Source organism: Chionomys nivalis, chromosome 18, assembly GCF_950005125.1.
Source record: "Chionomys nivalis chromosome 18, mChiNiv1.1, whole genome shotgun sequence".
Classification (NCBI taxonomy): Eukaryota; Metazoa; Chordata; class Mammalia; order Rodentia; family Cricetidae; genus Chionomys; species Chionomys nivalis.
The window spans coordinates 6,473,336-6,545,424 of record NC_080103.1 but is presented as its reverse complement, the minus strand read 5'-3'; the positions used below and the strand labels follow the sequence as shown (position 1 = coordinate 6,545,424).

At 44.4% G+C, this 72,089-nt stretch overlaps 1 protein-coding gene across 1 annotated transcript; it reads right to left on the bottom strand.

The window, feature by feature from the left end:
* Positions 1 to 27,720: 27,720 nt before the first annotated feature.
* Positions 27,721 to 39,510, bottom strand: LOC130890065 (peptidoglycan recognition protein 3-like). The gene is made up of 7 exons (XM_057794008.1): positions 39,462 to 39,510; positions 37,023 to 37,224; positions 34,514 to 34,632; positions 33,483 to 33,635; positions 30,855 to 31,053; positions 28,555 to 28,673; positions 27,721 to 27,899 (listed from the first exon to the last, which is right to left on the bottom strand). The coding sequence occupies exons 1-7, from the start codon at positions 39,508 to 39,510 to the stop codon at positions 27,721 to 27,723; spliced, it is 1,020 nt and encodes a 339-aa protein (XP_057649991.1).
* Positions 39,511 to 72,089: the final 32,579 nt, after the last annotated feature.

Here is a 72,089-nt window from a genome sequence, read left to right as displayed (position 1 = left end):
ATGTATTCATTCACTTATCTCCTTTTTGGAAAGTGTGGTGGACACAGCAGGATCTCACTAGGAGTTCAGGATGGCCATGAACTCACGGCATAGCCTCAGGTGACCTCAGGCAACCTCAGACTCTTAGTCTTCCTGCTCTAGTCTCTTGGGCTCTGGGATTATAGGCGTGACCACCATGTCCAGCTAGATTCCTTACTTTTCTTTGTGTGTATACAAATTCTTGTCTCATTTATCATTAACCTTACAAACTTTAGCAGGCTGCTTTAAGTAGACAAATTTTGATTGTGTGGAGGGAAAAAAACCTGCATTTCTTTCCTTCTTTCCACACATAACTCTTCTGCACATGCCTTTAATCCTAGTACTTACAAGGCAGAGGCAAGTAGATCCATCTGAGTTCAAGACAAGTCTGGTCTACATAGTGAGTTCTAGGACAGTCAGGGTTATATAGAGAGACCGTGTCTCACAGGGGGAAAAAAAGGCTGGTCAGTGGTGGCACATGCCTTTAATCCCAGTACTTAGGAGGCAAAGACAGGAGGATCTCTGTCAGTTAAGGCCAGCCTGGTCTACAGGGTGAATTCTAGGACAGCCAGGGTTATATAGAGAGACCCTGTCTCAAAAAAAATTTTAAAAAGGAAAAAGAAAAGAAAAAGGAAAAAAGTTATAAAGTGCACAAGGGCACGCCCTGGGTTTGTGTATATAAGTAAGCAATTGCTGGAGGAGAGGAGACTCTCATCAACGGAGTTGACCGTAAGTTTTACAGCGTGTTTCAGGAGTGCAACTTTCATGCCTTGTCACCTAGCCTGGAACAGGCTTTTTAGCGATGCGGCTCCTTTGAGTCACCCTGTACCGTCTTACACAGCCCCTGGTAAGCAGCTCTAATAAACGCATTGCTCACCTAGCTCGACTGGATGGAATCACTTCCTTGTTTTGTCATCAGTGCTGTATCTGGCACAAATAAACACCTGATGAGTTGGGGAGGCCAGGTGGCAGGGCCCCTGCAGTGTGTGATAAAACAGGCAGCCAGAAAGAATTTTGGCTGTGAGCCTAACCTTTAATACCTGAGCATCTCTCCAACCCAGAAAGTATTTGTAACGTGGATGCTATCCTACATATTGTTGGGTCCAGGGGAGTCACGCACAGATGGGGACAGACCACCAAAGTCTAATAAATCAGAAGCAAACTTTATTCCAGAAACCAGATTCCAGGAAAACCAGAAGCAAACAAACAAACAAACAAAAAAACACCATGGGGCACAAAAGCTTATCAGGTAGCTAAGACCGTAGTCAGAGATGGTGTTTGTTAGACTGTGCACCAAGTAGGGGCACCAAGCATTAGGTCTGAACAAAGGAATTTTTACAATCTTGTCCCGACTAGACCCTAAGGAGGGGAGTAAGTTCTAACGTCAATGGGTAAATAGGCAGCTATCATGAAATATGTTTTAGAGTATGCTGTTCTTTTGGAGACAAGGCCACACATGCGCAGAAAATACAGTCTCCAAGTGGACTACAAATCCCAGTGGTACAATGGAAAGCCACGCATGCCCAGGACATTTTCTCCCAGACACACCTGAGCTCCCCCTTAAAACGGAGGGACACCTTAACCCGCCCCCTTTTCCCCCTCTCCTTTTTCCCTTCCGTCTCTTTACTCCCGCTCCTTGTATGTTACCCTCCCCCATTAAAGTTTACCCACGTGGGACCCCGCGTGTCTCGTCTCTCCTTCCCCAACCCCGCGTGTCTCGTCTCTCCCTCCCGAACAACACCCCCGCATAAAAAATAATAACATTTTGGTGCCGTCTGCTCGGGGACCTTCTCGCCCCGGGGCCCTCACCTGAGGCCTTGACTCTGGGTTTTGGCGCCTCCTGGAGCTCGGGGCCTCCCCCGGGACAAGGTCAGAACCGGACGACCTGCAACCACTCCACGTGCTCCAGCCATCTCGACACGGCCCTCTCCAACCGTCAGCGGCTAATTCGTGAGTTTACCTGGGCTGGCTAACCATCCCCTCTCACCTGGAGGAGGTCGGCCGAGCTCCCGGCTTCCTCTGGCGTGTCCTGGGTGTGGTTGCTAACCGCCCCCCTCTTCCCCCGGCCTTCCGCCCTAGGCTAGACCTGTTTTTATCCGCGCCCAAAAGTTTGGTGCTTTTGGTTCTTCTCCTCTGTACGTCTCGTTTCATTCCTTTTCTTCCTTCTTTTCATCGTAACTGCCGCTACGGTGCGGCACGCTGCTACGGTGCTGCCTGACCTTGGCTGAATTCGACTCAGCCAGGTCCTAGCACCCCCCCTGTGAAATCGGACGCCTTTTCACAGGGCCTGGGTGTTCGTGCCATCTACGGCTTCGGCTGCAACGGGCAGCCTTCGGGCTTAACTGTCCCCTCCTAGCCGAGACCCCCGTCTCCCGTCGAAAACTAGGACTGGGTCAGCTAGCCCATAGCACGGTCCCCTGGGTACTCTGACGCCTGTGTCCAGAGCAACTGTGTTCGAAGCATCTTCGGGTGCCTTCTGCGGATATTTTCACGGTTCTAGCCATGGGCGCTAAGCCTGCTAAACCAATTCCCCCGTCTTCTCCCCTTGGAAAGCTATTGGAAGCTCTGCAGCCTCACGCCTTAATCCAGATTCGTTGGTGACGCAGCTGCTTCTTCTCCTGGCCCCACAATCTTCTGATACTAACACGCCCTTTCCTCTTCCAGCCTCCCAAGTGGACCCTCTCGCGTGGGACACCCAAAATCCCGCCATCGCTAAACACCATTCCCCCATCGTTATTCAGTTAAAAAAAAATCCCACCCACTAATCCCCTCACCCTTCCGTCTAACATTCCTTCAGGAACCTCCCACTTCTCAGTTTTAGACCTCAAGGATGCCTTTTCTCTATTCCTCTCAGCCCTCAATCTCAAAACACCTTTGCCTTCACCTGGACAGATCCGGATGCTGATTTCTCCACACAACTAACCTGGGCCGTCCTCCCTCAGGGATTCCAGGACAGCCCATACCTCTTTGGCCAGGCTCTGGCCTCTGATCTGCTCTCACTGTCCCTCCTCACCAAGCCAGGGGCTCCCTTCCGGAAACTGACTGGCAGCTGGATTTTACTCATATGCCCACAGTTAAAAAAATTAAATATCTCCTGGTGTTGGTGGATACAATGTCTGGGTGGGTTGAAGCTTTCCCCACCTCTAACAAGAGAGCCCAGACAGTTTCTGATATCCTCCTCCGAGAAATTGTTCCGCGGTTTGGGCTTCCAACTTCTCTTCAGTCAGATAACGGCCCAGAGTTTACTTCCCAGATTTCTCAGAATCTGTCTAGGGCACTTGGAATCCCCTGGAATTTTCATATACCATACCACCCCCAGTCTTCAGGTAAGGTAGAACGGACTAACCGCTCTTTAAAGGATGCCCTCGTTAAGATGTCACAAGAACTTCACCTCGACTGGGTAAGGCTTCTGCCTCTGGCCCTTCTCAGGCTTCGGGCTCTCCCAAAGGGCCCTCTTTTCATTTCACCCTTTGAACTCATGTATGGGCAGCCGGTTTTAACCCCTGGCCTCCCATCGGGAACCTCTCCCCTTCCTGATCACCTGCTCACTCCCCTCCTTTTCCACCTACGTTCACTGCTGTGGGACTTCACAGATCACTCACTACCTCAACCATGTGTTAACACATGTCCACCGCCGGTTAAAATAGGAGATGAGGTTTTATTCTCACCTCCAGGTCAACGTCCCTCACCCCTTTCCCCTAAATGGCAGGGTCCCCTCAGAGTAATCCTTCTAACTCCCACAGCTGCCAAGCTCGAGGGAATTCCTCACTGGATTCACCTGTCACATCTGAAACCGTTCATCCCCACAGCGCAGAACAATCCTCCTTACACGGTAACTCAGACGGGACCATGTTCCCTCAAGTTCCAAAGGACAACAGGTCCAACCCCCTCTACTCCACCCTAAGGAAAACAATGGTCTCATTTTTCATTTTTTCCTCCTGTGCTAATACACCTTCCCTTTTCTAAATTCCTAAATAACCATCCAGTTGTCTCTACAGGAATCATCATCAAACACAGAGCCAAGAGGTTCAGGTGATAAGCAAATTCTTAACCAAGTTCCTGACATAACAGGTTTGTCACTGACTGCAGCAGTGACTCCTAAAATGTTAAGGAATATATGATTAAAATCTATTTCTTTTAAGACATTTTCTTTAAGCTCCAAGACACCAGCCTGACCCACCTGGACAAAGCAGACACAAGCGAAACGGAATAAATATCATTTAATTAACGGAATAAGTATCATTTACCTTTTTTATTCTTATTCTTAACCCCTGGCCTCCTAAAGCCCCCCCCTCCACCCCAACCCCCTCCACCCCAAATTTCCCCTCTAACTTTTTTCTCTCTACTAATGCGACTTTTGTTTTCCAGCATCCTAACGGTGACCCAGCTACTCAAGAGCCAGACAGATACAATCTCCAGACAGATGCGATCTCCAGACAGATGCGATTTCTTCAATCAGCCACTTGATGCCAGCGGACAAACCATCGATAGGACATCATCAGGACAATAGGACACTCCCCGGACCCCTCGACGCCCAAAGTCAGCAGGAAGCAGTCATGAGAGACCGGGCTACGCCCCTATTCCCTACCCGTTAAGACCCTCAACCCCCCCTCAATTTTTTTTAATAAAACCAAAAGGGTGGAATGCTGTTCTTTTGGAGACAAGGCCACGCATGCGCAGAAAATACAGTCTCCAAGTGGACTACAAATCCCAGTGGTACAATGGAAAGCCACGCATGCCCAGGACATTTTCTCCCAGACACACCTGAGCTCCCCCTTAAAACGGAGGGACACCTTAACCCGCCCCCTTTTCCCCCACTCCTTTTTCCCTTCCGTCTCTTTACTCCCGCTCCTTGTATGTTACCCTCCCCCATTAAAGTTTACCCACGTGGGACCCCGCGTGTCTCGTCTCTCCTTCCCCAACCCCGCGTGTCTCGTCTCTCCCTCCCGAACAACAACCCCGCATAAAAAATAATAACAGAGTAGATTACAGCGAAAGTCACTAATTACAAGAAAACAGATGTCTTTAGCAATTAGTCAGAAAAGGAATTGCTAGTAATACCAGAAGGTTAATAAATTCGAATAATTGGTTCTTAGGCTGGGAATTTAGAAGATAGCAGAAAGTTCTTCACACTACCTCAGAGTAAAACTCAGATACTGACTGCCATACTTTACAACCTCCATTATGAGAGCTCATTAGTCAAACCCGTGTTTCTGCCTTGTCCACTGTCTCTCCTGGTTCCTCCAGGCAGTTATACTGAAGCCCCGTGCCTCCCCTTTGGTGGTGCCAGTTTCCCATAACAGAGACAGTGCCTGTCCTGGAACTAGCTCTTGTAGACCAGGCTGGCCTCGAACTCACAGAGATCCGCCTGTCTCTGCCTCCCGAGTGCTGGGATTAAAGGCGTGTGCCACCACCGCCCGGCTATTTCTACATTTTTATTTTCTTACTCTTAGACTCTTCACATATGCCTTGGATTCGACAATAGAGGTCGTGGCCAGGGAGGAAAAAGGAAGACTACAGCGGAGCTGTTGGCTTGCCGATTCTTCCAGTTTGGAGGTAAATCTGTGCCAACGAGCTCTTTTTCAGATCCCCAAACTTGGAACCCATAGGGGAAAATGAACCCTGAATACGGAGATCTACTAGAAGATGTTCTCCAAGACAGACCATTAATAGGAAGGGAGAAATCCATGCTTCAACTTGTACATAAGGGGCTTCCAAAACAACCCAGCACAGAAAGTCGCGATTATTATGGGCTACTCTGCACCTGAAATGCCTGAACTGAGGAAGATTTTTAAACAGGAGATAAGAGAGCCTCTCACAACCTGTTTGATGAGATTAGTTAGTTATGGAAGCAGAGAAACAGTAATATGACTACTAATTTTTCTTGATATAAAGGCCATGTGATCTTGTTATAGCCACAGATCTGTGACCTAGGGATACCTGGAGCTTCCAGTATCACATGCACAAGGACAAAGAACTGGACAAGAGACAGGAAGAGAGTAAAGTCTAATAAGAAGAAAGAACTGAGATGTGAGTGGGCTGGTGAGCTGTGGGAAAACCCCACACTCAAGAATCCGACTCTAGGTCATCTACAGAGTACTCTCTCCTGCATTTGTATAGCATGGACTTTGGGGGGGCTCTGTTTGTCCTGCAGAAGAGCTTCCATTCTTTCTCTGCTACCTGGCTTCTTTCTTATGTTAATCTTCGTGTCTCCTTCTTCAGCTCCTACTCTCTAGCTGTAATCCCCAGGCAATAGGAGGGAAAACGATCTCTGATGCAAACAAATGAGCAGGAACACTTTGTTATTGCCCGTTTGTTGATGTATCCATGGAAAAAACGGACTGACAGACAACAGATGAAGGACAGATATTTCTGACAGAATTGGGCATCAAATAGGAGGTGCTTGATTTCTAGCTCACTGGTGCTATGGGGAACTGCATTCGTAAGATAATTAAGAAAGGATTTGATTTATCAGTGACCTTGGGTAGAAAGCTTTAGTAGTTTTAATACACTATGTTGTAGAACATGGACTTTATGATCCAGGAAAGGTTTAACAAGTCTGAGTTAATAGGCAGTCATGTAAATTTAATTTTTAAGGTGCTAAGGTGTTCAGGAGGAGATGAAAAAAAAATAGACAATGAGACTTGTCTGGGTAACTCAAAGAAAATGTAACAAAATCCTCAGAGTCCACAGAGGGAAAGGACAGAAAGCCAAATTCTTGGGTTAGTGTTAGTGTTAGGGTCCTTGGAAAGCTCTACAGCAGGACCAACAGTTCACGAAAGGGTCCAAAGAAGTAAGGCTGGGCTATAAGAAATGCCTCCTGTGCGGCAGATAAGCCGTTAATAAGAAGTGAGAAATGAAACCCGTTCCACTGGGGGAACTTATGGCATCCAAATGGCGAAACCTCATCTGCAGTTCTGTAGCTCAACGCCATAAAGCTGCTGCTCAGGGCCTCTTACCAAAGCCTATGACAAACTCTGAGCTTCAATCCACAGAAACTCCATGCTCTTCGTTGGCAGGAGAAAGGTTGCATAACTGGGAGTAATGAACACTAGCTTGGGCTGTCTTCCCCAAGGACACCAGTCACTCTGGATCTCACTCGTTCACATGGCAGGATCCCATGTGGTGAACTGCACCCTAACAAGTACTTCTTAAAGGTGGAGACCCCACCACCCTACTCCCAGTGGCTTGTACTGCAGCCATCATACTCCCAAACTATTCAGCAAACTCTTTTCTTGTTTAGTTATGAAGGGGGAATTGATTCACTCTGCTAATCTTGTTGAACTTAGCAATGTGCAGAACACAATATTGCGTGAGTTCTGGAGCTGAGTGTACCCTAACCCATGACAACCGTCTAAAGCAATGGCACAGCTGAAGGCAGCGCTGTGCAGGTATAAAGGACCAAGCCTGTCTTAGGGGTGGCCTGCTATCTCCTACCACAGGAACATACTGCCTGTTTCTCTGCTGCAAGAGAACATTCTTAAGGGAGATGTACTGATGTGGCACACCCTCCATACCACCTGGTTTCTCCTGAGAGCGTGGACTTGAAAGAGAGTCAGTGATTGAGCAAGGTGGGAACGTATACAGTTGCTTAAGTCAAGCAGAACCATGAATATCAAATAGTACACACTGCCAGGGGGTATGATGAAATTAAAGAAATCACCAAGGAATTTTAAAGCGTATAAATTATGTACATACCCAAAGATTTTCAGCATCCCAGCGTGTCCTGTGAACAAGCCTGGCAGCTCCAGTGGGGCTGGATTTTAGAGAACTAAATAAGTCAGCATCGCCATCCGTGCTGCTGCATTCAATACTGCCTCCTTGTAAACATGAAATGGAAACACACTGTGTTTATCCCTCATTTTCAGTTTTCCCTCAGGTGCTGATCCCAAGGTCAGCCTGCATGCCCATACAACATTTGGCGGTGGACCTCCTGAGTACCCCACCAATTCCACATCCATCCACCACTTGTCATGGCATGGTAGTGTAGGGCCTTGTTTTGCCAACCTGCCCACCATTAGAGAAAGATTTAATTAGATAATAGGTTTAGAGATCAGTGTGAATTATGTGCCGAGGCCAGACATGGGTGAGAAATCACTGCAAGTATGTGTCAGGGTAAGATGTGTATGACAACTGGCAAGGTTATTGGGAAAATTTGGCAACCGTCTGCTCCTATGAATGTAAGAGAGCTGTAAATATTCTTGGATGGATTTTTCATATACCACCTTGCCCAGGTTTCACATCCTCTGTATAGTTTGATGGAAAGAAGTTCCATGTGGGTTTGGAAAAAAGCAGTCCAAGAAGCTTTTGAATAGGCTAAGATCCCTGTAGGACAGGTTAAACAGATGGGTAACACAATACCCTAGTGTCCTTTTGTGTTAGAAGTCACTAGATGCTCAGATGGCTATACCTAAGTGTATGGTAAAAGCACCCCAAACAAATGGTTCCATTGGGGTTTTGATTACAGCCATAGGAAGAGGAAAGAGATTGGAATTCAGAACTAGAACAGCAATTGGTGGCTGTATGTAAAGCAATGAATGGGTGGAATCCATCACTGAGTCTGCCTCACCAATAACGAAAACAGCTTATCCAATAAAGGATTGGTTTAAAGGATTAAGCCAAGCTCCTTCTGTGGGTGGCATGTATAGTTACAGCAGTGTTGCATGGTGTTTGTAAGCCCTCTCACCAAAACCATGTAAGGTATGTCAGGTGTAGTGTTCTTTCAAACCACTAAGTACCAACCCCCCCAACACACACACATACACACACACAATTGAACAATCAGCCAACCTTGATGGAAGAAAAGCAGTCCATCCCTGTAGATGATACAAGTAGGAACACCAAACAGAAATGACTAGCTGCAGGGATGGGATATAAGTGGCCAGAGATATGTTGGTTCAAATGAAAAATGTCCCCCATAGGTTCATGCATTTGACCATTTGGTCCTCAGTCTGTGACACTGTGGAGGGGATCTTAAAATTAATTGGAAAGCAGTTGGTGTCACCCAAAGGATTGTGCTGTTGTTGCACCAGTGGCCACAAGTTGATAGTGCGCATGCGGAACCCACTGCTGACCAGGATTGTTAGTGACGGTTTTGTACGTCAGCCCATATAACTTCTTTTGCCATTATGAAAGCCAGCCACTGGGGAAGAAATGTCCAGGCCCAGTTTCAGCCTGATTTCTCTATGCCCTGCAGCTTAAGAATGTGACATCTTGAGAAATACCATCCAGCTCTGACAGGAACCCATAGCATGCCAATAGTCTATGTTCGGGGCGAGGGGTTCGGGAGCCTTCCTGAACAATAACTTACAAGGTGAGCCAATGATTTTATTGGCGTTCATTGCTGGAGCATGAAAAGGGGTTCCCTATGGATGCATGGGTGAGTCAAATGCAGCAACATCAAAAAGCCCATGCCAGTGTAGGCAATGACTCGTGAAAGCTGCATCCCTGGAGCTCCCCTGTTCAACATGAGGTCAGCTCTGCATGCGAGTCCCCTCTTCTCCCAGCAATTGTCATAAGGAATTGTGAATCTTGTATCTTTCTCAGCTTTCTGGGCCAGATAAACTTCTCAAATCCTCTAAGTCTCCATATCTTACTCACCTTGTATAAGTTGCCTTCCCAAGTCTTGTGGTATTCCTTTCTCTCCAGGAGGGAATGTGTCAGTTTGGAAGACATAGCTATGCAAAATTCCTCTGCCTCTTGCATATTTCTCCTGCAATGTTTCTGAGTCTTGATTTTTTTTTTTTTTTTTTGGTTTTTCAAGACAGTGTTTCTCTGTAGCTTTGGAGGTTTCTGAGTCTTGAAATGGGTGACAAGATATGTTTTTATTTGCTTATATTTGTGGTTAATCACTGAACCATTTGCCGTGATAGTCACTTATCCTCAGTAAACTGACCAGTTATGAGTCTCTGCAGTAAACACCGTCTACAGAAGGGGGAGGAGGAGGAAGGGCCAACGCCGACAGCTGCAGTAACCTATGATCATGAACACAAATGTTTAAAAGTCAATTTGACAGGCAGAACATACCCATTTAATAAAACAATGGCAGTTACTTCCTGTGGGCTCCGTATGCTTAGGATTTTGCTCTGGCTTACAGCACCAGCTGACTTGGTATCCAGGCAGGCTTAGAGTCTGTAGATGCCAGCCTAGAGTTGTGGCGCTCGTGTGGTACTGGATTTTATAAAAGAGATCTGAGTTTTGAAGTCTGAGCAAAGTTCAGTGCTCATTTCCTTCTCACGTTCACAAGAAGGGCACATTTTTCTATAAAACTGCTTGGGGCTTGGGGAGAGCAGCTTAGAAAACGTGAAACTGTCCGTCCATTTCTTATTTACATGCTACACCCAGACACCATTAACCCTTTGAGTGTTTTGTCTAGCTCTTATAAACTCATGGAAGTTTTGTTTTTATTTAATTAGTATTTTTTTTAAGATTTTATTTATTATGTATACAGTATCCTGACTGCATGTATGAATGCACTCCAGAATTGGGGCACCAGATCTCGTTCTAGATGGTTGTGAGCCACCATGTGTTTGCTGGGAATTGAACTCAGGACCTCTGGAAGAGCAATCAGTGCTCTTATCCTCTGAGCCATCTCTCCAGCCCTTAATTAGTATTTCTGTAAGGGGGTCGAGCATTCTGAAGTGGATGTTTCAATGCCGCTAACATCTGTTCTTAACCAGCTGGTATGTGGCTTTTTTAGACTTTTTTTTAAAAAATTAAATCCTTCTTATTTTAATTGTTTTGATAGGGATGTATTATACGTTTTCCCCTCTCCCCTTCCTCCCTCCCCCCCACTGCTCTCCACACTCCCAGTTTACTCAGGAGCTCTTGTCTTTTTTTCCCCCTTCCTAGGCGAATCCCTGTATCTTTTGTACTTCCTTACTTTCATGTTTTAGCTCCTGGGAACACTGGCTTTCATCCCTCACCCATAGTCCCAAGTGAAATACACTTTTATTATTGTGTTTCACATTTAGATTGCTGTCACACTATTTTGTTTTTTAGTTGCAAAACTTGTACCTGACAAGTTTTGATGGACGCTGTCAATTTTCCGGAGCAATGCGTCACCGTTCTCCAAGACGGCTGTTTTCATCTCGCTAACACCTGGTTTCATTACATTCTCCATCTATATTTAGTTTCCTATGGGTCAAACACTAACATCTTGCTTCCATTATTATTCATTTTTAAATATTGTAACGTATTTTGTGATGTTTGCTTTAGTCTATAAGTTACTAGAAATAGGACAACCGATTTCTAAGTAATTATGGAAATTGTAGATGATGTATTATTAATTTCTAGCTGCATTCACTGTGGTCAGTCATTGTCTGTTTTTCTGCTACTATAATAGAGTATTCAAGACTGGGCAATTTAGATTAAAAACAGAAACAGAAATTTATTTGGCCCACTATCCTAGAGGCTTGCAAGTGCAAAACTCGAATACCTGGCATTTACTCCTGTTCAGGTGAAGGCCCACGCTGTTTCCACTCACGGCAGAAAAGGCCGAATGAGCCCTGGTTGAAGAGCAAGAGAGTCACCTTGGCTCACGATGGCCTGCCCTCGTGTAAGCTAGCCCAGTTGTAACATATTCCTACGGGAGATCCTCAACCCGCTCGTGAAGCCTCACCAAGCTCAGGAGGCCCCTTCTCCCAGCTTCACGGCATTGCAGGATCCGGCCACAACACTGCTTTCACTGCTGAAGCAATTTCTGAAGAAGGTGGCAGCTTCATTGTGCCTGAGAATCTCAAATGGAGGCAGAAATAAGTATGGGTAAATATTTTTATCAAAAATATTTGTTTGTGTGTTTTTTGTTTCAAGTCTAACAAAGAGTTGGTGTGTTGTAATGACGGGGGTCTAAAATGCTAAGTGAACAGCTGGATCTGGGGACCAGGGATTCCAGGCACTGACCTTTGGCAGATCACTCAACACCCTGAACTCTGAAAAATGGGAGTACAAAACACCACTTCACACATCTCCTGTTTCAATAAAAATAAATTCATGTTCATTACACTGTGGTCTCAATCTGATCCTCTGTTGTGCCTGGGTCCCTGCACCCTACACAACCTGAATCCAAGCAGACCTTACTCGCCCTCTGGTGGTTGATTGAACAATTACACCCATATTTCTTTTGATGTTCCTTTAAGCCGGGGAGTTTCCTTCCTCTCTCTTGACAGGCTTGAGGTGCTGGGAGCCTTGTGATTGGGGATCATTTTCTAACTAGAGTTTAACTTGCTCAGTACTTATTCCACAGAGCATGTTCCTGCCTTATTTACGGACATCTGGAGGATGATGAAAGCAAGAGAGAGAAAGGGCATTGGCTTTGAGTTGAGAAAGTTTGAGTTTGCAGACTCTATGCTGAGGACATCTCAGCTCCACACAGGCATTTATTGAGAGTTGCCTTGTTACAGTCTCTTTTAGACCAATTTTTTAGGATAATATCAAGAGATGAAAAAAGTATTTTGTTAAAGCCATCATTGTGGGAAACAATGGACTTCTCAGCAACCACATTAAAGGTACAGATGAAGAAATTCAGACTCATGAGGTTAATCTATCTAAAGACACCAATTCTGTGTTTCCATTTATAATCGTTGCTTATTTTATCTATAGCCATCACTTTAACTTCCAAGAAAACCCTTAACCGCAGAATACGGTGGCGTAGGGTAAGACAAGAGGGGGACTCCCGAAGCCATTTGATGTGAAAAGACAGCTCTGCGACAAGGACTCCCTAGCAGATATCCCCAGTTCTTGGCTGGGTTCTTAGGGGGTTGGAGAATCAAGGCTCCACGTAGATTTTACCTGAGGGCTTCCTCTTGTCTGTATTCATTGTGAAATTCACCTGACTTTCCCAAGCTATGAAGCAACTCACACAAGCTTGAGAAACTGTCATCTACTGTAACTAAGACAGGCTCTGAAGATACAAAGATGGATGGCACACAGGTGCCAGCCCTTGGAGAGTTCAGGCTCTTGCAGTAGGCAAACCGATAGGAAATGACACCATTGTTATCATCCCACAAATCGCTAACCACCCCACAAATGTTTGTTGGTCACCCCAAGGCTGAGAGCACATCAGAATGAGACATAGCCAAGTGCCACACAACTTTCAAACCAATGACTGGCTAAGAGACATGTGTCAACATCCCAGTCCTTCAGGAAAAGCAAGAGTTCTCATGGTCCTTAATCAGGGAACTCTGTCTCGAGGATGGAGGGTGGGTGTTGCCCATTGGGCTTCAAGAATGATGAAGCTATCTGTCGAGGCACATTCAGAGGCATTGACCTATGAGATCGACTACATCCGGCTGAGTCAGAAGAGAGCAAGGATAAAGAAGGGAGTGGGTGGGAGCTCAGTGCAGATTGTGGAGAACCCGGCACACCAGCACAAGCTCTGATTTTATTCTGTAGGTAGTAAGGACACTAGGCCTTGAGAACCTGCATGTGCTGTTTGCTTGCTTGCTTGCTTGTTTGATAGTTGCCTTTTGTTTTTAGAGAAATTGCTGCATGGGCAATGTGAAAAGTGAAAAGTCAGTAACATAATAAATAAGACACTTGAGTAAGCGATGAGGACAGAACTCGGGCCACGGCACAGGAAATAAGGGAGAGGCTCCCTCAGGAGCTTTTCCTCAAATCCCTAAGGCTTGCAACTAGCAGATGTGAACGATAGTCGATACATATGGATATCTCTTATGTTCTCGGTTGGACAATTCATCCACATCATCTCATTCACTCTTCACAGTGAACTCCTAGGTGAAATACTTGTACATCTCATCTTGTAGATCTGAAAACAAAAGCTTAGGTTTGGTCCCAGTGTCATTTGGGTCCAAAGCAGAGACGCTGAACCAGTAACACTACAGCTTCCTACTCTTCATGTGTGCGAAGAAGAGGGGAAGGGTGACATGGGGTTTCCTAGCTTAGATAAGACTTTTGGATAAAGAAAAGTATACTTACTGTCAGATCATGAGAGCCAGGATTGCCCCTGCAAAATTCATTGTGAAACTAGTAATAAAGTCAAGTCGCTGGACCAAGGTTAATAAAAGCCAAATTTGAAAGTTACAACAGTGTAATTTATAACAATAACAAAATCAGTAAGATCCTTGAGTTTAAATTTAAACGTGTATGAGACTTATATGCAGACTATGGTAGAAGTTATGGATTTTTTTAAAATCACATAAATGAAGAGACAGTCTCGATTCATGAATTGAGAGGCTCCCTGTAGTTAAGGTATAAGTCCTCCCAGCTTGATCTATAGGTTTGATACAAACCCAGTCAAGATCTCAGAAAGCTGTTTTGTTCGTATTGAGAAACTAACTGTAAAGTTTATATGGAAAGAAAAAATACCTAAAAGGGACAATATAATAAAAAAACAAAGTTGAATGATTAACAACATTTAATTTTGAGACATATTAGAAAGCTGCAGTAATCAATCTGTACGGTATTGGTGAAAGAACAGAAACTTAGCCCAGTACCCTGCAGGCAAAGCCAGACTGTCCTAAGAAAGAAACAAAAGCAATTCCAATAAGAAAAGACAATCCTTGTAAGAAACTGTGTTGGATTTTAGAGTGCTTCACACACGCACACACACACATGCACACACACAATGAACCCAAACACGGGTACCTCTTGCAGAAATTAATTAAAAATAAATCATAGTCTTGAATGAAAAATTGCAGACCTTCTGGGAGAAATCAGGCAAGAATCTAGGTGCTCCTGAGCATGGTAACAAGTTCTGAGCTGCAGTCCATGAAGAGACACGACAAGCTGAACTCGACTGAAATACGCAAGCTTCTAGTCTATAAACAGTGTTTTCAAAACAGGAAGACAAGCAACAGCCTGGGAGAAAATGTTTGTAAGATGTCTATCTAATAAAGGACCTATGTTCAAAATATGCAAACAACTCTTAGAGACCGATAGTAAGGGTTGTTCCCTTAGCTACTGTTGTCAACAGGTTTTTTTCTGCTCTTAACTTCAGTGGGAGAAGCTTCTTATTGCAGAGGATAATGGCTAATGCAGAGGTGTAGCTGTTCAAATGGCTGAGAATAAGTGATTGTGGGTTCTCAGCCATATACAGATCATTTATAACAACCCCCCAAGCCTCAGGGAACATCAAGGAAGAAGGGGCAGAAAGAATGTAAGAGTCAGAGGAGAAGGAGAAGTACAGTGAAGTGCTGGCCTCTGGACAAGTCATGACTTGTTGAGCTCATAGCAGCTGTGCTTCTCGCACAGGACCTAAAAAAAAGCCAGATAAAATTTCCAGTTTGGGTAGGGGAGGGTCTCTCCGTGCTGCCCTAGCTGAGGAGCTATTGGCAGTTGATGGATAGCTAAAGGAAGGAGGCTACTTTTCTTTAGAGCAGGGAGACACTGGTAGATTGTCCATGCCCCAGTGGGTGACCCCACATCCATTCACACATGAGCACCAAAGTGAGGACTCAGTGAGTTATGAGAAGGAATAGAGAACATGAAGTTTGGAAGGGATGTGTTGAGGGGACCTACGGGGAATGGAAGGGAGAGGATGTGTGCAGATTTGACCAAAACTCACAGTGTAAATATAAGAGATTTCCAAAGAAAATATCAGTGATAAGTAAGCAACTAATCTAAGTAGAAAATTAATAAAGTAGCTAAAAACATATTTTGTACACACACATGTACATATACATATACAGACTAAAACACGTTAAACATTTGTCGTTAGGGAATCTCAAACTAAAGCAACAAGGACATAGCACCACTTATCTTTGAGAATAGCTGGATTCAGAAGACTGACCACACCAAGTGTGGTGCAGATGAAAAGAAATAAAAGCTATCACTCATTGCTGGTGTGAACAAAGTGTGCAATGCATCTCTAGGAAAACAGCTTGACAATTCCCTATGGAGGCAAGGCATTGTGCATAAATTAGCAATTATGTCCCTAGTGTAAGTTCTATTGGAAGACTTGAAATGCTATGTGCATACAGAAAACATCATATGGATATTTAGAACAGTTTCACTCATAATTGTAAAACAAAACAAACAAAAAAGCCTAGATGTGGGGCTGGAGAGATAACTCGGCTGTTAAGAGTACATGCTGGAACTGAATTAGACAAACCACGGGCAGGGGCTTTTCCAATGCTAGACCAACTCTCCTGACAACCATTATGGCTGTCAAAAACATGGGGTGTCTGGCAGAACTTTCACAGCCACAAGGGGTCGCCAGAGACATCACAGCTGCAGACAGCTTGGGATCCCGATGGAACGCCAGAACAGAAACAGACAGAAGATTTTTAAAAACATCCTCAAGGCTCAAGGATCTATCCAGAAGAGGAGGCGGAGATACTGTGAGAGCCAAAGGTGGTGGGTGACTCCGAGGAGACCATGGCTTCCAGACGCCACAGGGTAGTGTACTATGAGCTCATGGAGACAGGCAGCACACAAGACCTGCACGGGCTCAAACCAAACTCTCAGCACTGAGAAGGGGAACTGGACACAAAGTCCCACTGCTAATCAAGAAGCTATTCGCAATGCATCTTCTGGGAGAGGGAAAAACCACTTGTCTCCAATGGAGTGTCTCTGGGTATATCAAATACCCCAAGGCAGGCTCCATGCCCAAAAGTAGTTAACCAACACAAAATGGACTCCATGTATGTTGTGTGCATTTTTTGTTTAGTAGTTTTGGCCCTTTTTTCTATTTGTTTTGATTTTGTTTCGCGGAAGTTATGAATTCTAAGAGAGAAAATGCATGAAGCTAGGTGAAGAGAGAGATGGGGACGGTCGGGGGTGTCGAAGGAGAGGGAAATAGTATCAAAATAAACTGAGAAAATCTGAATAAACCATGAATTTCACTTAACAATAATGTGGTTTTTCTATAAACATAAAACTATCCCAGATTATAAGGTATATTTTTAAGCATCATAAAATGAATAAAATATAATAGATGGAACTAATTTTGATATTTTATTTGACCAAACACATTCTCAAATTATCATATATTTCAACATGTAACCAATATAAAAAGTCATTAGTTAAATGTTTTATAGTTGTTTTTCCATAAGTCCTCAAACTCCAAAGTCTAACTTCAGCTAGCGGCACATCTCTGTTCTGAGTAGATACTTCAAGAGCTTAATACAAGAGCTATAGTGTTAAATGAGGTGGCCAGGCAAAGAAAAATACCACAGAAGTTCCCATATATATAAAATCCAAAAAGCCAAGATCCTGGGAGCTGAAGATAGAGTGGTGGTTGCAGGGTTGGAGAACAAGGAAACGGAAAGACAGTGGACAGCGCACACTTCAGTTGTGCTACACATCCTACGTCCTGGAGATATTCCGTATAATATTCTATCGTACCCTTAAATTACTTGAAGGGGTAAATCCTGTGCTAAGTAGTTCTACCACTCATAGTAAGGCATATCAAATTCCTGGAAAGGTTTGGAAAGTGATGGACATATTTAAAGCCTTGTCAGCATGATGATTTTATGTGAGCGTAATAGTTCCCAAACTAATAAAGCAATCTACACTAAATACATGCAGGATTTTATAAGTCAATAATGTTTCAATAAAAAATTTAAAAGCAAAACAAAATAGCTCAATAACCACACAAGGCCTGTGGCTACTGTGCTGCTGCGTACAGGTTTAGGTTAATGCTGCACGGCCATGCTTGCACTGTTTGTCCTGTCCTCTTCCCCCACTTCAAAACTCTGTGCATCAGAGTGTTACACAGCAAAGAAAGACAGCTGTCATCAAGAGAGGTCAGGACCAACCAAATCCCGACAGGGGCAACATAATAGACAGAGTGGCTCGGTTCATCACCGCTTACAAGAGGAGGTGTGGGTACAGTGGTGGCCCACGGACATAGCTACAGGTAAGGCCAGGGGTAACAAAGCTGTCCTGAGAAAGCCACTTGTTCAAGGCATCATCGCTTCTCTGACTCGTAGGCTCAGAAGCCACTGCCCTGGCACCAGCACCACAGGTGCTAATGGCAGGCTGGGGCCCCGCAGGTCCCAGGATGCCAGCAATTCACCCACACCTGGAGCAACTGCCCTTCAGGTCTGCACCTACCATGGGTCCGTGGCTCTGCTTGCACCACCTCGTCACAGCTTTCTCATCCAGCAAGGGCAGGCAGTGACCTGCTGGCTGTCCCAAGGTCCTCCTTCTCCCCTTCCCTCTCCCGGCCTCCACTGAGCCAGCTAAGCTCTCTAGAACCACTGCCAAGGAGCCAGGGCAAGACTCCTGGTCCCCAAAGCATCTCAAGCAGGGAAAATAACACTATCATGGATTATTTCCTCCACAAATCTCTACTGAGTTTCCTGGAAAGCTTGCGGAGGGGTCTCATTTTTCTTAACTTCTAGTAAGGATGACATATAAAATAAAACACACAGAATTAACAGAATTAAAGACCCACTATTCTAGATTGTGCGCTACTGAGAAGGAACAAGCTACTAAAGGAACCTATGAAGAAGGGGCTAGACATGACATTTTTTTTATTTTTTTATTATTTTATTATTTTTTTTACTGATTTTATTGAGCTCTTACATTTTTCTCTGCTCCCCTCCCTGTCTCTCCCCTCCCCTTCAACCCTTTCCCATGGTCCCCATGCTCCCAATTTGCTCGAGAGATCTCTGTATGTCTCTCTTAGGGTCTTCATTGTTCTCTAGGTTCCCTTGTATTATGATTTGTAAGCTGGTTTTCTTTGCTTTATGTTTAAAAACCATTTATGAGTGAGTACATATGATAATTGTCTTTCTGCATCTGGGTTACCTCACTCAATATGATGGTTTCTAGATCCATCCATTTGCCTGCAAATTTCAAGCTGCCATTATTTTTTTCTGCTGTGCAGTACTCATTGTGTAAATGTACCACATTTTCCTTATCCATTTTTCAGTCAAGGGACATTCAGGTTGTTTCCAGGTTCTGGCTATGACAAACAAAGCTGCTATGAACATAGTTAAACACATGTTCTTATGGCACGTTGAACATCCTTTGGATATATACCCAAAAGTGGTATTATTGGGTCTTGAGGAAGATTGTTTTCCTATTTTCTGAGAAATCACCACACTTATATCCAAAGGGGCTGTACCAGCTTGCACTCCCACCAGCAATACAGAAGTGTTCCCTTTACCCCACGACCTCTCCAGCATAAGTTGTCATCAGTGTTTTTGATCTTGTCCATTCTTACAGGTGTAAGATGGAATCTCAGAGTTGTTTTGATTTGCATTTCTCTGATGACTAAGGATACTGAACATTTCCTTAAATGTCTTTCAGCCATTTTAGATTCCTCTGTTGAGAGTTCTCTGTTTAGGTCTGTACTCCATTTTTTTTAAAAAAAAAAAATTGGATTATTTATTCTTTTGATGACCAATTTCTTTTTTTTTTTTTTTTTTTTTTCGAGACAGGGTTTCTCTGTGGTTTTGGAGCCTGTCCTGGAACTAGCTCTTGTAGACCAGGCTGGTCTCGAACTCACAAAGATCCGCCTGCCTCTGCCTCCCGAGTGCTGGGATTAAAGGCGTGCGCCACCACCGCCCGGCTTGATGACCAATTTCTTGAGTTCTTTGTATATTTTTGAGATCAGACTGATGTGGGGTTAGTGAATATCTTTTCCCATTCTGTAGGATGTCGTTTTGTTTTGTTGACTGCATCCTTTGCTTTACAGAAGCTTTTTAGTTTCAGGAGGTCCCATTTATTAATTGTTTTTCTCAGTGTGTGTGCTATTGGAGTTATATTTAGGAAGTGGTCTCCTGTGCCAATGCATTTAAGTATACTTTCCACTTTCGCTTCTATGAGTTTCAGTGTGGCTGGCTTTATGTTGAGGTCTTTGATCCATTTGGACTTGAGTTTTGTGCATGGTGATAGGTATGGATCGATTTTCATTCTTCTACATGTTGATATCCAGTTATGCCAGCACCATTTGTTAAATATGCTTTCTTTTTTTATTTATTTTTTGCTTCTTTGTCAAACATTAGGTGTTCGAAGATGTGTGAATTAATATCCAGGTCTTCAATTTGGTTCCATTGTTCCTCCTGTCTGTTCTTATGCCAATACCAGGCTGTTTTCAGTACTGTAGCTCTGTAGTAGAGTTTGAAGTCAGGGATTGTGATGCCTCCAGAAGTTCTTTTATTGTACAGGATTGTTTTTGCTACCCTGGTAATTTTTGGTTTTTCATATGAAGTTGAATACCATTCTTTTGAGGTCTGTGAGGAATCTTACTGGGATTTTGATGGGCCTTGCATTGAATCTGTAGATTGTCTTTGGTAAGATTGTCATTTTTACTATGTTAATTCTACCTATCCAAAAGCATGGGAGATCTTTCCACTTTCTGGTGTCTTCTTCAATTTCTTTCTTCAAAGATTTAAAGTTCTTGTCATACCAGTCTTCCACTTGTTTGGTTAGAGTTACACTGAAATATTTTATGCTATTTGTGGCTATTGTGAAGGGTGATGTTTCTCTGATTTCTTTCTCGGCCCATTTATCATCTGTGTAAAGGAGGGCTACTGATGTTTTTTAGTTAATCTTGTGTCCTGCTACATCAATAACGGTGTTTTTGAGTTGTAGAAGTTCCTTGCTAGAATTTTTGGGGTTACTTATGTAAACTATCATATCATCAGCAAATAGAGAGTTTGACTTCTTTTCCAATTTGTATCCCCTTGATCTCCTTTTGTTGTCTTATTGCTCTAGCTAGGACCACAAGAACTATATTGAATAGATATGGTGAGAGTGGACACAGCATTTGTACTAAACACTGAAGGATAAATCAACCGTGTGAATACCTGACAGTACAGAAACATTGCAGACAGTGAAGTCAGTATTGAGAAGGCCCTGATATCTACAGCTGGTGAATGGGTCTCTAGTGAGAAGAAGATCCCCTGAGGCACATCAGATCCCTGGTCCTTCCTTCTTCATCCTCCACCCCAGGTGATTTTTTTTTCTCTAGGGAAGTCAACATTGTCCTCTTTAGTTTACCCATAGCAATCCAGAGAATTTCGCTATTTCCTAAATTTGACAAGATAATAAATCAACAGGATTAAAGCAACATCCTTGACTTCATTGCAACGAGAATCGTGTGTGTGTGTGTGTGTGTGTGTGTGTGTGTGTGTGTATGACCATGTGGGTGTATATGCATATGTATGCAGGTACATGTGCTTGCAGATTCCAGAGGTCAATGTCAAGTGTCTTCCCCAATCGTTATTCACTTTACTATTTGAGATATGATCTCTCACTGAAGCTGCAGCTCACAGATTGTCTGGGCTCAGGAACCTGCCTGTCTCTACCTTGCCAAGGAGCTCAGGGTGTCTCTACACCCTAGTCCCTGGATTTGTAGAAACTCTGAGATGATGATGATGATGATGATGATGGTGTGTGTGTGTGTGTGTGTGTGTGTGTGTGTGTGTTGGGAACCAGACTCAGATCCTCGGTTTGTACAATAGCTACAGCCATCTCTTCTGCCTCTACACCTAGAATCTAAAAGAAAATTTCCCATGACTGTGAATGGCATTGTATCTTGCGTTTCCTAAATCACCAGAAGTCTATGGATTGTGAAATAAGTGAAGGTAAGGGAAGCTTCCCTGGACCAGCTGGCCATAGTACCAAAAGAACACTTTGGAAATGTAAAATTCATCACACATTAACAACAGGGGACAATGGGAATGGAGTCAATTCTGTTCCAGGAGAGCTAACACCCTCTTCCGGCTTCCACATCAGGAAGGCACGCAGTATATATACATACAGGCAGGCAAAGGACTCACAAGACTAAAACAAACCTTTTTTAAAAGAACAGAATTAAGAGATATCCTTGCCTTAGAGCCAAAAATAAAAAACTAACATGTTTGCCAGTGTAAGAATGCTGAAGATGACTCCATTGTGAGTTCTTGGTACAGAAGTGGACTACCAAACAGCAGTGATCAGCTGTGCTTGTTTAACACACAGGAACACATGTGCCTGCGCTTGGAATTGTGGCCCAATTCCTCTCCACCCAGCAGTCATAGACCTACAAGGCTTGACACGGGGAGTACTTGTTTAGTGCCTCTGCGAACAGCAAAGAAGCAAGGCGGGTATGATGGCTCACTAAGGGGACAGAAGCAGAGGAATTAGGAGGTCAAGGCCATCTCCAGTTACACGGTGAGTTTGAAGCCAGCCTGGGATACACAACAAGCAGTTAGGAATTAAAGACAGGTAGATGTAGATCTCTGTAAAACCCACACAAAATAATAGCAGAGAAATAGACATTGGGCCTCAGCTGAGCCTGTTTCTTGCATGTAAAATGGAGACAGTATCACCCTCCTGTGCACAGAAGCGTTCCCCCGTAGGTCAGATTGGGCGATCTCCATCAAAGCGCCCTGGGCGGGTTGCCCAATACACAAGGGTGTTTGATGGGCGGATGATGATCTAAGGATAAAGAAGTGAGCACTGTCAAAGAGAATGATGGAACCAAGACTCAAAAGGATTTCAACAGATTAGAATTATAGGGAACTGTTGACATGACTCTAAATCAAGACTAACCAGAGTCCTCCAGAGAGGCTGACAAACAGGACAGCAAAGGCGTGCTGGGGTGAGAGATGGCCAACCGCAGCCGTGAGGAAGTGGGGGCTGATGGTGTGGTGTGGTGGCCATACAAGTGAAGCAGTCCTGGGCTGCACTGCAGAGGCTGGGGAAAAGACAATGGAGGAGGAGGAGGAAGAGGAGGACAAGCCTAGGGTCTTGCACGTCATGCCAACTGAAGCATACTGTTGGTTCAAGGGAAATATTTGAATTCAGCTAACTCTGGCAGGGACCACTGGTATTCATCATCCTCTATAAAGGCTTGAAAGCACCGAGAAGACACTGGTGTGACAAAGGAACAGTGACCCAATCCAGTACCTGCATTTTCTTGTTGTGTGACCTTAAGAAAGTGACTTAATCCCACCAAATCTTTCCTGTTTCCTCTCGTCTGATGGGAAGACATCTACTGCTCTGCAGAATTAGAGCTTAAACAAAACCACATGTGACGGGCGCCCTGCACAGAGCATCTACACGGAGAGGACAAGCAAAGGACAGAAGACACTCAGTCACTCGTCTGGGAATTCACTCTGTGGGCAGCACAACTCACTTTGACCCTCAGTTTCCCCCTGATCTCGTCATTGCGTGCTAGGACCCTTCTTCACATCTGCCCAGAAGAGCTCAGCAAATACACAGCCAGAAAAGACAACTGCAGTTGTCACCTGCTCCATGACAGACCAACTGAGAATGGTAGCTCTCATTCCCTAGATCACATGTTCAAGTCTGAGGCGCTAGCTGAGGACCTACTGTGTGCCCGCATGTGTAAACATGCCGCCCTGCCCCTGCTGCAGATTTTATAATCTAGGAGGGAAGTTAAGAGGTGGGGTTCAGGGAAAGATGGAGGGAATTAAAAACGACACAAGTCATTCCTAATTTGGGGACCTTAAGACTCAGACTTCTAGAAGTGGGAGCAGAATGTGGGGGTCAGTAGGGGATTCCTCAGCTTTCCTTCAAAATAACTGTATCACTTGGGTCACAGGGTCACCCAGCCTCCCTTCCAGGGGCCCCCAGCTCCCTGCCCAGGAGGCAACATTTCTCACTTCAGCCCACTGTGGAAAGACCTCCCAAAGTTTACACCACATCTCCCAGGAATTGCACTTCCTCCCACCACCCCTCCCATATAATTAACGCCTTCCCCCTTTCAAAGATCAGCTGTAAGTTCCTGCCCTTTACAGCCTTGCCTGGCAGAACCTGCTGCTCCAGAAACACTCCCGAACCTGCTCTGCCTGCCCCTAAGCTCCTGAAAAGAGCTTCACATTCCCCAGAGCCACTACACCCTGGCCTTCTGCCCTCTTCTCCTATTCTCGACATCTGTGGTCCCCTCAGGGACACAGCATAGGTGGGGGCGTGGAGCTAAACCCTGAGGATCTCCTGAGCTAAAGTTTGATGTCACCACACATTCTCACCATCCTGTCCCTGGTCCATTCTAGCATATTCTAGAGAAAAGGCAAAAGCTGTAACCAGATGACCACACAGAGACAGAAAATGAGATACCCTGTGAGGCAAAGAAAAAATAGGAAATAGAGACAGGTGAAGATGTGGGAAGGAGAAGAGCAAAGACAGAAACAGAAGAAGAAAAAATGCAGAAGTGTAGACAGGGCAGGCCAAGGGACAAAGGGGAAGAGTGTGGAAACATGAGGGCAGACACAGGGCAGGGAAAGGGCATCACACAGGACAACAGAAACAGGACACAGGACAGGGAAAGGGACCCCGGACAGCGGCAACAGGCACATGCTCTCAGGGAAAGGATCACAGACTGCCCAGAGGGGACATACATAGATCCTGAAGAATAATGACTCCCCAGATCTCACAGTTGGTGAGGAAGCCACCACAAGGTGGGGACAGTGAATAGCCTAGAATTAAGGAGTTAATCTGGCAGATCACAGCAAGTGGGCTGGGTTGAGTCATAAAAACGGTGGGATTTTCCACTCTGCAGCAAGTATCTAAGACTAACTGAGTGGGAAGCCACAACCCTCCCCAGACAACCCCACCCAAGCTTCATTCCACAGACACTTAGCTGGCCCCAATAATAGGCCTGGCTCTGGGTGGAGCCCTGGAGACATTACCGCAAAGGGCAGGTCCAGCTCCCAGGGAGGCCAGGATTGGGGGTGGGGGACAGGAGGAGGGATAAGCCACCAAGAGGCCTGTGAAAGTCTGTGGGTACCAGGAAGTAAGTGTTCTGGAAAAGCCAACCTTCAAAAGGCACCTTTAGAAGCAAGAGGAACTGGAGGCATCAGGATGGGGACAGAGGCATAGAAAGCAGGCAGATAGAGGGGTGGGAAAGACAAGGCAAGAGGCTACAGTATGGTTTCCACCAGGGGATGCTGGGAAGCGTGCCCCACCCCAGACCCAGAGTGCCTTCCGTTAACTCACTGGACGGAGAGGAACAAGCCAGGTACCTGCTTGGAGCTCAGACTTAAATAAAAAAAGGGGCTTTGCGCTTTGCAGTGTTCAGTTCACAGTCTGTCCTCTACTGCCTGCTTAAACCGTGAGAAACAACCAAGTCAGTGAACTCAGGAGCCGGGCCCAGCCCCAGAAGACCAGCAGTCCTGAAGGATGCACCGGCCAGCTCTTACGCTCTCTCGGGCCTGCCAGCCTGTGGGCTCCTCCTTGCCCATCACAAAACTCAGCCCGCACAGAGCTCCCCCGTGTGGCTGAGACTGGTGCCTGCCGAGGAAAGCACACCGCCCCCCCCCAACACATTCCCCCATCCCCACCCTCTCCCCGCCCAGAGTCACAAACAGGTTAAGAGTCAGCTGCACCAGCACTACAGTGATTCCTGTCACTATGCACGCCTCCATTGAACAGTGACTGAACGCCAAGAGTGGGTGCTAAGATTCCTGCTCACAGCCATTGGTTCAGCCATCCCGTCAGTCATCTGAGGCTGCCGTTAGTCTATGCTCTAACCTGACTGATAGAGAGCTAGGAAGAAGTTCTCAAGAAAAAGATACAGAAGGAGCAAACTGCTTGCAATGGGCTTCCTCAGAACTGACTTTGAAAAGGCCCTTGCCAGCTGAGGGCTTAGCTAAACTCAGAGAGTTTAGTTAAAGCCTCTATTTAAAATCTGTAACGTTAGATAGCTTGGAGTAAACAGCAACCGAGAGAGACAGAGATGGGGGGGAGGTGAACACAACACCCCTGTAGTTCCCCTCCAATATGATGTTTTCTAGATCCATCCATTTGTCACAAATTTCAAGATGCTATTATTCTTTTCTGCTGTGTAATACTCCATTGTGTAAGTGTACCACATTTCCTTATCTATTCTTTGGTCACGAGGAGCATTTAGGTTGTTTCCAGGTTCTGGCTATGACAAACAATGCTGCTATGAACACAGTTGAGCACGTGTCCTTGTGGTATGATTGAACATCCTTTGGGTATATACCCAAAAGTGGTATTGCTGGGTCTTGAGATAGGTTGTTTCTTAATTTTCTGAGAAATCACCATACTGACATCCAAAGCTCATGTCCTGGAATTGGGGATTAAATTGAAGAGAAGGGACCTCTACTTTGGAGGCTAGTAAGAAAAGCCAATAAACCAAAATTGATGTCTTAGTCCATTTTGTGCTTCTTTAACAGAATACTGGAGACTGGGTAATTTACAAAAAGAACAGATTTATTCTGTGCCATGTGAACAGTGTGAGATGGGCATCCGGCCAAGGCCTTCTTGCTGTAGCACCCCCGGCAGAGTGGGAAAGCACAAGAGGGTGGGAGGGGGCACACTCGTTTTTATAACAAACTCATTTTCACAGCAACAACGTGAATGCGTTGATTACTTCTAAAAGAGCACTACGGCCTGTCAGGGATTGAACTTCTAATATGTGAGTGTCTCAAGGTTCATTCAAACTGTGGCAGGTGGATTGGGTGAGCTACTTCTTAGCATCTCATGACTGCCCCTAAGACTACTTCCTGTATGGGAGGTGTTAAAATTCACCCTTGCTGGGAAGTCTGTCACCAGCCTCTATCTGCCCAGAAAAGACTGCACTGTCAAATGTCTCTGACAGAAACTGTGTGTCAATCAGAAACAGCCTGAACCACTGAACAAACCATTCTTTTTCCTGATGGCATGACCAGGAGGCCTTCAGAAAAATGACAATTAGATTGAACGGAGTCAATCTAAAGACATCGAAGGGCAAGGGCCCATGAAAAGCAAAGGCCTGAGTAAACGAGAGGTTAGAAAGGCTCACCATGTTGCAAGAGATGCGTAAACACTCTAAAAGCCCAACCTGGGCACCAAAGGAGCCTTCACAGATGGGGAAACATGCTCATGCATCCTTCTCTTTGCGTCCAATACAGCAAGAACCAGCCTGTGTACATCCTTGGAACAGCAATGGGGGAGAGGAACTGTCCTCTGGGAGGGAGGAGCTGGCTGGGGTGCTCCTGGATACAAATGCTCTGAGCACTCTCTCAGCTCAGCAGGGCCTAGCCAGACCCAGGCAGACCACAGACACTGAACAGCAGCACCTCTGAACGCAGCTCTGCTTGGCTGGTCTTCGGAGTACTTTGTGGACAAGGCATAGAAGGCTGGAGACAGGAGACCGCAGCCAGCTTGTGCCTCCTGGAGGGACCAGTAGACTTCTGGACCTGTTCAGCAGGGCAGTGATGAAGAAGGTGGGCAGGCAGGAAGGGACTGGGATCAGCTCTTTCATCCAGGTTTTTTTGTTTTTTTGTTTTTGTTTTACATCAAACATCTGTAGCATGCAATGTATCAGGCTCAGCTCAGGAACTGTCGTGGGATATGTAGTGACAAAAAAAATGTCAGCTGCTGTCCTGGAAAACATGACAACCCAGGGGAAAACAGATATGTCTGAGGGGAATCTCAGCCCTTAAATATGTATTCAAACATGTACAAGTCGGGTATGTGCAGAGGAGGGCTGGGCTATGGATGAGCACTGGAGCTGCCAGACAGACCATGGATGACTGCATACAAGACAAGGGACAGATAACAAGGGAAAGAACCTCACTGGCTGAGCAGGTGGGAGTCCTTTGGAGAGGAAGTTGAATGGAGGAAGCAGCACCCAGACCCTGAGAACGGTAAGTGCAAAGCTTGGGAGACATTAGAGGATGTCAATAAGAGAAGATGCTTTAATTGCAATGCAAGAAGGGGGAACGAAGAGAAACAGTGAAAAGAGGAGGGGACAGAGGTGCTGAGCCAAGGTGGGAGGTAAGGACGGGTACCCATCAGGACCAAGAGCATCCTCAGATGGGACAGGGGCCTCCTTCAGTGCTTGAAGTGAGGCCATTTCCTGATGATGTCATACAGTGCCTGTCCAGGGGACAGAATGTTGGACACATCACTGTGGCCCATTAGCAGATAATCAGGAATCAGGTACCCCTCGGCCACGGCACACTGGATCAAGTCCTGGGCAGCTTTCAGGGCAGCTGCATTTGGAGGCTGATCTGCAAAACACATTTACCCATAATCATTAAGATCTTAAAGCGGCTTGGCTGTGGCAGTGAAAGGCACCCAGATTCCAGTCTCCCCATCTCCCACCCTAGCCTGTCCCACAATTACCAACAATTAATTAGGCATAAAGCAAGGCAAAACTATTTGGTTTCCTAATTCCATCTGGCCAAAATTTCTTTAGAAAATTCAGAAGTGCCCTGGAATATAACATATAGGGATGGCACAGTTTCTCAGTATGTCCAGAGCAGAGACAGCCCGTGGGATTATCCTCTGCTTTGCCATCACAGGCAATGCTGCATCCCAACATCATTGCCATGGTTACTGAGGAAGGACACATATTTCCCACATGAGACATGAAGATACCAAAGTTTTCAAAAGACATTTTTTTTCTCCTTTGCTCCGGGCTTGCCTTGGGTATGGACATAAAGTGGGATAATCTGGGGTGGATGTGGGCGAATTGGAGGCAAATATTCTATTTGGGAGCCGCTCGTAGTAGCACTCATTCTTTACTGAGCGTTTTTTAAGATATCCTGTTGATGCTACTAGGTACTTCCAGCATCACAATGCTGTCCCCATCTGCCTGATGTTTCCTGAATGTTCCACATGATATATCATTAGGCAGAACCCTCTGCCCCAGTTATGCCTTACCTACAAAGTTTCCTATGAAGGCAATTCCTAAAGCAATGTCATTGTATCCATAGGTGTGAGAGCCTTCGATATTCCAGCCAACTCCTTCATACACTCCACCATCCTGGCCCACTAGAAAGCTAGGATTGGGTTAAAGAAAACAAGAAAGTCTGAGGAGCACAAGTTTCTTCAGTCATCCCTTCAGTCACTAATCTGTCCTTCCATGCATTTATCGCATACTGCTGGATGTCCTGTATGTGCCAGTGTGCAGGAGTCAGGAGCAAAAGCACGGCTCTGAACTGTGCCTCCATCCCGGCGCATCTCGCCTATCTTTCCTAGCCATTGGGCTTCTCAGAGCCCTGTGCTTCCTCCTTAGGACCCCGACCTAGCTCTTCTCTCCTTCCACTGAGTGCATTCACCCAGACTAAACCATCATCCCCTCCCACAGCTTAAACTACTATCTATAAAAGTCAATATGCCAAAGAAACTAGTTGCCTTTTGCATTTTCTGCAGCCAGAAAATGAGGTGTCATCCTAAATCCAACATTTCCCTCTCCCGGCCCCATTCAACTACTACCCATGACTCATCAATTATGCTTTTTTAACAAAGCTTTTAACTTCCCCCGCTACTCCCGTCCAACTGTCGCTATCCAGCTCCGACTGGGATTATATAACAGCACCCCTTCCCGAGTTTTCCCTCCTTCCAATACACTCTTAAAGTCATACCCAGGAGGCTGGAGTGAAGGTTCCACACTTGAGAGTGCTTGATGCTCTTGACCAGACACGGGTTTGGTTACCAGCACCCACATAGTGGCTCACAACCATCTCTAACTCCAGTTACAGGGAGTCTAACATCCTCTCCTGACCTCTGCAGGCACCAGGCATGCTTATGGCACACACACATACATCACAACATAAAAGGCTGTGACTTTCCAAACACTATCCAGTCTGCCTTTACACAAAGCCAGTTTTCAGTTTTACTTACAAGACCCACATAATGGTTGGGATCCTACAGACCCCACTCACTACCCTTCTCTCGGAAATCCAGTTTCAGGTTTGAGTGGGGCATGTTCTGTTTCCTCAAAGACACACGCTCTATCGATAGCCCAAGCTTTTGAATGTTATTCTTCTTTAACTAGACTACTTCTTCTTTGCCAGCCAACCCCCACACCTTATTCATGTGCCAATAAAGATGCCCCTCTTCATTAGTTCTTCTCTGACACCTTTCTTTCCTCCAATGACTTCCGGGCTCATCTTCCCTGTGCCCTGATCTTCTTCCAACACTGTGCTTGACATTCTGCATTGTAATTATCTGTTTATTGTTTCTCTCAAGCCCACAAGAGAAGGGACCATATCAATCTTGCCTAGTGTTAGACAGAGTAGGTACCCAATAAATGCGAGTTACAAAGTTAGTTGAGACCTGAGTGGTTGCCTCACCCAGTTACAGCCATGTCAGTGTTGGTAAGAGCACACCACACATGGAGGTGGGCAGATTCCACCATAGGTTTACAAGTTGAGGAACAAGAATCAGCTCACTGGGTGTTTTCCAGTTTGTGATTTCCATGTTTGTGGTCAGTTCCCTATTACCTGCTGTGACCATAGCAAGACACAAAAAGTCCTGGAAAATGAAGCATGTTCTCTCCTACATACAGAGGCTGCCCTTACAAAGAGATGGGGGCGGATACAGCTAGAACATCAGTGGCACACTGCAGAAGCAAACCCATCTGAGACCAGTCACAAGATTCGTTGTGTAAGTCCTGGGCAAATAACTGAGGTCCCTCGTATTCTAACCCTGAGTCCCACCTGTGACAGCACAGGCATCTCCCAAATGTCTTCTGTATATAATTAGATTAATAATGTTTCTTTAATTTAGTCCTGGCACGAAAGGAACCATGAGAGAATAATCTCACTCCCTGTCTTCAAACAGGAAATGTCCCTACTGTAGAGATGAGACAAGAGCCCAGAGGGCTTGGTTGAAAGTGCTGTGGTAAGCAGCAGAAGACTAGCGAGCCTCTAACATCAGAGAGAAGCTGGAGCTGGCCAGGACCGTCACCCCTTATTGGTTAGGACAGGGTACCTAAGACAGCACACCCCTACTCTGCCCACCATGCTTTCCCACTACCCCTTCTGCAGTATTTTCAGTCTTTCTGATCTGGAAGGACTGGAGAACATGCCTGAGAGGTCAGGTAGCCCAAACTGTGACCTGAAAGTTACCCAGTTCAGATTCTCACGAGAATAAGGTGTGGGACCCATGTAAGACAACTGGGCTCCCGCAGCTTTGCCCTCCACCGTGCTGAAGCCACAGGGCCATCTCCCACTTACTGATATGCAATGTCGCAGAAGTCTTGATGGTTTATGTGAAAAGACTGTATGTCTCGGACACGAGTCAAGCAGTCTACAGACTCATTGCAGCTTCTCCCAGCAGTGTGGATGATGATGACAAATTTGGCTGGCAGGTTCATCTGAGAGCAGTGTGTCTCTCTGGCTTCCCATGCAGATCGTGGTGTGATACTGGGGCATGCTGCGGTAAAATGAAAAGCCAAGGGGATGAAAATTTGCTTTGTATGCTCATGAACCAACAAACAGCCAAAGGCCAGTTCGCACCACTCTCTCACCAGTGCTCTGTGTGTGAACTTGGTAAGAGTTTGGAAAGATCAGGCATCCAGATCAGAACAATGGAGCTAAAAGCATGGATTCTAATGCTGTAAGAACCAATATGAAAGCAGAAAGAGACAGACTGGCCAGATAGAGGCGTGACTGTTTTCTTCACAACACAGGATGTCTACACGCTTCCAAGTGTGTCATACAATAATGTGGGTCTGTGCAAATCAACTCTGTCTTTAACAGATCGAGCTAATGTGGAAATAATATACAGTCTACAAAGAACTCACGATGTTAATGGATTATCATTGTGAACAAAAGGGTCAAGCCCATGATGGGGAAACCCACGGAAACAACTGACCTGAGCTAGTGGGGGTTCACTGACTCCTGACTGACAATGGGACCCTGCATAGGCCCAAACTAGGCCCTCTGCATGTGGGTGACAATTGTGTAGCTGGGACAGTCTGTGGGACCACTGATAGTGGGACCAGGATTTATCCCGGGTACTTGAACTGACTTTTTGGAGCTCATTCTCTTTGGATGAATACCTTGCTCAGCCTAAATATGGGGGTGGTGGGGTGCTTAGTCCTGTCTCAAAGTGATGTATCAGACTTTGTTAACTTCCCATGGGAAGGAAGCCTTACCCCCTCTGAGGAGAGGATGGGGGTGAGGTGGGTGGGAGGTTGGGTAGGGGGAGGAGGGAAGGGAATGGGAACTGGACTTGATATGTAAAATGAGAAAAATATTGTCTTAAAATAAATAAATAAATAAATAAATAAATAAATAAATAAAGTGGAAATATAAAAAAGGAAAATACTACCAGCTCAAAAGTAAGAAAATTTGCCGGGCGGTGGTGGCGCACGCCTTTAATCCCAGCACTTGGGAGGCAGAGGCAGGCGGATCTCTGTGAGTTCGAGACCAGCCTGGTCTACAAGAGCTAGTTCCAGGACAGACTCCAAAGCCACAGAGAAACTCTGTCTCGAAAAACCAAAAAAAAAAAAAAAAGTAAGAAAATTTTTATTTAGAGATTTATAATTTAAAAAAAAATTAAAATATCACTGGATCAGAGAGAAAGGCTGTGTGAGCGGAGAGCTAAGCTGCTGAAAGTGCTCACTGATCTGATTGGTTTTAATTTACTGACCATTCTTTCCAAACTAGCAGATTATCTTCATTATCTGGTTTCTTATAATAATCATTCTCACATCAGCATTGCCTATAATTTCAAATTTTTCTAAGCACCACAGTCATGGAAAAGGTGGCTGGTTTTGGAAAGGTGTGTGGGGATGAGTGTGTGTGGGTGTTTGTGGGTGTTTGTATGTGGGTACATATGGATGTGTGTGGTTGAGTAGGTATGGGTTGTGGAAGTGAGTGTATGTGGGTGTGTGTGGAGGTGTGTGAGGGGGTGGGGTGTGTGGAGGTGTGTGTGAGTGTGGGGTGGGGTTGGGGGTGTGGCAGGGTGTGTATAGATGTGTGTGGGGGTGTGTCAGAGTCAATGTGTGCAGGTGTGTCTGTGGGTATGTGGTGGTGAGTGTGTGTGGGTGTGTATGTGGGTGTGTATGGGTGTGGGTGGGTGTATATGGGTGTGTGAGTGTGTGGGGTGAGTGTGGGGGGGTGTGGGTGGGTGTATGCGGGTGTGTGAGTGTGTGAGATGTGTGTAGGTGAGTGTTTGTGGGTGTGTGTATGTGTATGGGTGAGTGTGTAGGTGTGTGAGTGTGGGGGGTGGGGGAGGGGTAAGTGTGTGTGAGTGAGTGTGGGTGTGTATGTGTGGGGGTGAGTGTGGGGTGTGTATGTGTGTGTGGGGGGTGTGCATTTTCACAATATGTGACTACATCTACTCCATTCCACACCCTACTTCCCCCTCTCCCTTCCACACTTTCGAACACACTTCATCTGTTGCTTTTTTATGCTCTTACTTTCCTCACTGGAGCACGGGTTCCTTCATGGCGAGAGTTTGTCTGACTTTTTTCACAGATGTACGATAAATCTGAAGGCTTCATGCTTCTTGTACACTCAGCAGAAACATGAGCACACATATATTTATGACTAGAATGGGTCTGTAACAACACCATTCTGGTGGGATGGAGAGGCCAGGGAAAACATGGTCTTTAACTTCTCTGACTACTACGGATGTCGTTCAGTAGTGGAGTGCTCGCCTAGCATGTCCAAGGCCTGATTAAATCCTCAGTGACAAAAAAGTAATAATAACTTCCCTGATGTCATAGCTATGACACATGTGAGATGTCCTTGGCCCAAGAAACCCTTGGGAGCCTATCAGGAAAACTCTCCCAAATGCAGCTCGTCGGGGGTGGGGGCAATGTAGAGACACATGGACTGGGCTGAAGGCCTTACCTTTCTTGGGCATCTCTGAATGTTGAGGAATCAAGCAGGTCTCTTCTTTTAAGAGCAGTGGCTGGATGTACTGGGGTGACAGGTAGCCATTCTGGACGGCATGGTTGATCAGGTCCTCTGCAGCTGATAGAGCAGCAGGAGTGGGGCTGTTGCCTTCGTGAGAGTAAACATGAAAGATCTGTCGGGAGGAACTCCAACCCAGACAGCAGCAACAGGGAGGGCCGAGACCTCCTGTGAGTGACCGGTAGACGGGAAGAGAAAAGACAGACGGAAAGCCTGAGAGAGAAAAACTACTTGGTCAGAGCTAGCTCCAGCAACCAAAACTAGGAACCTCTTCTAAGGACCAAACTGAGACTATTTATTCTGCCTTTAAATAGAAGATTAAAAATCAGCTGAAAGATACGTGGGGAGAGACTTCCTTGACCAAGTCAGAAGGACCCTAACCTGTGGGAAAGGGTGACGGTATTTACTGAGTAACTGCAGGATCAGGCATGCCTTAAACTCTTTTATATCCGTTAACCCACATAATTCTTGCTGAACCTCCCTATAACACTTGCTATTAAGATCCCCAATAAAGAACAGCCTGCGGGTGGCTACCTCTTGTTGACATTAGCCTTCGGCACCAGCCCTGCACTCTGCTCTGCTCTGGCTGGAAGTGGATGGTCAAAAACTCCTTCTCTGACTCCAACTTTGCTGGCAAACCTCTTTTTTGTCTCTATCAACAAAGATACTGAAAGAAGAAATAATCCATGCTGTCTGCCTCTGGCAACTAAAATATCAGTGGTAGATGATCCAGATTCCATTGACCATAACTGTGAACTCAATGCCCGTGGCAACTGCAGCAATATATAAACAAGTATAGACCAGAAGAAAACAAACTGCATCTCACAGAGTGCCACTGCAGGAAGGATTTCCAGAGTCAGGGATATCAGAGATGGTACCTACAAGGCAGGCTAAAAAGATGTGACTGTGGAGGCAACAGGTGAATTAAGGGTGCAGGCACCTTCTGAGTCTGGAGGGACGACCATTACCTATTTTACTGCCGAAGAAGGCAATGCCCAGGGAGACATTACTGTAGCCTGGAGCATGCAAGCCTTGGACATGCCAACCGACACCTTCATACACATTGCCATCGTCCCCAACCAGGAAGCTGCCAAGCAAAAAAAAAAAAAAAAAAAAAAAAATGCAGATTTAGTGGTAAACCTCTGTATAGAGGAAATTCACTTTCCTAAAGTGGTCCTAGAAGCTCATAAAAAAGTGAAGTTTCAATAATATAATAATGAAAGACAAAAGAGACAATTTTAGACAGCCTAAAGAAATAGGAATATATTTCAATTTTGGTTTTGTCTTCTATTACAGGTGTTTTCCAGACTCACTTAAAAATAAAGAAAACAAGGAAGGAAGGAAGGAAGGAAGGAAGGAAGGAAGGAAGGAAGGAAGGAAGGAAGTGCTATCACCACCTTTAATCCCAGCACTCTGGAGGCAGAGGCAGGCAGATCTCTGTGAGTTCGAAGCCAGCCTGGTCTACAGAGCTAGTTCCAGGACAGCTGGGTCTGTCACACAGAGAAACCCTACCTCCAAAAAAAAAAAAAATTACTCACTTTGCTCAAAGTGGAATTTGAATGTGTGACTCTCCAGGACCTGAAGACAACTATATTTTTCTACTTGTTAATTCGTTTTGTTGCTGTTGTTATTTGGGAGTGGACAGCCTTTGAAACATGATCTCTCCCTGTTACCCAGGCTAGCCTGGAACTTACTGCATTGCCTCAGCTGGCCTTGAGGTCTCTGAAGTCCTCCTGCTTCAGCCTCCTAAGAGCTGCGGTTACAGTTGGGCACGACGACATCCAACTTAGTCTAGCATGTTCTTGTTTTTAACTATAGGACCAAGTACTTGAGCCTCCTTTAAAACAATTAGCTACAACTCACAGATCCTGTAGACTCTTTTAAGTTTGTTTTTAAATAATGTCTATATTTTTTATTCTACCCCTTCTTTTATTTCTGCTCATTCTGTTGTTCTCGGCTTTCCAATCCACCTTGAAAATGGTGTTTCAATGCTAGATTCAGCGGTTTACTAGACTATGAATTCCAAGGCAAACTGAATGCAGCAAGAACACTTTCCAGGAGCTGGAGAGATGGCTCAGTGGTTAAGAGCACTGTCTGTTCTTCCAGAGGTTCTGAGTTCAATTCCCAGCAACCACATGATGGCTCACAACCATCTGTAATGAGATCTAGCGCCCTCTTCTGGCGTGCGGGCATACATGGAAAATAAATCTTTAAAAAAAAAAAAAAAAGAACACTTTCCAGGGTCAAGTGAAGCCCTGCTCACCTGAAGGCTCTGTCACCTGACACCGAGAATCAGCGCCTGAAGTGTGCCCACCACTTCTCTACTCTTTGGTGCTTCCAGCAGGTTCCTCTGTCACTTCTGCAGAGTCCTTTATTAGTTCAATGTCACCACTCCCTACATCTACAGTGACCACACTATCAAAAGGAGGTGTGCATTGTCACTGCAGAAACCTGATTGTTTAGAGACAGAGCCATTGAAACTACCAAGAAACACCATGACTAGAATAAGCAACACTTCAGGAACAACAATGTAGTGATGAGGAACAGGGACAGGCAGATAAACTGTGTCTAACAAAGTCAACACAGCTTCCACCGAGGACTGAGCAGAGGTCCCTGGAGACTACAGATGCAGGCTGTACGGCCTGTCTCCAGCTGTTCTTGCATACTGAGCATCAGTCTGAAAGAGTGTGGAAGCACAGACCATCCTTTTCAAAACGGATTCTTTACAACTTCTTTCTACTTGTTTTTTAACCCCCATCCCTGCTCTTTATCTTCATCTGTTTGTGAGCTTTCTCTTTCTTGAGGCTAATGAGAAAAACTTGGGGGCCTTGCATAGAGCCCTCAGAGTAGATACTCTTCATGCCTTGTGCTCATTTAAACATGGGCTCTCCTCCTCACCATTCCCTGCCCCCTGTCCACTCATTCCCTTGTGATACCCAGTGGTCATTCAGGGTATTAAATGGAAAAACATTTCATGGGTATGAGCCCTGACTGGAAGGGAAGGGGACTGGGCCATATAAACATGCAGTCTCAACACAATTCTGAACCCAGGTCCCTTGATAAGTGCCGCTTTAAAGAAATTCTTTGGTATCCATAGACTGATTATGGCATTCTCATTTAGGTAATAAAGATAGCAATAGGGGAAAGACAGATTCTCTTCCCCTACTTCTCCTAACTGGTTGATAGCAATGAAGCCCTTTGTGAGCCGTCATGCTGGGGGCTCCAGGGATAGCTGTGGTGGTTTTGTAACCGTCTGTGTGTTCTTTCAGGATCACCCAGCATGAAAGCACCCACAGGGTTGTTCCTCCTAATGACTTCTGGATTTTGTTTGAGTTCTTTTTTTCTAACGTTTTTCAGTCATCATAAATGCAACACAAATGAAGCCCAGGAGATGGGAGATACAGAATAAGGAAAACCAGGAGAATTCTATGAGGGATAGCCTTGAGTGTGGGTTTGGAGACTTGGGCGGTCTCTTACTTGAAGGCCACATCACACCAGACTTTGTTGTAGACTGATTGGGACTGTAGGACTCGCACCATCTGGCTGCAGCTGGCCCGATCTCGGCACTCCATCCTGCTGAGCTGCTCTGTGATGAGGTAGGCCACGGGCAGGCTCAGCTGCACGCTGCAGGTGAGGGAGCTCGCCCCCCACTCCTTCCGGGAAACTATGGTAGGACTGCCTGTAAGAGAAACCACAGATGAGCCTGCAGCAGACCATGCCCAAGTACTAGCTCCCCCACTGGGACATCTGGAAGCCCTGGGGGTGGGGGGGGGTGCTTCATCAGCCACAGCTGTCCATTCTCATCTCTATAGCCCAGTTTGGGCTCAGTACTCACCTGGACCTGTACTCAGCCTTGTCAAGTTGCCTGGTTAGTGGGAGTAACTGCTGATGTTGGGAACTTATTTGTAGCTTTAAGGGTGTAGCATGAGCAATAAGGGGTCCAAGGACCCACGAATGAGGCAATAGAAAATGATCTTTATTAAATTCTGTCTCTAAGGACAATCCCAGTGATCCATATATTTCTGTTCAGGAACAGGTATATACTTCATAAATCTATTAAGTTTACTCAAGGTAATGACAGCCATCTTAGTATGTGGCTCTATGATGTTACCCATGGGTCTGCTGGTAGGTATGCAGGTGACCCATAGAAAGCAACATTGTTCTGATTAAGGACCAGGGAAGGCTTCAGCGACCCTAGGGCTGGATTGAGTGAAAGCAGATGTAATGAAAGCCTCACTACGGCAGGAGACAAGGACCATAAAACCCACAGGACCCTCAGAGGTAAAGAAGAGCGATCAGCCAGTGAGTACAGCAGATACAAAGCAGAAGCAGGCAACTAACTGGGGGCTCATTCAATCACTGCCACGCTCGGGCAAGCCACTTCCCCATCAGACCTTAGTGTCCTCATGCACACCATGAAAAGATCAGCTATGCACTCTTTGCATAGTTTCTTCAACACTAACTCTGTATGTAACCCAGTAGCATGTCTACCTAAGGGTAGAAGGCAGAGAGCTAGCTAAATTGTGTCAGACAACGTGAAAATTTGTCCGGCACTTAAGAAGGACCAAACTCAAGTCCATGCAATTCAACAGAATTCACATATATTTACCTGAGGCCTAATCACTTTATAAAATGATAAAACATATTGCAGGGCCGTAAAGGCAATCCTGTACCGACATAATTTGTATTTATTTACAAACATAAACTCTGGTCAGGGTTAACTTGATGATGGTGATGATGATGACGGAGAAATGGTACAGCGATTAGAGCTACAAACTACCTCGCCATCATGATTTCAATGATGTGCTAAACCTTTATAGTCAGCTTGATTAGACTTGGAATCATTGACCAGACCAGTCTCTAGGCATGTCCGCAGGGGATTGTCTAGATTAGGTTAGTTGACTGGGAAGCTCGGCCCTTATTTAAAGCAGCACATTCCATGAGCTGGGGTAGCGGCCTGAATGAGAGGAAGCTGAGCGCCAGCATTCACTGCTCTCTGCTTCACAGCTGTGGAACGCAGACTTGTTTTGTTTTGTTTTGTTTTGTTTTAAGACAGGGTTTCTCTGTGTAGTCCTGGCTGTCCTGGAACTCACTCTGTAGATCAGGCTGGCCTCGAACTCACAGAGATCCACCTGCCTCTGCCTCCTAAATCCTGGGATTAAAGGCGTGCACCACCTCTGTCACCACCCAGTTCACAGCTGTGGAAACAGGTGACCAAATGCCTTAAGTTCCTGCCACTGTGTCTTCCCACCATTATAGTACATGCATGCACGTGTGCACGCGCGCGCTCACACACACACACAGACACACACACACACCACATGTGTATGTGTCCTAAAACTGCAAGCCCAAGTAAACCCTTTTCTCAAATATTTTGTCACAGAAAAGCAATCAGTACAATACCTAATTAAATCCCCAGTAACAGATCAGTGATTCTCTTTGATAAATACCTAATGTAAAAATACACAGATAAAGAGGCTCACTCTGTGACTTGCTGTCACCCTGCAGCTTCCATGATGAGATTTTCCCCTTCCTATTTTTTCTTTTTTTCTTCTTTTTCTCTTAAATTTTATTTTGTTTTGTTTTGGGGTGGGGAGGGAGATGGGTGGGATCAGGTAGCATGATGTGAAAGACACAAAGAATAAGTAAAAATTAATTAAGTAATTAAAAACAATGCTAAGAAGTGGCTGATATTGTTCTCATTTCACTAATGTGATTAAGGTCACATGCTAACACGCAGAGGATAACAACAGCTTGCAGGACACCGGTGCCAATCTGTCAGTCCCAGAGCAATGCGACAAGTGACAAAGCCACACACGCTCTAGTAAAGACAACGCTGGGAGCGTTTCTATTTCTCCACACGGGGACGGTTGCGTGTCAGTCAGCAAGGACACTTCTAATAAGAAGAAAACTTACCGCACACCAGGAGACTGAGAGCAGAGAAAACAAGGAGCCTGGGCAGCATCTTCAAGTGGTCCCAGGATACCAACAGCGAGTCTTACCAAGAGTCCTGGGGGTGCTGGCCCTGGAGAACACAGACAGTTACCATGACTGTGGTTCCAGGATACCAACAGTGAGTCTTACCAAGAGTCCTGGGGGTGCTGGCCCTGGAGAACACAGACAGTTACCATGCCTGTGCTAACTGCACAGCACCCTGTCTCTTTCCCTACTCTCCGTGTGCCTCCTGAGGGCCAGCACTTGCCTCAGGATTCTCAGGGTCACCCGCACACCTCAGTTGTTCCACAGATACAAGGAGCCTAATGTCCGTAGCTAACAGTTCACCAGAGTCACTTTCTACAGCCCAGGAGACACCTGCTCCTTGCAGTCAATGTGGCTGATATTAAGTCTTCCAAGGCAGACAAATACAATTTCTAAAGTCCCTCGGTAGCAGTAATAAGGACCCTGTATAGATATTTTCATTTCTAGTGTGGCAGTTTTATATTTGGCCCTTATGAAATCCCTGTAAGACAATTATCATGAAGACTATGTTTTAAAACAGAGAATACACAGCACTAAATGACAAGTAGAGGCAGGAACAATCTCTATCACGTGACCTATTGGACAATCACAAGTACGGAAAGTCATATAGTTAAGTTTCCTATCCCAAGATTTTGGAGGAATGAGCAGTCAATCTCTGCTCTAACATGAAGATAAAAACCCGTTGTTCCCATTCACTGAACACATTCTGTGGTCCAGATGCTGTGTGAGGATCTTTAGACACTTCAGTAAGTCTCAACGTGACCTGGGAGAGCATGTGTCTTAAATCACATGTCCAAAATTCTCAGGTGAGTGGGGACAGAGACTACCCCTCCCAGCCAGATCTGCCTCTCTCAGGGGCCTCTAGTGGAAACCCCAGCCCTGCCATGTGTCTGTTGCTGGAGAGTCTCAGCATGGGAACTGGGGATAAAGTGCAGGATGGCTTTGGTGTGCCCAGACCCACGAATCTTGTTTGCCTTTGTAGGCAGAAATGAACTTCTTACTCATGCTCAGTGTGACCTATTCACTCGTTATGTTGCCAACCAAGTCTTCAGCTTTCGCCAGTTGAGAAACAACGCAGAGGGCGTGGAGGCGAAGGTCATAGGCCTCACCCTGCACTATCTTTACGCTACAATTGACACCTCCAGATGGAAATGTTTAACGATTGAGGATATGAAGGATTCTCGAGCAACACAAAAACACCAAATAACACACAAACTCCCATTCAATCAGGAAACTCTCCTACGGCCACCAGCCCACCTCACATGAGCCTATCATGACAGGGTAGCACCTCGTGTGTATGGGAGAGAAAACCAGTGTCTTCATTAGCCAATAGAGACAAGAACCAGCAGAACCCCTGCCAGCTAGCCTCCCAGAAACTACTAGAAAACGATGCCAACAGAAAGTTTGGATTCTGGTCGTGTAACCTTTTTACTTCCCTAACCATGGCTTCTAATGTCACAAGCCATACCTCAGCCTTGTTGGACCATACACCTAAACTCTGAAAGATGAAAGCAGGCCTGACCTTGCAGGCCGCTGAACTGATGGGCTCTGCCTACTCTTTGACTGACTCACATTGCTACGCATCCTCTATACATAAAAGAAACAGTAGGTAAAGTCTCAAGGAAGAAATTGTGTAGAGGTTAAATCCGCAATCAAACGTCCATGCAAACAGATAAAGGACTGCTAGTACTTAATTCATCTGGAAAAGAAGAGAAAGCATTCCTGTTTGGAGGACAGCTTAAACAAGAAAGAACTTCTCACTATGTTTAGACAGCCACTGAGTGCAGCTTCATAAGGAAAAGGGGGCATCACATTCGGAAATACCTGACCTCCTGTTGTCCCAGCCCAGCAGGGCAGAGTGCAGTCTCCTCTAATTGGCTGCTGGTTTCCTTCTTTAGAGCGAGGCCTCCAGTCCCTGCCCGTTCTCTGGCAGGTGTCTCCTCCTCCAGCCTTTGCTTTCTGTACCTCTGGACAGACACTCCCTCCCTGGGAATACAGCACTGGCTTCACAAAGAAGAGCCCACAGTGAGAACTCCCCCTAACAAAAGCTAGACAGAGGCCTGGGGCTCATTGCTTCCTCGCTGCACTGAGAGGAAGCAATGAAATAAGGCTGGGGCTTACAGCATCTGGGGAAAACCCCGTGAATAACCCAGGTTCCTCCTCCCTGGGCAAGACCTGGATTGCCACATAATTTAGAGTGTCTTCCTCATAGCTTCCCTCAATAATCCTACCACACTCTGGGGAAACGAGGTCTCAAAGACCATTGATTGTTATCTAGACAATAGTCCTCAGTGACATCTTCGAGATGTAGAGATGGAAAAGGACCAGGATCTCGTCCTAATTTGATTGGATGCATGTTGTTTTTGCTTTGCCTTCTTTTGTGCTTAAATGGCTCCTCTCCCCTGACCACAGCACAGCACCGCAAACACATCAAGACAGTCACTTCAGTATGCACCAGCAGAGATAACCCCTTAACAAAAAAGGCCCTTTTAAAAGAATCCCTCCCCTTGGGTGGCCTGAATTTATAGACCTTACATTGGAAGACAAGCATTTTCCTCAATTTTGCATGTGATTAGTAGAGTGTGTCCCCTGAAAGGGGATACCCATTAAGCCTTGGAATGACACCGTCTATTGAGGGCTGTATCATTTGCAAAGCATTTCCACAAACATCACCAGGTGTCATTCGGGTACATAGCGGCTCCGCGTTCTACCTGCATAAGGGGAATCTAGAATAACTGTGATCATTTCTGGTCACATTTAAGGAACCTGAAATCTGGAGAAAGCTTGCCATGACTTAATATCCGAAATATCTGGAGCCAGCAGCAAAGGTGGAAGTCTCATCACGGCACTGAACTCACCAGACGTTAGACACCCCTATTTACTTCTCTGGGCCTGTTTCCTCAGCTGCCAGGTGGAAATGACAATGTTCACACAACTGTCGTGAAGTTTCATAAATGCTGAAAGCGTGTGCGCAAAGGACTCGCAAAGGCTGGTGAGGTGGGACGCTGCCTCTGCAGCTCTGCTCTTGCTGATTTCAAACTCAGATACACTTCCTTCTGCCATCCCCCCACCTGCTCTTCATCCAGCCCAGCACCAACTTGCCTGAGCAATCTGGGGGCTCTTAGGGGAGACTCATTCAGTCAAAATGACACTTTAGATATTCTAATAAAGCAATACAAAATACCAAGGAGTACATTACTTGGGCTCCTGGGATTAAATATGCATCCATTTAACACTTAGTGGAAACTACACACAGGAGGAGCTGGGTGTTCTGTATGGAAGGACAGCTGAGGGTCCTGAATCTGCCAGGAGCTGGTCTACTGCGATGTGTGTGTGGTGCTGAGTTACTGGAATCTCCATCCCTCATTCCTTAGCATCTTCAGGGTGTTGATTATTTTTCATGCATTTAGTATAATACTGTGTTAGAGGAAGTTTCTCCAGCATTTTTTTTTCCAGTTATATTCCTTTTCTAGGAAAGGCAGAACAGTTTTCCTCGTTGTTTACTTCCAAGTTTTTAACCAAAGAAGTGAATTCAAGCGGCCTCCTGGTATTTTTCTACCCCCTAACTTTGGGGTTTTGGGGTCATCATGAACAAACAAACTTAAAGCTAACGATCAGACCCACTGAAGTTATTGTTGTTGAGTAAGAATTGTTCCATTAGAATTGGTGCCAAAATTTTATTTATTTATTTACTAAAGATTTCTGCCTCCTCCCCACCACCGCCTCCCATTTCCCTCCCCCTCCCCTGATCAAGTCCCCCTCCCTCATCAGCCCAAAGAGCAATGAGGGTTCCCTGCCCTGTGGGAAGTCCAAGGAGCCCCCACCTCCATCCAGGTCTAGTAAAGTGAGCATCCAAACTGCCTAGGCTACCACAAAGCCAGTACGTGCAGTAGGATCAAAAACCCATTGCCATTGTTCTTGAGTTCTCAGTAGTCCTCATTGTCCGCTATGTTCAGTGAGTCCAGTTTTATCCCATGCTTTTTCCGACCCAGGCCAGCTGGTCTTGGTGAGTTCCCGATAGAACATCCCCATTGTCTCAGTGTGTGGGTGCACCCATCGCGGTCCTGAGTTCCTTGCTCGTGCTCTCTCTCCTTCTGCTCCTGATTTGGACCTTGAGATTTCAGTCCGGTGCTCCAGTGTGGGTCTCTGTCTCTGTCTCCTTTCATCGCCTGATGAAGGTTAATATTCAGGAGGATGCTTATATGTTTTTCTTTGGGTTCACCTTCTTATTTAGCATCTCTAGGATCTCGAATTATAGGCTCAATGTCCTTTATTTATGGCTAGAAACCAAATATGAGTGAGTACATCCCATGTTCCTCTTTTTGGGTCTGGCTTACCTAACTCAGGATAGTGTTTTCTATTTCCATCCATTTGTATGCAAAATTCAAGAAGTCATTGTTTTTTACTGCTGAGTAGTACTCTAATATGTATATAGTCCATACTTTCTTCATCCATTCTTCCATTGAAGGGCATCTAGGTTGTTTCCAGGTTCTGTCTATTACAAACAATGCTGCTATGAACATAGTTGAGCATATACTTTTGTTGTATGATAGGGCATCTCTTGGGTATGTTCCCAAGAGTGGTATTGCTGAGTCCAGGGGTAGGTTGATCCCAACTTTCCTGAGAAACCGCCATACTGCTTTCCAAAGTGGTTGCACAAGTTTGCATTCCCACCAGCAATGGATGAGTGTACCCCTTTCTCCACAACCTCTCCAGCAGAGGCTGTCATTGGTGTTTTTTATTTTAGCCATTCTGACAGGTGTAAGATGGTATCTTAAAGTTGTCTTGATTTGCATTTCCCTGATCGTTAAGGAAGTTAAGCATTATCTTAAGTGTCTTTTGGCCATTTGAACTTCTTCTGTTGAGAATTCTCTGTTCAGCTCAGTGCCCCATTTTATAATTGGGTTGATTAGCCTTTTACGGTCTAGTTTCTTGAGTTCTTTATATATTTTGGAGATCAGACCTTTGTCAGTTGCGGGGTTGGTGAAGATCTTCTCCCAGTCAGTGGGTTGCCCTTTTTGTCTTAGTGACAGTGTCCTTTGCTTTACAGAAGCTTCTCAGTCTCAGGAGGTCCCATTTATTCAATGATGCCCTTAATGTCTGTGCTGCTGGGGTTATACGTAGGAAGTGGTCTCCTGTGCCCATGTGTTGTAGAGTACTTCCCACTTTCTCTTCAATCCGGTTCAGTGTGTTCGGACTGATATTGAAGTCTTTAATCCATTTGGACTTGAGTTTTGAGCATGGTGATAGATATGGATCTATTTTCATTTTTCTACAGATTGACATCCAGTTTTGCCAGCACAATTTGTTGAAAATGCTCTCTTTTTTCCATTGTATACTTTTAGCTCCTTTATCGAAAATCAGGTGTTCATAGGTTTGTGGGTTAAAGTCAGGGTCTTCTTTTCGATTCCATTGGTCGACTTCTCTGTTTTTATGCCAGTACCAAGCTATTTTCAGTATTGTAGCTCTGTAATAGAGTTTGAAGTCAGGGATGGTAATGCCTCCAGACAATCCTTTATTGTATAAGATTGTTTTGGCTATCCTGGGTATTTTGTTTTTCCATATAAAGTTGATTATTGTCTTCTCCAGATCTGTGAAGAATTTTGATGGGATTTTGATGGGGATTGCACTGAATCTATAGATTGCTTTTGGTAGAATTGCCATTTTTACTATGTTGATCCTCCCAATCCAAGAGCAAGGGAGATCCTTCCATTTTCTGGTGTCCTCTTCAATTTCTTTCTTCAAAGACTTAAAGTTCTTGTCAAATAGATCTTTCACTTCCTTGGTCAGAGTTACCCCAAGATATTTTATGTTATTTGTGGCTATCATGAAAGGTAATGCTTCTCTGATTTCCCTCTCTGCTTCCTTATCCTTAGTGTATAAGAAGGCAACTGATTTTTTGGAGTTGATCTTGTATCCTGCCACATTACCAAAGGTGTTTATCAGCTGTAGGAGTTCTTTGGTAGAGTTTTTGGAGTCGCTTATGTATACTATCATATCATCTGCAAATAACGAAAGCTTAACTTCTTCCTTTGCAATATGAATCCCCTTGATGCCCTTATGTTGTCTTATTGCTATTGCTAGAACTTCAAGCACTATATTGAAGAGGTATAGAGAGAGTGGACATCCTTGTCGTGTTCCTGATTTTGGTGGGATGGCTTTGAGTTTTTCTCCATTTAATTTAATGTTAGCTGTCGGCTTGCTGTAAATAGCTTTTATTATATTTAGGTATGACCCTTGTATCCCTAATCTCTCCAAGACCTTTACCATAAAGGGGTGTTGAATTTTGTCAAATGCTTTTTCAGCATCTAATGAAATGATCATATGGTTTTTTTCTTTCAGTTTATTTACATGGTGGATTACATTGATAGATTTGCATATGTTGAACCAGCCCTGCATCTCTGGAATGAAGCCTACTTGATCATAATGATAATTTTTTTAATGTGTTCTTGGATTTGTTTTGCCAGTATTTTATTGAGAATTTTTGCATTGATGTTCATGAGTGATATAGGCCTGTAATTCTCTTTCTTGGTTGGGTTTTTGTGTGATTTTGGTATCAGGGTAACTGTAGCTTCATAAAAGGAATTTGGCAATGACTCTTCTGTTTCTATATTGTGAAATACTTTAAGGAGTATAGGTATTAGCTCTTCTTGGAAGTTCTGGTAGAATTCTGCATTGAAACCATCTGGTCCTGGGCTTTTTTTGGAAGGGAGATTTTTGATAACAGTTTCTTATTCTTCACGACTAACGGGTCTAATTAGATCGTTCACCTGATCTTTGTTTAGCTTTGGTATATGGTACTTATCTAAAAAAAAGTCCATTTCTCCTGCATTTTCCAGTTTTGTGGCATACAGGCTTTTGTAGTAAGATCTAATGATTCTCTGAATTTCCTCTGTGTCTGTGGTTATGTCCCCCTTTTCATTTCTGATCTTATTTATTTGCGTGTTCTCTCTCTGTCGTTTAATTAGTTTGGATAGGGGTTTGTCGATCTTGTTGATTTTCTCCAAGAACCAACTTTTTGTTTCATTGATTCTTTGGATTGTTTTCTGTGTTTCTATTTTGTTGATTTCAGCCCTCAGTTTGATTATTTCCAGTCTTCTACTCCTCCTGGGCACATCTGCTTCTTTTTTTTCTAGAGCTCTCATGTGTGCTGTTAAGTCCCCAATGTATACTTTCTCAGTTTTCTTTAAGTGGGTACTTAGTGCTATGAACTTTCCTCTTAGCACTGCTTTCATAGTGTCCCATAGGTTTGAGTATGTTGTCTCTTTATTTTCATTAAATTCAAGGAAGACCTTAATTTCTTTCTTAATTTCTTCCTTGACTCAGGTGTGGTTCAGTAGTTGACTGTTCAGTTTCCATGAGTTTGTCACCTTTCTGGGGGTAGCGTTGTTGCTTTTTAACTTTAATTTGTGGTGATCTGATAAGACACAGGTGGACACTGATATTTTTTTGTATCGGTGGAGGTTTCCTTTGTTTCCAAGTATGTGTTCAATTTTCGAGAAGGTTCCATGAGCTGCAGAGAAGAAGGTATATTCTTTCCTATTTGGGTGGTGTGTTCTATAGATGTCTGTTAAGTCCATTTGCTTCATTACCTCCAACAATTCTCTTAATTCTCTATTAGGTGTCTGTCTGATTGACCTGTCCATTCGTGAGAGAGGTGTGTTGAAGTCTCCTACTACTAGTGTGTGTGGTTTGATGTCTGCCTTGAGTTCTAGTAATATTTCTTTTACATAAGTGGGTGCTTTTATATTAGGGGTGTATTATTCAGGATTGAGACGTCATCATGATGAATTGTTCCTGTTATGAGTATAAAGTGTCCATCTCGATCTCTTCTGATTGATTTTAGTTTGAAGTCAGTTTTGTTAGAAATCAGTACGGGCCACACCTGCTTTTTTCTTAGGACCATTTGCTTGAAAAACCTTTTCTCAACCCTTTACTCTGAGTAGATGCCTGTCTTTGTGGTTGAGATGTGTTTCTTGCAAACAGCAGAATGTTGGATCCTGTTTTCGTATCCAATCTTTTAGCCTGTGCCTTTTTATAGGTGAATTGAGACCATTAATATTAAGTGATATTAATGACCAGTGGTTGTTTACTCTGGTTATTCTTCTTGTTTTTGGTAGTAGAGTTTGTGTGTCTCCCTTCTTTGAGTTGTGCTGGTGAAGGGTCGCTAGATGACTGAGTTATTGTAGGCAGTGTTGGCTATGTTGGATTCCTTGGGTTGTGATTTTCCTTCTATTACTTTCTGTAGGGCTGGATTTGTGGCTATGTATTGTTTAAATTTGTTCTTATCCTGGAATTTCCTGTTTTCTCCATTGATAGTGAACGATAGCTTGGCTGGGTATAGTAGTTTGGGTTTGCATCCATGGTCTCTTAGTTTCTGCAGTACCTCTATCCAGGACCTTCTGGCTTTCATGGTTTCCATAGAGAAGTCAGGTGTAAATCTGATCAGTTTACCTTTATAAGTTACTTGCCCTTTTTCCTTTGCAGCTCTTAATAGTCTTTCTTTAATCTGTATATTTTGTCTTTTGATTATTATATGGCAAGGGGATTTTTTTTTGATCCAGTCTGTTTGGTGTTCTGTATGCTTCTTGAATATTCAAAGGAATATCTTTCTTTATGTTAGGAAAGTTTTCTTCTATAATTTTGTTAAAAAATATTTTCTGGACCTTTGAGCTGTGACTCTTCTTCTTCTATCCTTATTATTCTTAGGTTTCATCTTTTTATTGTGTCCCATATTTCCTGAATGTTTTGTGATGAGAATTTATTGGTTTTGCTGTTTTCTTTGATCAGTGCGTTTATTTTCTCTATAGTGTCTTCAGAATCTGAGATTCTTTCTTCTATCTCTTGTATTCTATTGATTATGCTTGTTTCTGTAGTCTCTGCTCGTTGACCTAGATTTTCCATATCCAGCTGGTCCTCAGTTTGTGTTTTCTTCCTTGCTTTCATTTCAGTTTTCAATTCTTGAACTGTTTCTATTACCTGTTTGATCGTTTTTTCTTGGTTTCCCAGGGTATCATTTACATATTTACTCATTTCTTCAAATTTTTTGTTATACTTCTCATCCATTTCTACAAGTGTGTTTTTTACATGTTGTTTAAGGGACTCTATTGCTTTCATAAAGTCAATTTTTTCCTCTTCTTCTGTGTTAGGGTGTTCAATTCTTCTGTTGTAAGATCATTGGGTTCCGGTGTTTTCATGTTGTTTTTCAGATTGTTGGGTGAATTCTTGCCTTGGCGTCTGCCCATCTACTCCTATCGTTGCTATCTAATGGGTCTTTTAAAACAGGATCAGGTTTCCCTGCTGGCCAGGGGCCCCACTTACAAAATGCCCTCGATCCATTTCTTGGCTCCCGTTGCGGGCCGAGATCCCTCTCACCACTCAGAGGGGTCTTCAGGACCAGAACCAGGCTCCCCATTCACCAGGGAGCTGGCCAACAAAAGGCCTACCCCTCTGCAGGCCAGTCACCAAAACAGAGAAACTCCTGCTGCCCTCTGCCCCCAGCTCCGGACCCAGCGCCCAAACAGGCTAAACTGGGTGATCCCAAGGCCCTGTGGAAGGGAGGGGGAGTGAAGGAGGCCCCTGGGCGCAAGCTGGGATGGGTCAGGGAGAGGGAGGTCGCAGTAGAGGAGGAGCTGCCCCAGCAGAGGGTACCAGCCCTCACAGACTAATGGGGGGGGTGTCAAGGGGGTTGGGGAATGCTCCCGCTCCATTTCCTGTGTCCCGTCGTGGACCAAGAACACTCTCCCCACTTAGGAGGGTCTTCAGGGACAGGACCAGGCTCCCCGTTCGCCCATGGACCTCACCAATAAATGACCTAGCACTCTGCAGGCCAGGCCCCAAAAAACCTACTTGATTTAATTGTAGTGGGGCGATCTGCTCTCAGTGTGGGCTTCACTATTTCATGCTTGAACTATCCCACCTCTGCAGTGTCTGCATGCCATTGGGTGTCTCCGCCGCTTGGTCCTGCGCGCCGGTGGGTGTCTCCGCCCGGTGCCAAAATTTTCTGATTAGACAGCACAAATCTCCCAATTGCTTTTTATGCCACTTGAGAAATATTTGCCAGCCTTATTCAGTGATTCTCAACCTGTGGGTCATGACCCCTTTGACAAAACTCTATCTCCAAAAATATATGCACTATGATTCATTAACAGTAGCAGAATTACAGTTAGGAAGTGGGAAAGAAAAGAGTCTTATGATTTGGGGTCAACACAGTGTGAGGAACTGGATTAAAGGGTCACAGCATTAGGAAGGTTGAGAACCACAACAAGGCCCTTATTGCTACCTGATATATAAAATGTTTCACCTTCTCTGTTACCTGCTCCACTCCTGAGATCAGCCATTTCTCCAAGAAGCACTGACTGCTGGAAGGTGATACCCAGTGATCACAAATCCGGTACTAAGGGTGTTTATTTGATGCTAAGGATGCTCTCGACAGCTATCAGTTTGAACCAGTCTATTCAGGTATGAAGTAAATTATTGAGAATCAAAGTTTTAAAACTTTTATTTTGGGACTGGAGAAATGGCTTAGTGGTTAAGAACTCTGGCTCCTCTGGTGCCCTCTTCTGGCCTGCAGGCAGACATGCAGGTAGAACACTGTATACCTAATACATAAATCTTTAAAAAATAAAATAAAACTTTACTTCGTGGAGTTTTTCAATTCTGACCTTTATTTTTCTTTATTATAAAAGTATTAATGGATTTAATATAATTTTCAACAAACAGAAAGCATTAAGTAAAACTTTGATTTCTCTGTCTCATTGCTGTAGCAATGTGGCTAGTGTGCTGGGCTGGTACAGGGCTAGTCTAGCAGTGTGACCTTGGCATGGGCAGGTTAGCAGGGAACTCATCAGGTTAGGCCTGTGTGAGAGGGAGTCCAGCGCTAGGTCCAGGAGTGGGAGGTTTGCATGGGCAGGCAGGGTTCTGTCCCTGGGCACTCTACCAGTCTAGCTCTTCCATGGGTGAATTGAGATCATTGCTGTGGAGATTTACTACTGAGATGTGTCTCCTACTCCCTGTCATTTTGTTGACATGGTATTTGGACCCTAGTCTTCTTTTTTTTGGTAAGTACCTTAGCTTCACATGTGTTTTCCTCGTGTCGTCCCTTGATATTTTTACCTTTCTCACAGACTGATATATTCTTTTCAGTATCTTCTATAGGACTGGATCATAACTTCTCTTTAGGCCTGCTTTTTTTTCTTTCACCTTTGGTTATGACAGATAGTTTTGTTTATTTGGCAATTGTGATCTATCAAAATTTGAGGGACACCAGTCTATTCCCTTACTGCTTTCATGGTTTCAGTTGTAAAAAGGGGTACAGACCTAAACAGAGAGCTCTCAACACAGGATTCTAAAATGGCTGAAAGAATCTCAAAGAAATGCTCAATATCTTTACCCATCAGAGAAATGCAAATCAAAACAACTCTGAGATCCTATCTTACACCTGCCAGAATGGCCAAGATCAAAAACACTGATGACAACTTATGCTGGAGAGGATGTAGGGTGAAGGGAACACTTCTGCATTGCTGGTGGGAGTGCAAGCTGGTAAAGCACCTTTGGATGTCAGTGTGGCAATTTCCCAGAAAATTAGTAAACAACATTCCTCAAGACCCAACAATACCACTTTTGGGTATATACCCAAAGGACGCTCAGTCATACCACGAGGACATGTGCTCAACTATGTTTATAGCAGCACTATTTGTAATAGAATCTGGAAACAACCTAAACATTCCTCAACCAAAGAATGGATAAAGAAGATGTGGTACATTTATACAATGGAGTACTACACAGCAGAAAAAAAAATCTTGAAATTTGTAGGCAAATGGATGGATCTAGAAAACATCACACTGAGTGAGGTAAGCCAGATCTAGAAAGACAAATAGAATATATATACTCACTCATAAGTGGCTTTTAGATATAAAACAAACAAACAACAAAAACAACCAGCCTACAATTCACAATCCCAGAGAATTTAGACAGCAAAGAAGACCCTAGGAGAGACATACATGGATCTAATCTACATGAGTAGAAAAAGACAAGATCTCCTGAGTAAATTGGGAGCATGGGGACCATGGGAGAGGGTAGAAAGGGAAAGAGGAGGAAGGGAGGGGAGCAGAGAAAAATACATAACTAAATAAATCAATTAAAAAAGAAAAATCGGCAATTATTTTAATTTGCTGACCTTTATATGTGACTTAGTACTTCTCTTTTTCAGCTTTCAAATTAGTTTATTATGTCCATTTGGTTACTTAACTAGAATATGATGTGAAAGTTTCTTTCCTGGTCCTGTCTCTCCAGTGTTCTATGTGCCTCTGTCTAACGAACTCCTCTTTTCCTAGATTTGGGAACTTTTCTTCTATGATTTTATTTTTTATGAATTTATTTTTTTTCAGGACAGGGTTTTTCTGTGTAACAGCCCTGTCTGTCCTGAAACTTGATTTTAGACCAGGCTGGCCTTGAACTCACAGAGTTGCACCTGCTTCTGCCTTCCAAGTATTGGGATTAAAGGCGTGAGCCACCACCCAGCTTCTGTGATTTTCTTTTCTTTTCTGTCCGTTTAGAATTTGGAGATTTGGCCTTTGTATGGCTTCTCTAATTTCTCGCACATTCCCATCACATGTTTTAAAAAGCTGTCATTGGCCTTAACTGAATGATCCCCTTCATCTCCCGCAGGATCCATCCAATGGCTGAGGCGCTCCACGAAGGTTTGTAATTTGTGATCATGTTTTTCATTTCTATCATCATCATTCTGGCTTGGATTTTTTTTCAGGATTCCTATCTCTCCATTAAATTCTATTTTTATATCATGAATTGACTTCTTTATTTCATTCAGCTCGCTGTATAGTCTTGGAAAATTATGGTGTTCTCTTTTTAGTTCTTTGACACATTTGCAATCAGTCTTTGAATTCTGCATCTAGAATTTTATATAAGTCATTTTACCTGGGATCACTTTCATGGGACTGGAGGTTTTAGGATGAGACAAGTTGTCCCGGGTTTTCCTGTCTCTTGTGTTTTCAGATTGGGATCTGTCCATCTGAGATTGTCATTAGTTAAGATTTTGTTGTTGCTGCTGTTCTTTTATTTTAGGCTCTCTCTCTTCTTTTGGTGGATATCAAAGACAACCTTTGGGGTCCAGCCCCAAGGTACTCTTCAGGGTTCAGAATCAGATGCTAAAGCAAGCAAAAAGAACCTTTCTCTGATGATGTGCGGGCAAATGAACAAACTCTCACTCCGTGATTTTCCAATCAGTTTCTTTATTGTTCTGCTTCTTTCCCAATTCTCCTGTCCTGCTTCTTACTTCTCCTACCTTCTTCTCTTCTTTTCTCCAGCCTTGAAGCAATAAAGAAATTATAATAGTTGCCTCTCATTGGTCAAAAGCACATTCCTGGGCAAGCGATAGGAAGCTGAGCCATTGCCATGGCAACACAAGGTTTTCAAGGTTTCGAGAGTAAAACTGTAACCAGACCAGGGTGAGGGCACAGTGTCCAGTAACAGCTTTGTGACATAGGTCTATTGTTAACAGACTTGGCAAGCAAAGAAATGGCATGCTTTTCTTAGTATCCTTTGTTGGACATCTGCAGCTCTGACCTTGTATATAACTATAAGGTTTTAAACTTGTGATCTATTTACAAAAAATCTTTAGTTAGTCTAATTTGAACTTGCTCTGAGGTAAACATGAGCCAATTGTGTGTAGTTTCTGCTATACTGAGGAGAAATTGTTATTTTTATATTAGTCTGAAAAAAGACAAATAGAGCAGGCTTTTAAGTGTAAACAAATAGTCATTGTGGAACAAATAGATCCAGTTATGAAGTGTGTCTCAGTATATATTCTGTATATCAAAACTATATATCTAAATGAAAAGTCATCTTCCTGACCACCCATAAGATTAAGATGCAATCATGAGACTATATCACATGAGATTATACACTACAATGCAGGTACTGGGGAGACACCAACCTGCTAATGTGAGCAACAGTTTCCAGAGTCAATGGCCCTTCAGGCCTTGCCAGGACAAGATTAACCTCCATCGGATAACCACTCCTCTGGTGGACTGACCCTGAGCACTAGTTGTCACCTGCTGAGACTCTCATGGCCCCTGACAGGGTGTGTTTGCAGTGTTCAGTAGAGATGAGGTTACAGTGATGTTTTCATTTTCACACTTGTGTGCCAGGCACAGGCTCTATCTTCAGTCTGCCCTGTGGGTTGAATACTGTCTCTGGCAACAGTCACTATCTAATAGCTAACTCACCCTGATACTAGAGCAGCAAAGACTACAAAACGGACACATGTTTAAAGCCAATGGGTTTCTGGAGTGAAGAGACTCCAGAAGTACTGGGTATGGATATGCACACTAATATGGTATTGGTATAAGTACAAAGAAAAGGAAGAGGAAAGCGACAAAAGTGAGCATAATGACTTATCATTATTACATTACATCTAACATTGTTAGGTTGGACCAGAGAATGCAGACACACCTAGGAGTTAGAATAGTAAAGACAAGGGGGAAAAAATGGTAGATACATGGGAAGGATTTGTCCATTATAAACCAAAAAGAGGAGATAAAAATATTCACCCATCAATTATAAACAAAGTCAGCCTCCGGACTTTGGGAGATTAACAGTAGGAAACATAGGTTTGGGAAAAGAGAAAGGAAGGAAGAAAAAAAAAGGGAAAAGACGAGAGTACAAAACATGAACAGTAGATGACAGTGTTGACCTGCTATAGCAACCTACTGATGAAATAGCTGTTTAGGGAGGAGCCAGAAGATAAGACAGTCATTGACAAGCAATAGCTGCAAACGGAAGAAGAGCTGTGTAGAGGTGTAAGACAATGAGAGCACTCACAGCTGTGTCTCCCTGCTCTGATCTGGACTGTATTTCACGCTGAAGTTTACAAGACCCTCCTACTTTCAGTGTTCATTGCTGGCTAACTTGTGACCTTAACTTTGCTCCTATGCACTGCAATGATCACCCCGTTGGTTTCCAACCAATACTCGCCAATATTCTAGATTTTTTACCATCATCTGTTGAAAACATTCACTTGATGTGGGATTACCCTTTGTATTCTGTGAATACCATTGGTTAACAAAGAAACTGTCTTAGGCCTGTGATAGGGTAGAGTAGAGCTAGGTGGGAAAAACTAAACTGAATGCTGGAAGAAAGGAGGCTGAGTCAAGGAGAAACCATGGAGGTGCTGCTGGAGACAGACATGTTGAAACCTTGCCAGGAGGCCACGGCCCTGGTGGTAAAATATCAAATAATGGAAATGGGTTAAAGTAAGATATAAGAGTTAGCCAATAAGAAGTTAGAGCTAATAGGCCAAGCAGTGATTTAATTAGTACAGTTTCTGTGTGGTTATTTCTGGAGTCTGGGTGGCTGGGAAATAAACAGCCCCCTACTACATTCACGTGTTACTGCTTAGAGCTTAGCGCCAATCGCTTAACCTAACATCTCGAGTTCCCTGTCATGTGAGCCTGGCCTGTTCACCACTCTCCGCCCTCCTTCTCCACCCTCACTTGCCTCAGCTCCTGAGGCACATTCAGTCATTTATTTGTCCTTCGTTTCTGCCCAACATTATTTTCCTACTGATCTTGACTACGGTTTTCTCTTTTAATCTGAAATTTTGTACAAATTCTGCTAATACAAAACACAAAAGAGCATGAGAGTTTAATCTTGAGCCATTTTGAGTGACCATGGCACAGGGACACATACATAGGTTAAATTCCATGTTTTAATGTGGAAGCAGTTTCATGAAGCTTTATAGTTTTACAGAACAAAGACAGTCATCGATCAAGGTGAGTTTGAAATGCATTGCTACATCAGAGAGGCAGGCACAATAAGACGGAGAAGGCATTTTAATGCCTTTAATATATGCTGCATTAGTAAAGGTTCTAAAGGATCAGAGCTGATAGAATAAAGATACAGTGTTATTAGAGAAGTTTACAAGCTGTGGCCCAGGTAGTCCAACAATAGCTGTCTCCTAATTGAAAGGTCAAGAATTCAGTAATGTCTGCTTCACAAGCCTAGATATCTCAGCAGTCCCCATCCAGTGATGGAGTCCTGGAGAATTCCCAGAGAGCTGCCAGTCTTCAGTCTACTTTGTAATCGAAGAAGTAGTTTCTAATACCCACTAAGGTATGGGAACAGGATAGATGAACTCGCCAGCAAGAGTGAGGGCAAGGGGGAAAAGACAAAAGCTTCCTTCTTCTGTGTCCTTACATGTGGTCTGGTGTTGAAGGAGCTTCGGGCTGTGTTCCGCTGCCCAGCTCCTGGCCACCGGCTAGCTTTAAACCCGAAATAACAACACACAAACTGTATTCTTTTAAACACTGCTTGGCCCACTATATCTAGCCTCTTCTAGGCTAATTCTCAAGTATTAATTTAGCCCATTTCTAATAATCTGCGTAGCACCACTAGGTGCACTTACCAGGAAAGATTCAGCATGTCTGACCTGGCGGCTGGCTGCATTGCGTCTGGCTCAGAGAGCAGTGGCATGGCATCTTTCTGAGGAGTCTTACCTCACTTCCCTTCTTCCCAGCATTCTATTCTGTTTACTCCACCCACCTAAAGGCTGGCCAATCAAATGGGCCAAGGCAGTTTCTTTATTAGCCAATGACCTTCCTCCATCATTTCCCCTTTTTCTGTTTAAACAAAAAAAGGAAGACTTTAACTTTAACATAGTAAAATTACATATAACAAAACAGTTATAAAGCAAGAATTACAGTTACAATATTTACATCTACTTTATCTTTTATCATAACAAAGGAAAACTATAACTATTACTAATCATTCTTCAACTCTATCAAAGACTCCAGAAGGATATAATATTACCTAAGTAAATGAGAAGTAAGCAACTTACAAAACTCTAGAAATCACAGGGACATCTTGCTGCCTGGACAGTCACCCAAAGTTCCTCTGTACCGTTGGGGCATCCATCTTCAGCCTACAGGCCCATAGTATCCAGCAGACTTTTCCATGAAGCAGGAAATTTCAAAGGCAGTTCAGTCACTATCTGCTGTGTCCTGCAGAATGTCTCGCAGACTCCTTCATGAATCAGGAACCCCAAAAGATCATCTCACCTTTAGGCAAGTTCAGCAGTCCTCTCTCTGGGCATTTCTGAGGAAGCACAGAAGATTATGAACCAACTGTAGCCTTTTGTGTGAGTCTCTCAGCATAACAGGTCACAAAGGTCTTCATGATGTTATCCCAATAGGTGCACCCCCACTTCCACCTGCTCTGCAGTAGTGGAGAAGAATCACAACTTTTCTGTCACAGATAAAGATGCCACGTCTAGTCACCAAAGAACATCACCAGTGACCCAAAGCTAGGAAACTTGGCTCAGAAATGGGTTTTCTGGAGCTAATATCTCATTTGTCTCTATTCCCACTACTAGAGCCTCAGAAGTCCTCTTCAGCCATAGGTTCTTTTCAGAACGACTGTTAGAGACAAACAGTTCATCTAAGAAAGAGATGAGTACATGAATGGTGGTGGGTGGAAAGTGGTGGTTGTTTGCTAGTAGGAGACTGGTTACATTGAAATTTGCAGGCAAATAGATGGATCTAGAAAACATCATATTGAGTGAGGTAACCCAGACCTAGAAAGACAAATATATATGTACTCGCTCATAAGTGGTTTTTGGACATAAAGCAAAGAAAAGCCAGCAAATCACAATCCCAGAGAACCTAGACAACAAAGACGACCCTATGAGAGACATACATCAATCTAATCTACATGGGAAGTAGAAAAAGATAAGATCTCCTGAGTAAATTGGGAGCGTAGGAATCATGGTACAGGACAGAATGGGAGAGGGGATGAATGGAGGGGAGCAGAGAGAAATATATAGCTCAATATAAATAATTTTTAAAAGTTGAGAAAAAAACAAAACACATTAGACAATTAGTAAGTATATAAAAATTATGGGATTTATCAGGTCTTGTTTTAAGTTTGCTATGTGGTACCTATCAAAAAAGTTGTCCATTTCTTCAACACTAAGAGAGACTTACGTAGACCTAATCTACATGGGAAGTAGAAAGTAGAAAAAGACAAGATCTCTTGAGTAAATTGGGAGCATGGGGATCTTGGAGAAGGGTTGAAGGGGAGCAGAGAAAAATGTAAAACTCAATAAAAATCAATAAAAAAGTATTAAATAAAAAGTTAAAAAAAGAAAGTTGTCCATTTCTTTTAGATTTTCCAATTTTGTAGAGTACAGGTTTTTGAAGTATGACCTGATGAATCGCTGAATTTCCTCCGTGTCTGTTGTTCCATACCCCTTTTTGTTCCTGATTTTGTTAACTTGGATATTCTCTCTCTGCCTTTTGGTTAGTTTGGATAAGAGTTTGTCTATTTTGTGGATGTCCTCAAAGAACCAATTCTTTATTTCCTGATTCTTTGTATTGTTGTGTCTCTTTGTTTCTATTTTATCGATTTAAGCCCTTAGTTTGGTTATTTCCTGCCATCTACTCCTCCTGGGTGTGCCTGCTTTTTGTTCTAGAGCTTTCAAGTGTGCTGTTAAGTCTCTATGTCAGATTTCTCCAAATGCTTTATGTAGGCACTTAGTTCTATAAACTTTCCTCGTATTACTGCTTTCATTGTGTCCCATAAGTTTGGGTATGTTGTGGCCCCTGTCTGATATGTCTCCCCACCCCACCCCAGGAAAGATTGCATCACAGGTGGGCAGTGTGGTATCCCTGCAGGGTATGCAAGGGACTGGGGTGGAACAGGAAGTGTTCACATAGCTCTGTGGATGGAAGGCTGTTAATAAGGAACAGAAAATGGAGGCTGATCCCCCTCAGAAATTCTCACCAACATGGTCCAGGAATTCAAATCTACTAGACACGCAATACTGCTATCACAGGGAGGCTTCCAGTACCCAGTGACTGAAGCATTCGAATTGGATTGCATTTAAATCAACTAGGGCTACACTCATATACATGTCCCCAACTTGCATGGTTGAGATTGCACACATAGAAATTGTATTCATAGTAACACATGTTATACACAGGAATTGTATGTCTTCCATTACATGCTGTGAATTACATGCCAGGAAACTGCACCCCAAGGTACTGACCCTAATCATAAAATGGTTTCTCGAGAGACATCATGGGGAGCAGAGAAAAATGTAGAACTCAATAAAAATCAATTATTGCCTGAGGTGTAGGAGGAACACGGGTGAGGTGATGATCCTAAAGAAGCTGAGGGAGAGAACAAAGCCATCGTCTCAGAACCGAAGCCACTAACTCAGAGTCAATGGCATGTGAGCCTTCCAGTGCAAGGCAGAGCCAGGCCACAGGCTGAAGACAGATCCCAACCCATTGCCTCACTTGGTCAAGTCACTTCCGGGCAGTGTCACCGCTTACAGAGTGAACACAGGTCACGTGTTTCCTGACCCATGCATTTCCCCAACACCAATCCCATGTAATCCCATTAACATGCCTGTCTAAAGGGCACAGGGCAGAAAGAAGGGAAGGTGTTTTCTCCTTTCCAGACAATAATTATGCGTGTCAGGCAACATAAAAACACACCCAGTCTTTGAGAGTTGTCAAGTTCAAGGGACTGGAGAGCTGACACGGTGGTTAAGAGGGAATACTGCACTTACGAGAGAGGGACCAAGTCGCCAAGTTCAGTTCCCAGCGTCCACATCAGTGAGCTCCAGATGTGCTCATCCCATACACACATACACGGTTAAAAATGATACATCTTTTTAAAAGAGATTTACAAAACTCAAGTCCCTGTAATTCAACAGAATTTATTCATGGAGCATTTGTTATATGCATAATCACTTTATGAACTAAAAAATATATTACATTGATGTAAAGGCAGCCTGGCATTGGAAAGACTGGTATTTAATTATAAATGTCACTCTTGTACAGAATTTGACTATAATTAAGGTAATTATGGTGTTAAAAATGTACAGATAATTAAACCAGGTCTACATATTAACTACTATTGCTATATAAATATTATTCTAAATATTTTGCATTTGGTATATAAGATTTTTTCCAGTTTGACGGAATTAAGAATCATTGAATATACAAGACTGTAAGGGATAATCTAGTTTAGGTAAACTGAGGTGGGAATCCCACCCTAAACTGTGGAGCCTATTTCTGTGCTAGAATTTGATAAAAAGAAAAATCTAGCTGATCACTAGCATTCCTTCATCTGTCTTTCATGACTACAAACAAAGTTACCAAGTGTCTCATGCTCCTGCCGCCTGTTCCCTGGGAGTCTGAGCCGAAAGTCCTTCCACAAGTCACGCTATCAGGGGTTTTGTTGGAAGCGTGAAAATGGTCACTAGTATCACAGTCAATTTAAATCACAGATGAGTTATAGATGATGACACTGAATCAAACAACCCTGACACGTGGCGTGTGATAGACATTGGTAGGCAACAAGTCTGAATAGTGACTTGTCTACTCCAGAGCAACATCACAAAATAACAAAAGCTGCTCCAGCCTCTAGCAACATGGGCACTGGGAGCAACCCAGGTGGGCAACATCAACACGACACTGCTTACTCTGTAAAAGGGGCACCCAGGATTGCATGGCAACCTGCCTGCCTCCCAGGGGCCAGCACCTGGCTAAGAAATCCCATGGTCAAGTGCCTATAGATACGAAGAAGGTGATGCCCATGTCTAGCCAGCCTTCTCCACAGCCACCCTCTACAACCGGAAGGAACTCCTGGTCTGGTGGTAGACCTTCCACAGTTAGCAAAAGTAGCAATTTCTGAAACCCAACAGAAGCAGTTATGGACAAACTCTATAGACATTTTCATTTCTGGTACTGAAGTGTTGCAGTTAGTCCCTGGAAGATAAATATCCTCACACCATCTTCCTAGCTGAAAATACTGGGCCTCAGACAGCCTGAGTGACAGGAAGAGGCAGGCTGGGTATCGTTCCCTTCACCAGTTCTGTCAGAAGCACATGACACATCCAACCAGGTCCCTTCTTCTTCAAAGACCCTAGAGATCTCTGAGTTCATCTGTTCTCCAACAAACATGTGGATAACAATCAGCTTTTCCATTCACTGGCCTCATCCTCTTTCCAGGTCTTTTGTGAGGACTCCTCAGACCTTTCTTTAAGCCTCCAAGTTATCCCTGAGGTCATCCCTCCAAAAGTTTAAGTCACAAAAAAAAAAAAAAAAAAAATTAAGCTGGGTGGTGGTGGTGGCGCACCATTTAATCCCAGCACTCCAGAGGTGGAGGCAGGTGGATCTCTGTGAGTTCAAGGCCAGCCTGGTCTACAAGAGCTAGTTCCAGGACAGGCTTCAAAGCTACAGAGAAACCCTGTCTCGAAAAACCAAAAAAGAAAAAAAAAAAAAAAACAAAAGTTGAAGTCACATTCCTGAAATTTCCCCACTGCCTATCGAGGGAGACTACCCCTCCTACCTCCTAGACCTGCCAGACTCCTATCCTACTCCTGGAGCCCTAATTCTGGCTCAGTTTCCTATGATGGAGCTTCCCAACATTGAAGCAAGGGACAAAATACAGGACTACTCCAGATCCAGGAATCTTGCCAGCTTGTACAGGCAGAAATGAACTACTTATTTACGGACAGTATGAAATAGAAACTCCCCCGTGTTGCCAACCAAGTCATCGGTTTTCCCCAGTTCAGAAACTCTTCAGGGGCCATTGAGATCCTATGGGATAGGAACCACCCTCCTGAGTTTTGACACATGGGCATTTCCAGATGGAAAATTTTAGCACCACAGCTTAAAATTTGAACCTATGGAAACCTTATGGATCAACATAAGGCCCTTCATATCAAATAACATACTAGATCTCATTCATTCAGGATAACTCTGTCCCTCACACCCAGTAAAAGTCAGCTCATCATTTGTGATCCTAAAGAAGCTAAACAAGAGGGTAAACCCAAGGAAAAACATATAGTTATCCTCCCAGCTATGGGAAATAGACAAGATTGCCGGGCAAAAACTGGAATCTTGGGGGTGGGGTGGGATGGGGGTGAGGGGAGATGGGGAGAGAAAAGTGTGAATGAGAGGATGAGGGGAACTGGGGAAATCGGGGTGATTGGGGATAAAGGAAGGTTGGATAGGGGAGCAGGGATACTCATATCATAGTTAAGGGAGCCACCTAAGGGTTGGCAAGAGACTTGAACTTGGAATGGCTACCAGGTCCCCAGGGCAATGTCCCCAGTTAGTTTCCTTGTGGCACCTGAGGATAGGGAACCTGAAATGAACCTATCCTATAACCATACTGATGAATATCTTGCATATCACCATAGAACCTTCATCTAGCGATGGATGGAGATAGAGACAGAGACCCACACTGGAGCACCGGACTGAGCTCCCAAGGTTATAATGAGGAGCAGAAGGAGGGAGAACATGAACAAGGAAGTCAGGACCATGAAGGGTGCACCCACCCACTGAGACAGTGGGGCCGATCTATTGGGAGCTCACCAAGGCCAGCTGGACTGGGACTGAAAAAGCATGGGATAAAACCGGACTCTCTGAACATGGCGGACAATGAGAGCTGACGAGAGGCCAAGGAGAATGGTACGGGGTTTTGATCCTACTTCACGTTCTGGCTTTGTGGGAGCCTAGACAGTTTGAATGGTCACCTTCCTAGACCTGGATGGAGGGGGCGGACCTTGGACTTTCCACAGGGCAGGGAACACTGACTGCTCTTGGGACTGGAGAGGGAGGAGAAGAGGAGTGGGGAGAAGGGGAGAGGAGACGGAGGAGGGGGAGGGAAATGGGAGGCGAGGAGGAAGTGGGAAAATTTTTTTTTCAATTAAAAAAAAAAAGTCAGCTCATCACACGGGGCAGTCACCTACTAATATAAGTATGTAGAAAAGAATTCAATTTCATCATCAACCAAATGAGAGGCAAGTACTAGCTTGCCCAAGACAGAAGCCCTGACAACTAACCTTAGATCAAGGTCAACAAATCAAGCTGCCTCTTAAAAACTCCTGGAATCCATGTAAGTCCTGGTCAACATGATATTTTGATTTTGATGATACTTCCACAAATATGTGTGACCATGATACAAGCCATGCCCCGGTCTTGCCAAACTCTTCACCTGAGCCTTGAGAGATGAAAACAGGCCTAGTCTTGTAGACTGCTGAGCTGATGGCATCTCTCTCTCACCCCAGCTTCAAATGCTGAGCTGCCAGGACAATGGCGTAGATGTCTGTGCAGAAGGGAAGCGAGAACAACAAGTCACAAGGCCTGGCAGAGATGGGAGAAATGATGGATTAGCAAATTCCTAAAGCAACAGCTCACACCAGCAGGCAAACAAGTGCTAGTACCTAGTTCACAAAATGGAAAGGAACTTGTTCGTCTTTGGAATACGTCTTCAAGAGAAAGTACACCAGGAGCTTCCTCCAGTGTGTTTGCCTTTTAACCTGATAGAGTTTCTGTGTTTCAGGGGTGGGGGCAGATGGAGAACAAACAGAACCCTGTCCAGAAACACCTGAGGACCCTGTGCCTCCCCAGGCCAGCAGGTCAGAGTGCAATCGCCTCTCCCTTATTGTTTGATGAGTTCCTCCATCAGCCACGGCCTCCAAGTGCTGCCCCGTCTCCAAGTATAATGAAAAATATACGACCATATAATTAAATACATGCATATTTAACCTCCAAAAGGAGGCATCAAAAGAAGATATGCAGGGAAATGTTGGAAAAATAAGAAAAGTTCCAACAGAATTTTCTTTTCAGTGTTTTAGTTTTAAAGTTTAGTGAAGAGGTCTAGTTTGGCCCTGTCCACCTGGCGCTCTGTAGGCCTGTGGTACCTGGACAGGCGTCTCTTTCATTAGGTTAGGAAGCTTTTCTGCTATAATTTTATCGAAAATATTCTCTATGCCTAGGTGTCTTATTCTTCTACTTCTATGCCATAATTCAATAGTTTACGGGGTTTTTTTAGGTGTGCCTAAAGTCTCCCATGTTTTGATTGTGTTTCCTGTTTTAGACTAATTCCTCTGCTTCATCTTCCTGCCTGACATACTGTTTTCCATCTGACCTATCTTATTGAGAAGGCTAGCCTCTGGTGTTTTTATTTGATGTATGACATTGTTCATTTCTAGCATGATTTTAGTCTAAGTTTTTAGCAGTGTTGACCCACCCTAGTCAGTGAGATTAAAGGAAATGCCAAAGATCTGTACGGGGCAGCCAGGGAGCCCAAGCAGTCAAGCCCAAGGGTAGTGCAAAGAAAGCAATTTTCATTTTTATTATGAAAGCAAGCAAAACATAGGGCCATTTTTCAGTTAGCTGGGACAGCAAGGGAATACATATGGTCTTATGTCTTATCATCTTTGGTCATGTGAAGAGAGCCAAGAATTTTCCTCCCAGGCCTTTGCCTTTCACACAGAAATAACGTGGACATGCAGGGCATTCCCTTCATGCCCTCACTTTCAAGTGCCTTTATTTATCATACTTTTTGAAATTCTTTGTTGTCCTAGTTGATCGAAACGGAGTCAAGTTCAAAGGCTTCTGTCACTGGAAGCCAGGCAACTTCTCTGTGATTACAGTATTATGTGCCTAGTAGATTTGAATTCCTGGACCATGTTGGTGAGAATTCCTGAGGGGATCAGCCTCCATTTTCTGTTCCTTATTAACAGCCTCCCATCCACAGAGCTATGTGAATACTTCCTGTTCCACCCCAATCCCTCGGATCCCCTGCAGGGATACCACACTGCTCACCTGTGATGCAATCTTTCCTGGAGTAGGGAGACATGTGTCAGCCAGGGACTGCCTGTAAATGCAGGACATGCCCTACTCTGCCAAACACTGTGTGGCTCCTCAGCTTTGGTAAGCGAGCTCAGCTTCCCTAGGCAAAAGGCTGCCTCCCAGTTTCTTCTTTTCCTCCTCTGCCTGTCTTCCTTCCAAATACCCTACTAGATTCTTCCTCCTTCCTTCCTTGCCCTGGCAGCTTTGTGGCTTCCTTCAACTTTCTGAAAGTTTCTGACTGTAATTTTTTTTTAATTTGGCATTCTCTACATTGTCTAAAATTCAACCTTCTTGCTTGTGTGACAGGATGGTTGCCCACTGAGTGGCACCCTGTCCTTTCTTTTATTGTGTATGTCCCCTCCCTTCATTGTCCAATAGAGGCCAGAGACAAGACCAGCGATGCTAGACAGACCATTCCTTTACACGCACACTTGCTTCTCCAGTATGCAGATAGACTACAAGAAAGACAGCCCTCAATGTCACAAATGGAACAAGCCATGGAGACCATCGTCAAAACCTTCCACCAGCACTCTGGGAAGAAGGGAGACCCAGACACCCTGAGTCGGGATGAATTCAAACAGCTGGTGAATGAGGATATGTCAAACATCCTCAAGGTAAGGCTGGATTAGGGAGGGAAGAGGATGCAGTCTGTAACAGTCAGGGAGAACAGTTCCAGCATAAATATCCCCCACACTTCATCACCCCCCGTGAGGCCAACAGAGCACCTAACAAGCCCTACCCTTCAAGATCCCATGAGGCCTGTTTCCCTGAGTGCCTCCCCTTAAGGGGAGGGAGCCACAGATTCCTCCAAGTCAGGCCTTAATTTGTACGACTTCCACAACCTATACAAACCATCCTCCTTTCAGAAGATCAGGCTCCTAGGACCCTCTTCATGGCAGATTTCATCCTTCCTTGTTCTAGTGACCAATTAGGAACATTTCTAGACACACATACAATTCTCAAGGTGGAGAACTGCCTCAGGAACAAACTGGAAAGTGTTAGTTAAGCTCAGCATCTCCTCTACCATGAACACTCAAGCCATCATTTCTGTGTTTAAACTCATCCCTGATTTTACTTTCTGATAATTCACAGTGCTCCCTAGTTCCATTCTGGGACCAAGACCAACACTAATAACCATCTCTCTTATCTCTCTTCTACCCACAGAAAGAAAAAAAGGACGAAAAAGCCATGAATCACATGATGGAAGATTTCGACAGGAATAAAGATGATTATCTAGAATTTGATGAATTTGTAGCCTTGTTAGGTAAGATATTGATTAAGAACCACAAGGAGATCTACAAGAATGCGTCCTTGGTCACTGGACATGGCAATGGGGCATAGCCATGGTCCCAGGTATGGGCCAAGCCTCAGAGAGGTTGGCATGGCAACTGCCATCGCAGCTAATCGGAAGGCCAAGCCACCTTGTACCTGCCCAAACAAAGCTAGAGAGAATCTGTGTCGCATATCTTTGCTCGTGAAACTGTGGGATAAGAAACAATAAAGTCTTTCTCTGTTTCCAGAGCCCTCCATGATGTTTCTGTCTCCTGGACTTTGAGTAGGAGTTCCCACGTGTAGCCTATCAATGTGGCCCTTGTCACTGCAAAAACAAAAGCTGTTGGTCTCCCCTCAATATGCCAGCCATTTCCATCCTAACCCACCCTTCTTCACTAATCACTGACCACAAACTCTCCTAAAAGAACCCTATTCCCCTAAAAGTGTTTCTGACATGGATCCATGGCAGTGCTATATCTGGGGAGAAATACTTGAACTCAAGGAGTGGGAACAATGAAATATGAGGTCCTAAAAACCTGTGTATTAATCCATACTGCCTTTCTGGGTCAACTTACAATAAATACTTACCGTAGCATATGCCATCCTTATCTGTGAAGTAAGGTAGTGATGTTTCCCTTCTGAGCAACCCTACAAGGCAGGGGATGGTGCTAACTTAATGAGAGCCTTTGGGGGCTGACCTCAAGACCCTTTCAGGGTTCAGAGAGGAAGCAACAGCCAGCAAAGGACTTGATGTTTGAGAACAAATGAATCTCTCACTCTGTGCTTTTCTGATTCAGTCTCTTTATTGTTCTGCTTCTGCCCTAATTCTCCTGTCCTCCCAATTTCTCCTAGATTCTTCTAGCTTTTTTTCTCTAGCCTCAAAACGCTCTTCCTCCCAAGAGCCTTGAGATAAAGAAATTATAAGAGTTACCTCTCATTGGTCAAAAGCACATTCCTAGGGTAAGTGATAAGGAGTTGAGTCATTGCCGTGGCAGCAAAGGATTTGAAGGCTTCCAGAGTAAAACTGTAACCAGATAGGAAGAGCACAGTGCCCAGTGACAGACTTTGAGACATAGGTCTATGGTTAGCAGCCTGGCAGGTAAAGAACTGGCATGTTTTCCTTAGGGTGCCTTGTGCAGTAACCTTGGTTGGACATCTGTGACTCTGGCCTTGTGCACAGCTGTAAGGTTTTAAACCTTTTATAGATTTACAAAAAAAAGTCCTTAGTCTAGTTTGAACTTCCTATGAGGTGAAAGTGAGCTAATTGTGTGCAGTTAGTCTGAGCGAAAGAATAAGGCAGGCTCTTAAGTATCCACAGTCCTTGTGGGACAAATAGATCCAGTCATGAAGCATGCCCCAGTATATATCCTATATATCAAAATTATACAGCCAAATGAGAATTTATCTTCCTGACCACCCACAGATATAAATGCCCATAAGATTGATAGGTAATCATGAGATTACATATAAACATATGAAAATACATGTTAATAGAGAGGTATTATTGCCCATGTGAAATTACAGATGAAAACAACAGTTTTCAGAGTCCTTGGTCCTCAAGCCTTGCTAATGGGGTACCCATCAGGGAACATTTTTTCTAGTGGGTTGACATCTTGAATTATCAATTGCCATAAGCTGTAACTGCATCATGGCCTGCAATAGTCATGATTGTCTCTTGACACTTCTTGGGCAAGATCTGTGAAGACCTTGGTGGCCTGTAAATCCGGAAGGCTCCGCCAGGAGGCTGGAGTTGTTACATAGCCTCCTGTGCTTCCTTTAAGAAGCTCAGAATTGTGCCCTCTAATCACCCCTGGGGAACTCTGGATTTTGGTTATCTTAAAACAGGGAGGTAGGAGAACATTCATCACTCTGGAGGGGTCAGTGGACTGTGTCCCTGAGATCAGGAATGTCACATCTGTGGAGACGGGTCTGCTCCACTTGTCTGAGGGCTGTGGAGCCAGGTCACTCTCAACTGCTGTCCCCACTTTCTTATTACACAGCTGAATTGTGGGAAAGAAAAGATTATAATCCCAGGAAATAGTTCACTATATGTTCTCATTAGAGCCATTGTGTTCATTACCCATAACAGAGCTTAAAGAATGATATATAATTCTAATAAAATCATTCATTAATTCTTCATGTGTGTTTGTGTGTATGTGTAGAAAGAGGGGGAATTTATTATAACTTAATAACTTATAGGTTGCAGTCCAGTTAGTCCAACAGTTGCTGCCTATGAACCAAAAGTCTCTGAATCCAGTAGTTGCTCAGTCCGCCAGGCTGGATGTCTCCGCTGGACATCAGTAGACACTGGAATCCCAAAGAAGTCAGCTCTAATGCTGGTAAAGGACTGGACTTGCTGCACAGTGAGACCAAGCAGGCTAAGAGTAAAAACTTCCTTCTTCCATGTCCTCATATAAACTTCCAGCGGAAGGTGCAGCCCTAGTTAAAGGTATATTTTCCCGGCCCAAGATTCAGATTAAAGATCTGTCTTCATACCTCAGAGATCTGGATTGGAAGTGGATCTTTCCACTTCAACAAAGCTTTAGCTGGTGTTACCTCCAGTGTGGGACTTTAGTTAATTTCTGATGTAGTCAAGATGAGAGCAAGAAAAACCAGCACAAGTCCTGTCCTTGCCTCTCTCCACTTCTCTGGGAAGTAGGGTGGGGGGTTTAGACATGTGCTTTCCAGCAGTGCTTTCCAAAGGTACCCGAAGTGCAGCCCCTTGAGGTGGATGACCAGACCTAGCATCCTCGAGGACCCTGTCCCCAGCTAGGACACTGTGTGTGCTGCTCACTGAGGGGCTCACTGTGTGTGCTCACTGTGTGTGTGCTCACTGTGTGTGTGCTCACTGTGTGTGCTGCTCACTGTGTGTGTGCTCACTGTGTGTGCTCACTGTGTGTGCTGCTCACTGCGTGTGCTCACTGTGTGTGCTGCTCACTGTGTGAGCTCACTGTGTGTGTGCTCACTGTGTGTGTGCTCACTGTGTGTGCTGCTCACTGTGTGTGTGCTGCTCACTGTGTGTGTGCTCACTGTGTGTGCTCACTCTGTGTGCTGCTCACTGTGTGTGTGCTCACTGTGTGTGCTGCTCACTGTGTGTGCTCACTGTGTGTGCTGCTCACTGTGTGTGTGCTCACTGTGTGCGCTCACTGTGTGTGCTCACTGTGTGTGTGCTCACTGTGTGTGTGTTCACTGTGTATGCTCACTGTGTGTGTGCTCACTGAGTGTGTGTTTACTGTGTGTGCTGCTCACTGTGTGTGCTCACTGTGTGTGCTGCTCACTGTGTGTGTGCTCACTCTCACTGTGTGTGTGCTCACTGTGTGTGTTCACTGTGTGCTGCTCACTGTGTGAGCTGCTCACTGTGTGTGCTCACTGTGTGTGCTCACTGTGTATGCTCACTGTGTGTGCTGCTCACTGTGTGTGCTGCTCACTGTGTGTGTGCTCACTGTGTGTATGCTCACTGTGTGTGCTCACTGTGTGTGTGCTCACTGAGTGTGTGCTTACTGTGTGTGCAGCTCACTGTGTGTGCAGCTCACTGTGTATGTGCTCACTGTGTGTGTGCTCACTGTGTGCTGCTCACTGTGTGTGTGCTCACTGTGTGTGCTCACTGTGTGTGTGCTCACTGTGTGTGTGTGCTCACTGCGTGTGCTGCTCACTGATGAGCTCCAGCATACTTCAAGGCACCTCTCTCCCAGGACCTGCACACTCACATCCTGATGTCCTTGTCAGGGGGAACACTTAGTGAGGTCCAGCTTCCACAAGTGTAGGGAATTTTGTATTAAAGTTCTTGAAAAGAGAAGTATCAGCGGTCTCAGGAATCACTGGTGACAATGGCAGATCCACCTTTTACCTTTTAAAATCCATGGCAATATCCTTATATCTGATACTTTAATGTAATTTTACTCTTGTTTTAATATTTGGATTTTCCTAATTTTATTTACATTATCATCTATGATACTATCCATTTTAACTTCATTTTTAGCTAGCTATGGTAGAAGCCTGCAGCTTCAGCAGCATAAAGGGATGAGAGAAGATCATGAGTTCTAGGGCAACCTGGATAGCACAGTGCAATCCTATCATAAAATTAAGTTACAATAAATTAAATTGGTAAAGAATGTAGTCCATTTGTCTTGGATTCTGTCCCAAATATCAAAAAAAAATCAGAAACTATAATAACTGAATAAAGCTTGAAGCGGGAGAGGTGACTTTCCTAGAGAAGAACACAAGCAATTGGTTGTCCCATGCCAAACAGTCAGCCCTGAAAACATGCACACAGGCAACATTTATGGACTGAGTGGTTTATGTTTAGGAATATGTATGTATGTATGTATGTATGTATGTATGTATGTATGTATGATCATGCAATAACAATTAGCTTAGAAAGAAAAGAAGACACCATGAATTTGAGAAAGAGCAGGGAGAGGTATATGGGAGAATTTGGAGAGAGGAAACAAAAAGGAGAAATATTGTAAGGAAATTATAATCTCCAAATAAATAAATAATAAGGACAATTTCCTTATTCTTAGTGGGCATTTCTGAACCACAGATCCCCTTATTTACTGTTATCTTCTCAGTTCTATTATGTCCTCATAAGTGCTTGTACTTTCATTGAGTGTTCCTTTTACTTTGTATTGTATTCTTCAGGGTTCAGCTCTGACTGTGACGTCATCTAACACAATTACGGATTTTACCACTGAGCCTCTCTGTCTGTCTGTCTGTCTTTCTCCATGTCACTGTCCCCTCTGTCTCACACACATGCGTTGTTTTTGTGTCAGGAGGGAAGTGGAGTTTCGGTTTCCATGCTGCTGCCAGACTTCTCCATACTTCCTTCCTGTCAAACGTGCATTCTCTACAGAAAACAGTGCTGAACGGAGCACCATGGTGAAGAATCAGGTCATCGTGGGAGAGGTACCAGTAGGGACACTGCAAAATTGTGCCAGATACCCATTGAGAGGAGCGCAAATGATGGCACTGCCCACAGTGGCACTGCTCATGATGATGGCACTGCCCACGATGGTACTGCTCATGATGATGGCACTGCCCACGATGGTACTGCTCATGATGATGGCACTGCCCACGATGGTACTGCTCATGATGATGGCACTGCCCACGATGGCACTGCTCATGATGATGGCACTGCCCACGATGGCAGGAATCTGTGGTAACTGCTGCTCACAAGTGGTAGCAGAATCTCTCTAGTAATCATGTCCATAGGGAATATACTAGCCATATTCTGTAGCCAGCAGTCTGTCCCTTCAGACGTGTTACTACCCTCATCAAAGTAAGATATAAACACACTGCTTGAAACTCTGCACTTTGGAAAAGAAGAAATAAGAGCATCACTCAGGGGTGGTGGAAGAAAGTCTGGAAGGTCAAGAAGCACACAGGGTGACTGGAGAGCAGAGATGCTCGGCCATCTGGTGGATAAATGAGGCGAGGAAACGGGGACCAGCAGAAGATGTCTGTTGCTGCTCTGGGGCAATTTTCTTCATCGTGTCATAAAAGAGGGTATCTTGCCAAAAAGCGACAGGTTCAGAAGTTTACTTTAGGAGTCCAGTGTCTCTACAGTGCCTGACTCACAGGCCACCTCAACGGCTTTGGCTTGCCCTCTTTAGAATGAATTGAAACATGTCCAGCCTAAGTCCATGTTTTTATTGGAAATTGCTAACTATGGGTATAGAAATACTTTTTTCACATGCCTTTCACTTTTTATAACAACATTCGGGGGCATACAATCACCATTTATTAACCAATGAACAAAGGCACAGAAAATTTAAGTTCTTCATTGGGGAAGGCAGATTCCGTAAGCTGCAGCACCTGTTGGCTTTGGAGGCTGCGTACTGTCAGTCAACTCTAAGCACCGCCTTCTCCTCCTTAGAGTCTACATAACTCTGCCCATCCGAGGTATCTTGTTCCAGTTCATTCGATGTCGAGTGTGTGATGAACTTCACAGAGGTGGTTCTGGCAGGGCACACAGGTGTTGCACTGTGAGGGGTCTCTGTGGCCTGGGCTCTTGAGTCAGAGTGTGCACAGTTGCTCTGAACTTGTCACTGCACCTGACTTCAGTGAATGCTGCTTGCAGCACCTACAGCGGGTTCAAGACTACACAATGAGGATATATAAATACTTATTAACCTGCCAGCACTAATGTCCATGAAGAGGGAGACAGCCTTCACTGCACCTGTCACTGTGGGTGTCTTCACAACTGCTCTCTTGTGTGGCCAGGCCTTGCTCTCTTCCTCTATGCCTCATATGGCTGCAGCTGAGTCACAAACACAGTCAACAGTAAATTCTTTTTTTTTCATTTTTTTATTTTATTCTTTTTTAATTAAAATTTCCGCCTCCTCCCCGTTTCCCATTTCCCTCCCCCTCCTCCCACACATCGCCCCCCCACTCCCCTCCTCCTCTCCCCACTCCTCTCCCCCTCCCCCCACTCCATTCCCCCTCCCTCTCAATACTGAAGAGCAGTCCAAATTCCCTGCCCTTCTGGAAGTCCAAGGTCCTCCCACTTCCATCTAGGTCCAGGAAGGTGAGCATCCAAACAGGCTAGGTTCCCACAAAGCCAGTTCATGTGTTAGAATCGAAACCTAGTGCCATTGTCCTTGGCTTCTCATCAGCCTTC

Bases quoted from the DNA above. Each gene is read 5' to 3' on its own strand.
- LOC130890065 (XM_057794008.1), bottom strand. From the start codon at position 39,510: ATGCTGCCCAGGCTCCTTGTTTTCTCTGCTCTCAGTCTCCTGGTGTGC. The intron at 34,633-37,022 runs GTAAGAGACCGC...TTTGCTTGGCAG, and splicing joins TGGTGTGATGTGGCCTTCAA to CTTCCTGGTTGGGGACGATG. The intron at 33,636-34,513 runs GTAATGGTCGTC...ACTCTCACGAAG, and splicing joins CTTCTTCGGCAGTAAAATAG to GCAACAGCCCCACTCCTGCT.